Raw genomic sequence first — 63,830 nt, 5'->3', positions numbered from 1 at the left:
GATTGATTGATTGATTGCATTTATATCCTGCCTTTTCCCTCTTGTAAGGAACCCAAGGCAGCTTACATTTTCCTCCTCCTCTCCATTTTATCCTCACAACAACAACCCTGTGAGGTAGGCTGGGCTGAGAGACTGTGACTGGCTCAAAGTCACCCAGTGAGCATCCATGGCCGAGTGGGGACTAGAACCCGGATCTCCCTGACTTGGATCCCTGCATTGAGCAGGGGGTTGGACTCAATGGCCTTGTAGGCCCCTTCCAGCCCTACTATTCTATGATTCCATGATTCTCCCGACTTCCAGTCCAACACTCGAACCACTACACCACACTGGTTGAGGCTACAACTGCCATCATTCCTCACCATTGGTCATGCTGGCCAGAGTTGATGGGAGTTGTAGTCCAAAGCATCCAGAGGGCACCAAATAGCCTACCCCGATACACAGAGAGTCAGTCCTGGGTTCTGTTTTGTTGCCTTCTAGTGGAAGCCAGGGTGGGGCTACAAAGATCACTGGTTCAATCTGGGATGGCTCCCGTTGATTTATGTAAGCCAGCGTCAACCACAAAAGGCAAGACTATTGGAAGGAACAAGAACTGCTCCTCTCCCCACTCCCCTCAAACAAGGGGCATCAGAGGCAGGAGGGTGACTTAGCCTCCACACCCTTTCTCCAGGAATGGCATGTCCACTAGGGACAGGCAGAAAGCTCTCCAGATGTTTTGGACTTCCAACATTCCTGACCATTGACCATGCTGTTAAGGGCTTCTAGAAACTAAAATCTAGAACATCTCGAGATCTACCTTCTGCCCACCCCTAAAGGGGTGGGGATGGGGCCAAATTGCCTCGCACTGGGCCCTCTGTGGGGTGGATGACATCGTTGGACATGACCACACCCAGTGATGTCACCACCATGGAGTTCTGTGCTGCTCCAAGCACAGAGAAAGGGAGCCAGTTGTTGCAGGTTGGAAGAGCCGCTCCTCCCAGCACCGGTCGAGGGCCCAGGTTCGTGTGCTGCTTGTCATCTCGACAGAGACTGTAAAGTGGTACACAGTTGAGAGCAGCGTTGAGAGTGGGGTAAAAGTTGCTACCTCATCCCTAACAGACTGTAGTTCAGCCTCCCTGGCGGAGAAGGACTGTAGCTCAGTGGTAGAGCACGTGCTTTGCTTTAACATGCAGAAGCTCCCGGGTTCAGACTCCAGGAAAGCCTGGGAAACACTCCTGTCTGAAACCCTGGACAGCCACTGCCAGCCAATGTAGCGCCCCCTCTGGTCTTTTTTGTGCCCCCCACTGCCCCCAGACAGCTGTCATGCCGGTGAATTTGCCACTGGAATTCGGCAGCAGCAAAAAAGCCAGCGGTTTTGCTTTAAACAAAGTTTGCAGGGAGCAAATTCACTGGCATGGCAGTGGTGAAGGATGCAGGCCCCGGTGGAATCTGGGGGTGGGGCAGCCATGTAGCCCCCCATCTCCAGATGTTGTCCATCCCTGTATTTGACAATACTGAAGGATGAATGGTCTGGCTCAGCATAAGACAGCTTATGTTCCTAAGGCCAGGGAAAAGAATAGCCCCACTCTTTACCTGCTGCCTTCACCAGCCATCACACTGATGGGCATTTTACGAAGACCGCACACTTTGTGCGAGCTCCATTTCTGTACCATATTTCACCACACTCCTCTGGCCTATACATCTACATCTCTCCCTCTCTCAAGTCCCCACTGGGCTCCCAAGTGTGATTTTGTTGCCAGCCTGGGACGATGAGAAGAGGGAGCTGTTAAGAGCTGCCAGGCCGCAATAATGGCTGGCAGGTTAAGTTTTTCTTGGCAGATCACCAGTTCTACAAAGCCCATAAAACTCAGAAGGAGTGGGGCTAGGTAGATCTAGTCAGGCTTTATTGTCACTGACACTCCGCCCCTGCTCAGCTTTATGGAGCAAAGCAAAGCAGACTTTTTTGTTTTTATTACAGCCTTGCATTTAAGCAATTGCTTGGTTGCCAAGAATTTCACACAGCTGAGTGAGCAGGCTGGGAGAGATGTTGCTCTGTGCTCTACAGAGAAACCAAACCTGGTGGACTCCAAGAGAAGGGAAGCACCCTTTTCTATGCTCAGCATAGAAATGCAGCTCTCAATCCTTCCATCAGCTCCCAGCAGGCTTGCAATTTTTCTGGGCAGGCTGCAAACCTTGGGAGGTGGGTGCTGATTTACAAGACTGATACATACCTTCCTGACCATCTGCTCCCATCGGTAGTACATGCCCTTGTCTCCTCTCTATAGTACTGTAATGTGCTCTACGTAGGGTTACCCTTGAAGACAGTTTGGAAGCTGCAGCTGATGCAGAATGCGGTGGCTCGCCTGATTAAAGGCAGCCGCTGGCGTGATCACATCACTCCGGTGCTGAAGGAGTTGCACTGGCTACCATTGTTTTCCGGGCCAAATTCAAGGTGTTGGGTTTGACCTTTGAAACCCTATACAGTTCCGGCCCAGCCTATCTCAAGGAGCGCCTCCAGCAATACCAGACAGGCTGCTCAACAAGATCAGCTTCTGATGGCCTTCTCTCTGTCCCATCAGCCAGGACAGCTAGGCTGGTGAGGACGAGGGAGAGGGCCTTCTCTGTGGTGGCCCCCACTCTGTGGAACTCCCTCCCTAGAGAACTCCACCATGCCCCCTCTTTAATGAGCTTCCGTCGTGCACTGAAAACTTGGTTGTTCAGGCAGGCATTTGGGGTGCGTTACGGTATTTTTAGAACAGGATGCTTTAATGTTTAATTTTACTGTTTTTGGTTGTTTTATTGTTGTACATCGTCCAGAGTGGCCAGGTGACTGGCCAGATGGGCGAGTAAAAAAAAAAATAAATAAATTTATAATCCTGCCTTTCATGCAAGGAGTTCAAGGCGACATACGTGGTTCTTCCCCCTCCCTTTCTCTTCACAACAACCCTGTGAGGTAGGTTTGGCCAGAAGATCATAACTGGCCCAAAGTCCCCCAGTGAACATCACGTCTGAGTGGAAATCTTCCCAGTCCCAGTCTGCTGCTCTAACCACTATACCATGTCGGCTACCTTTGACATCGGAGTCTCCAGCATCTGGGACCTGGGGCACCGTTTTGCATCCACCCCGTGCGTCTGTGATTGCAACCCAGCAAAAGTGAACTATCTACAGGACAGGAAGGGTGCCTGCTGCCACCCCCGCCCCTGTACACATCCCTTTGCCTCCTCGAGAAATTCTGAACTTCAGGAACACCCAGAGCAATGCAAAAGAAAGACTCTTTCCCTCAAACTCTGGTTGACCGCAAGCAACAGCTGCCTTTCCATGAGGTTCCAGCATGGGGGTACGCTGGATGTGCACGCACAAATGCACACCCACCCGCGGGTAGATATCACATTGCGCCATCCTGGTCCATCTCAGAATGGGGGGTCAGGACCCACCCACCAGGGCCTGAGAAATCTTGCAGGCTGGATGGATACAGACACACGCGCTCCCATACTCCACATACTTCATTTATTGCTACACAAAGCCAGCAGCAGTGACACCAACCCACGAGGCGGACGACTCTTGGAGCGCATGAGGCTCAGAGCACCAGAGGGCTGCCACAGGACTTCAGCTGTCGACTGGAGCACCCTGCCCCTCACTGCCGCTCGTACATCTCCTTCAGGATCTTCATGCTCTCAGCATAGCGCAACTGATTCTTGTGCGAAGCCTCTTTCCACCTGTGAACGGGGGAGCCCACATGTCAGCCGGGGTCGTCTTTGCACCACACCTCCCTCAAAGCAGTCGTTTCCCCACTACCGCCACTCCTCTCGCACGGTGCGAGCGTCTTGACTTCCTGCCTCCAGCCCCAAGGGTTACTTCCTGTTCCCAGCATCCTACCTCTGTCGGATCTTCTTCCACCGTTCCATGTTCTTGTAGATGAGGCTGGACATCGACGGCACTGCTTCAGGAGCCTGGGGTGGGGTGGGGTGGGGGAGCGAGAGAAGAAATCAGCACTTGGCTGGTCCTACAGGGCAAAAAACAATGCCTGACATCCAGATGCAGCAAGTCAACTCAAAAAACTATCCAAACGGCCTGAACAGCAACAAAACCCTGAAATGTATACGTTGGTTCAGCCTCCCACAAGCTGGTGCCCTCCAGATGTTTTGGATTACAACACCCAGCATTGCTGACCATTGGCCATGCTGGCAGGGGCTAATGGGAGTTGAAGTCCAAAACATCTAGAGGGCACCAGGTTGGGGAAGGCTGGTTTGTTGGGGGAGCTGGGAGGGGGAGGGCAGAGCAACGGCAAGATTGGGGAGGGACTGGAACTCACTGGTAGAGCACCTGCTTTGCAAGCAGAAGATCCCGGGTTCGAATCCCCGGCTTCTCCAGGTAGGGCTAGGAAAGACTCCTGCCTGAAATGCCGGAGAGCTGCTGCCAGTCAGTGTTGGCAATGCTGGGCTAGATGGACCAAGGGTCTAACTTGGTGTCAGCTTCCTGTGGTCCTGTTTAAGGGATGGAGCTCAGTGGGAGAGCACCTGCTTTGCATGCAGAAGGCCCCAGGTTCGATCCCCGGCATCTTCAGGTAGGGCTGGAAAAATTCCTGCCTGAAACTTTGGAGAGCTGCTGCCTTTCAGTGTCGACAATACTGGGGTAGGTGAACCCATGTTCTGATTTGTGATAAGGCAGCTTCCTACGTTGCTAAGATAGATTGCTGGAAATCCCTACACAATATCTTCCCTACACAAATAGAAGTTGACATGCCTCTCTGAACGAAAAAAATGCATTGTGCTCTATCTGTGATTGGCTGGTTCCTACACTGTGTCTGTCTGCGTGAGCGTGTAGCCAGGGGTGGTTGGGAGCGCTTTTGCGGTGCACGGAGAAGTGGTTGTGTGCTCTGGCCTGAAAGACAGGCTCTCACTGCCTCAGTGGACAACTATGGCCCACAAAAGAGAAAGCAGGGCCTCATCTTGAAAGGAGAGGATTTCAGAGCACATCAATATGCCGCACACTTTTACAACAAGACCAGCTTCCTTGTAACGGTTCCTCTTCCCATTTCTGGGGGCCTGGGAAACTGTAGTTATTCATTCCAGTGAGGAAGCCATATTGGTTGCAGGAAAAAAGAAGTCTTGGGGTCCCTTGTGTCAGGAGCACCCTAGCTGCCTCTTGAAGTCCCCTCCAGTAGCCAAAACACAACGCAGACAAAAGGGATTCTTTCCAAGGCTTTATTCCTTTACAGCTTAATGACTCTTTCAGATGCTAATTGCCAGCGACTAAGCAAGGAACTGCAATGGGTATCTTAGCAGAGTAACCTAAGCTCCATGTATGCAGTTGGTCCCTGTTTGAAGGAGGGGGGGGGGAGCCCTGAAACTTATGGGCTAGGAGGGGAGGCTCCCCCCGCTTACCCATGGGGCATCGGCACGCAGCTGTTGCCATAGCGTCAAGCGGGCTGAGCACCTCATCTCCGCGCCCTCCACCTTGCGTCTCTCTCTGCACCGGCGCCTTGCATCTAGCAACAACTGATCGCCCGCTCTTTCGCTGCCAGGGTCACTATCTCTCTCAGGAATGCAAGCGGGGGGAAATCTCCCTGCAGCTGCGACTCTGAGAGACGAGTGGGCTCCTCTCCCACAGGGTGTAGCTCTTCCTCAGAATCAGAGCTGCTCTGGGGCTCTACGGGCTCAGTTCCAACCCTGACACCTTGTGGGCTAACAAATTTATTATGACATAAGCTTCCATGGGTACAGCCTACTTTGACAAGGGAGGATGACAGTTCATATATCTGATGAGAAATATCTACAAATGGATATTGCAGGGGTGGGGTGGGGGTCTTCAAGGTGGCTCCAATTTGGCACCCGAGGCTACCCAGACTCCTTTTCTTCCTCCCCGTGCCCCCCAGCTCTAGAGTGTTCTGACCGGGTCAATGGCTGCTTTTGTCTCCTCCCCGAGCTCTAGCGAGGATGGGATGCGCAGGTTCACGGGCTCCCCTGCAGCGTTTGTCTGGCAGGACGTCGGAGGGGGCAGCTTGTACACATCCTGGCTCTTCCCGTTCAGTCCCTCAGACCCCTAGGATCAAAAATGTTTGGAGAGATAAGGCCAGAGGTTCAATCGCTGCTCAGCCCGTCAACTCCATGCGCGGCACGAGTCCTGCTAAAGTCCTTACTTTTCTACCCCGCTCTTCCCCGAGAAGAGCTCACAATGGTGTATGTTACCATCAGCCGTTACCACTAAGAGCCATTCCAGCAGGCTGGGCTGAGGGAGATGGGAGGGAGAGCAGGGCCATTCCACCGGCCCCGCTGAAGTCTTCCCTCCTGAAGGCTCCTCCTCCCTCAACCAGTGCCATTCCAGCAGGCTGTACGGAGGGAGATGAGAGGGACACCAGAGCCACTCCGCTAGCCCTGCTAAAACAATTATTTCCCCCACCCTCTTCCCTTCCTCATTCCTTCTTCCTTGTGTGTTGTGTCTTTTCAGATTGCAAGCCTGCGGGGCAGGGATTGTCTTGTTCAACTGATTATACATAAGCCACTCTGGGAGCCTTTTTGGCTGAGAAGAGGCATAAAATACTTCAGAGAATAAATAAACAAACATGCAGATTATAGCATGTTGTCTCCTCCCAACCCACCCAGGGAGGTAGATTAGGCCAAGACTATAGCCCTGTTACATCTAGCGTGGGTACTGCTACGCTTAGTCTCAGGCCTGCCCCCTCTCCCCACCCGCCCGGGATAATACTATTGGCCTACCTTGGAGGGCCGTTGTGAGAATGACCAAGATAACTTAGACAAGGGTTTTTAAGCCCTGAGCCAAAAGCGCTAAAGTATTATCAGGGCTCTGCTTCAGTTCCCATGGTTTAATAAAAGCCCTTTTCCAAGTGGAGGCCTCCTGTCTGGTACCTCTTCGTCCTCTGGGAGAGAAGGCAGGCGAGGGCTTGGAGATCGCTCCTGCTCCCGCATCATGGGACTGTTCCGCATCCAGGCCCGACAGATAGGGTAGAGTGGGGTGCTCTCGGAGAACTGCGCCAGGTCCACGCTCCGGTCAAACAGCTTGATGACATAGGTGTCTGCAGGGGGCAAGCTGGTTTGAGACACAGACCGACAAGGCTGTCCCTTACAAGCCATCCCGAAATAGACCAGGCCCTGGGGGGGGGGGGGGGGGGGCGGAATACCAAGTGTTTCATCCTTTCACACTGGGGGTCGGCAACTTGTGGCTCTCCATTTGTTTTGGCCTAGAACTCCCATCAGCCCTAGAACGGCCTCGCCAGTGGTGAGGGCTGATGTGGCACTCCAGATGTTTTGGTCTACAAGCTGCCCACCCCTTTTTCACACCCTCAAAGCCAGACGTTCCCAAGCTGGGCCGCTACAGATGTGTGGGGTTACACCTTCCATCAGCCTTGGCCAGCATGGCCAATGGTCTGGGATGATGGCAGTTGTAGTCCAAACCCACTGGAGAGACTGAAAGAACTTGGCATGTTTAGCCTTGAGAACAGAAAACTGAGGGGAGATAGGACAGCGCTCTTGAAGTACTTGAAAGGTTGTCAGAGAGGAAGACCAGGATTTCTTCTGGATCATCCAGAGTGCAGGACACAGAACAATGCGCTCAAGTTACAGGAAGCCAGATTCCGGCTGAACATCAGGAAAAACTTCCTGACTGTTAGAGCAATACGACAATGGAGCCAATTCCCTAGGGAGGTGGTGGGTTCTCCCACACTGGAAGCATTCAAGACGAGGCTGGACAGCCATCTCTTGGGGATGCTCTGACTTGGATTCCTGCATTGAGCAGGGGATGGTCCTAGAGGCCCCTTCCAACCCTACTATTCTATGATTCTATGAGAAGGCTGCTCGAAGCCAGCTGTCTCTGTTACAACGGAGCTGAAACACACAGATTTCTCCCTTTGAAACAAAAGGCCCCAAGGCCCAGTTACTCTGGAGGAAGCATATAAAACAGAGCCACTAACAGGGGTGGCAGCTTGTGGCCCTCCAGATGTTTTGGCCTGCAACTCCTTACCACTGGCTAGGCTGGCTGGGGCTGATGGGAGTTGTAGGCCCAAACATCTGTAGGGCCACAAGTTGCCCAGCCCTGTACTAAAATGATCAAGGACTTAGAGCACCAGCAGTGGGGATGATGGGGCTCATAGTCCAACACCTCTGGAAGGCATCAGGTTGAGGGAAAGCTGGGCCCATGAGGTTGGAGCTAAGAAGAGATTTCTGGGTGGCAGGGCAGGGGGAGAAAAAAAGAATATATGGGTAGGAAATGACCACGGCTCAGGGGCAGAGCACATGTTTTGCACGGCGAGGGTCCCAAGTTCGATCCCTGGCATCTCCCGACAATGCTGACCCTACAGACCCCTGCCCCAAAATGCAGTAGAGACACTAGCACAGGTCTCTTTCGGAGGAGATTAGAAGGAAATAACTCTTGCTAATGGCTACAGCTACCCCTGCCAAACAGAACCTCCGTCTTCAGAGGCTGGGCACAGAACCACAGGGGATGGCTACCAGAGTCATGCTGTGCCCTGTGCATTTTCTGCTAGCCACTGCCAAAGACACAGCACTGAACGGGAGCTCATTTTGTCTTTAAAAACGGCTCGTCGAAAGCTCAGCAGATCAGATCTTTGGCCGGACAGCCAGCGAGGCTCTTCTGACGCTTCCACTCACTCTGCTTCTGCTGTCCTCCCTCGGCGAGTCCGTCGTCTGTCTCCTTCCTCTTCTTGCGGCGGTGATGGGGGAAGCGGGTGGAGGGCCTGGGAACACAGGAGGAGGAGAAAAAGTGCAATGGGCTGCAAAACCTGCATTGAGCAGTGGGCTGGGTTAGCTGGGCTGCCAAGCTCCCTGTCAACTTTATGACTCTAGGAGTCACTGCGTAGGTCAGAGGTGCAGAACCCCTTTCAGCCCAAGGAACGGCTCAGGGGCCGCATTCCAGGGGTGGGTGGGGCCAAAGGCAAAAGGGGTGGGGCCAAAATGCTAGCACGTTTAAGCGTAAAGCTGTTACTGCCAGTAACTAAGCCTTAGGAGAGGCATTTCAACCTTTTAGAAGGTGAGGGGAAAACTACACAAAAGCCAGGAAGCCACCAAATGATAGGCGGTTGGGGGAAAGGGGCTGGAGCCTTCTGGGGACCCCTGGAACCTGAGGTTCTGGATCCCTAGGTTAAATACTGAGATTCCAAACTGGGCCCACCCTTTAAAATAACTAGGTAGGCCGGCTCCAGGCTGAATTCCACCCCTGGGCTCTTATGAAGTGACTGTTTCATTGAAGTATGAGTTTATGTACACAGTTGTTTTATGTAAGCCACTGGGATTTGCTCTTAAAGGAGGCCTAGAAACCATTCTAGGGAGTAGGGCCATCACCATTCTGTCCCAGTTATGAGCCTCCAGAGGCATTTCTCTAGGGGTCTTTTGGAGACAAGATTGGTGGTCAGGGAAAAGGGGGTGAGGCCAGGGGAAGGGGGGGTGCCCATCTGTGGAGCCCCAGAAGGCCGGATTGGGACCCCAGGCCAGAGGTTTTGCACTCCTGGCGTAGGCTCTGAAGACATTTAGAAGCCTCTCCCAATCGCCGGGGACAAAGGGCCAGGCCGAAGGGCCCTCAAGGCAGCCAAGAACGGAGGCCAATAACATCAGCTGGCCGTCATGCTACGAAGCACAAGTATTTGAAGTAACACGATCAAGATCCACAGGGGGGCGGAGGGGTGTATGGTTTTAGCCACCTCTGGACCGAAGCGCCAGCTCTTCAATGATTAAGCGTGGGCCCCCCACACATCGTTTTCTGGAGAGAGGGATGTTTCACAAAAACCTTTTGGACCCAAGCTGACCAAAGTATTCCAAAGAAAACAATGCACGGTCATTCACCTTAGTACAGTATGATCGCGTTGTAGAAGACGATTCTGGGCACACAGGATTTGGCTCCCATTGCGAATTTGGGCAGGCATGCTCCAGGGGGAGGGAGGAGTGGGGAGACACAATTCTGATTGGGACTGTGGCAAAAGGTTAAAGCCCCACTCCGCCCCTGCCATGGTCCCGATTTGCTTTGCTGCCTCCCCAACCCCACATTGGCAATTTGTTAAAGAAAAATCAAGTCTGCATGGGCAAACTACGCAACGAACGCCATGTCTCGTTTGGCCTACACTCTATCACTTTATCCTGTGTAGTGTGTGTGCTTTAAGTAAGTTAATAAACAAACAAACAGTAGGATCAGCAGTAGGGACACGAAACTAAGAATGGGACCTCACTCTCCTGGCTTTCTGTTTAAAACTACTATTATTTGGAGGAAACAACACAGCCAGAGTTGCGTGGCACCATAAAGACCAACTCATTTAAAGCTTATGCATAACTGTGTTTGTCTTTAACATATCTGCATGTGGTCACACTCCTACATTCCCCGTTAAAACAAAAAACCAGAATAGGTTCCAAATATTGTGCAGGCAAGAGAGAATAATGATTTGGCCACAGCAGTTCTCACTGCCGAAGAGAGAAGCCACCAATGAACTTGCCTCTTTGGCAGTGGGAACAGCCATGGGAAAACTTGCAAGTAAAGCTTCAGCTAAGCACACACAGACACAGTTCTTGTCCCTCACACATTTGCACGCCCCTTCTTTCGATCATGGCGAAAACGAGGGACGGCCAATGAGCAGAATGGGAAAAAAAGCCCATATCTGAAGTCTCCCATGCAATAGTTATCAATAGGTGGAGAAGAATGATAGAATAAACCATACCTCTTTCCAGTGGCAGTAGGAGAAGAGTCCCTGTAACCGCAAAGCAAGAGGGATTAGGAACCGCCCAGAATGCAACAGCCTCACCAGCAAGAAGAAAAACCTGCTCTCCAGGACAGCTGGTCCCAGAAAGTGGATTAACAAGTATTAGGGTTTGGGGCTGAAAGAACACTGCTCCCCCATAATCACCAGTAGAACTCGGCCCCATTTTTAAAGACCCCTACAGAAATGAACAAAGACCACTTTACAAATGAGTTTGTTTTTTTTTACTAGCCCTCTACATTTTTTTTTTTACAGCCTAGTAGCCAGATTTTGCAAATTATGTAGCTAGGGGTGGGGAACTTCTTTCAGCCCAAGGTTGAATTCTATTGCTCTCTGGGGCTGCATTCCAGTGGTGGGCGGAGCTGAAGGTAAAAAGGGAGGGGCCTTCTGGGACCAAAAAGGGGGTGGGGCCAGAAGAAGGGGAGTAGCCTTCTGGGGAAGCCCAGAGGGTCAGATTGGGATGCCAGGAGGTCCGGGCCTGAGGTTCCACACCTGTTTTAGGTCATTGAGGGAGGGCACAAAGGGCTTTGGGGTTCATTCCACAGGTTCCTCCATTTCCCCTGGCATGTTGGCAACAAAGGCAAAGAAAAGAGGCCCAGAGAAGCTGCAGGAAGCACAAGTCATTGTCTAAATTAGGGATGGGGAATGTGTGGCTCTCCAGATGTTGGCAGACTGTAGCTCCCATCAGGCTGAGCAAGCAGAGCCCTATCGTGAGGAATGATGGGAGTTGCAGGACAATCGCATCTAGAGGGCCACAAACCATTCTCCAATGAGGAGGTGGGCCTCTCTAAAAGGGAAACATCCCTTCTCACCCCATTTTCAGGATATGCCTTGCTTGGGCCAGAGTCTGACCTGCCCATTCCTATGTACCGTAATATAGGAGGGTGGTATAGGCAGCGGTAGGAGACTTAGGGTGCAATCCTATGCATCTTTAGACAGAAAAAAGTCCTACAACATCCAGCATGCCCCAGCCAGCCATGCTGGTTGGGGCATGCTGGGAGCCGGAATACTTTTTTCTGTCTGAACATGCATAGGATTGCACCCTTCTTTGTTGTTCATCCACCCAATCCTATACTGCTGGGTAAAAGATACTGGAGATAAACATGTAGGGGCTTAACTATCATCACCTGTATAAATGTGCCTGTGCGCCAAGATTAGCTTTGGAAGCCCTGCATGTAGGCCTGCCTGAAAGACCTGTTAGATTGGTGGGAACAAGATACAGGGCCTTTTTGGTGGCCCCCCCCCATTTGTGGAACTTCCTGAATGATCTGCCTATGGCCTTTTCAACAGAGGTTGTTACATCAGCTTATTTCAGCATGCATTTTCTGAAACATATGGTGTTCTGCCTGAAAGTGTTGGAAATGGTTCTTTAGTTAATATGTAAATGTTATATTTCTGGCTAGTGTATTACTTTAGACTTCTGCTTTGAGATCGCTGTTTCAGGGATGGAAGTCTAACTCAGGAAGATGGGAACCCCCTACAGATTATTTGAGGGAGGCCATGCCTATCAGTGTACCCTAACCCAGACTGGTACGATGTGCCACAGGCAGAAGTCAAGAACTAGAGATAGGTGCAGCACCAAGGGCTCAAGCACATAGTCTCATCCAAAGACTACACATCAAGCCATGAAACATATAACACACATTTACATAGCACATTATCAAGGAATTAAGCATTGGTAAAATGTCTTCTAAGAGAGGCTAGAAAGATGTACCCATTCTACATTTGGAGGACAACAGCGAAACTTAACTTCCCAAGTATTTCTTTTGTTTTCGGTTAGCCCCCAAACAATTAAACGGTGAAATCGGTGCTGCAGAACCTCTTTCAGCTTGAGGTCCTAATTCCACTTCGAAGAAGCTCTCAAAGGCCGCATTTCACTAAAGGCAAAAGGGGCGGAGGCAAGAAGAAAAGGGGCAGGGCCAAAACACAAGCAACGGCGTGGGGCGGGGCGTTGAATCTCTTAGTACCGGTAACGAAGCCTTAGGAGAGGCATTTCAACCTTTTAGAAGGTGAGGGGAAAACGACACAAAAGCCAGGAAGCCACCAAATGATAGGCGGTTGGGGGAAAGGGGCCGGAGCCTTCTGGGGACCCCTGGAACCTGAGGTTCTGGATCCCTAGGTTAAATAGTGAGATTCCAAACTGGGCCCACCCTTTAAAATAACTAGGTAGGCCAGCTCCAGGCTGAATTCCACCCCTGGGCTCTTATGAAGTGACTGTTTCATTGAAGTATGAGTTTATGTACACGGTTGTTTTACGTAAGCCCCCGTGTGAGGGGATTTGCCCTTAAAGGAGGTCTAGAAACCATTCTAAGAAATAGGGTCATCACCATTCTGTCCCAGTTATGAGCCTCCAGAGGCATTTCTCTAGGGCTTTTTTGGAGACAGGATGCTGGATTTGATCAGGGCTAGGGAACCCGTGGCTCTCCTGGTGTTGTCGGACTCTAACTCCCATCAGCCCCAGCCAGCATGGTCAATGGTCAGGAATTATGGGAGCTAGAGCAACATCCGGAGGGCCAAGTGTTCCCCACCCCAGACTACTTTGGATCTCAGCTTGATCCAGCAGGGAGATCTTTATTGCCAAGGTGGTGGGATCAGGAGACACCCCCCTTCTTCCCCCCAACATAGCTCGTGTATTATTACAACTACCCAGGGGCTGAGTCTTGGCAATAGGCCCTTCCCAGCTGTGAATGTCACATCGCGGTACAGTAAGCAAAGCAAAGGGGAAAGAGGCCACAGAATGCCAGGAAGCTCCTTACTTGCTGAGCCCATCCGACTGTGTCTTTCCAGAGTCCTCTTCCATCTGCTCCCTGCCGACATGAGTCAACAAAAGGGGAAACAGGATGTCAGCGGCCTTGTCCCAAAAAAACCTGGCTTCTCACCTGAAGGTTCTCGCCTGCCGAAGCTGCTCCTTCTTACAGAAGAAAGATCTAGTTGCAGAACATCAGCCCCCACAACATGACATCCAGGCCTTCCTTCCGTATGAGGCTAGATCAGTCCCATACAAGAAGTGACAAGCCTACAAAAACATAAAATTGGAAGGGACCTCAAAGGTCATCTAGCCCACCTCAGCCTCTGCTTGAAAACCGCTAACAAGGATAGCCCACCACAGTCCAAGGAAGTCTGTTGCACTGCAGAACGGCTTGTACCATCAGGAAAGTCTTCCTAACGTTTTGGCATAATCCCCTTTCTTGTAATTTGAACCCGCTGCTTTGGGTCCTACCCTCTGAGCAGCCTTCCCCAACCTGGTACTCTCTTGATATGTTGGACTACCATGCTTCCCAGCCAACAAGACTGGCCATACTGGCTAGGGATGATGGGAGTTGCAGTCCATCATATCCAGAGGGCACCGGTCTGGGAAGGCTGCTCTGGAGCAAGAGAAAACAAATTTGCTCCATCGTCTATTGAGGGATGTGGAATGTGAAGCCCTCCAGATACTGTCAGACTGCAACACCCACCATCCCTGACCATTGGCTATGCCTGCTAGGGTTGATGGGAGCTGCAGTCCAACAACATCTGGAGAGCTGCATGTTCCCCACCACTGATCTATGTGACAATCCTTCAGATACTGGAAGATAACTATCAGGGTCATTCTCTTTTTTATCATGAAATTTTATTGCGAAATGAAGTTAACAAAATAAAGGCACCAAAAAGAAGAAGGTACATAATAATAAAAAAACAAATTCACTTAGGCGGCAATCCTATGCAGGTTTAGACAGAAAAAAAGTCCTACAATTCCCAGCATGCCCCAGCCAGCCATGCTTGGTACTTGGTTGGAATTTGTTCAAAAGTTTGAAGAGCTTCAACGCAGGAAACAAATGGAAACCATAGTACCATAATATCATTCCTTGAGCTAGGATTCCTTGCTCGTAGCACTTGCTGCAGTCTCCTGTCCCAGAATTAAGCTTACACACTGCCCATGCCTGAACCCTGAAATGCCTGGTGATGCTTACCGATCAACATCGGTCTTCTCCAGCAGACACTGCAACACAGCTTCAAGGCGGTTCCGAGCATTGGCCGTCTCTAGATCTGGGGCAAGGCCCAGGAGGGGGAGAGAGTTGTTATTCTTGCAGAAAGCATGTGAACTTCCCTCCCCACCCCCACTTTTCAGAACACCACAGAATCTTTCCACTGGGTTGGACCAAGAAATCCAAGAAGCAGCCCTGCTTGCAGGGTGCTCCTGCTGGTAGAAGGGAGGCCATTTTTGCATTCCCACTACCTCTGTAGCCACCTGACCCCCCCACCCCACCCCCCAAAGTATGCTCCAGAGGGTTTGGGGACCCTCTACTATAGCATGGGATGTGATGCAAGGGCTGTAGGGGGAAGAGTGAAAATGAGCCACAGGTAGGGATGTACAGACTGTATAAAATCCACTCCATCTGTGTTTCACGGATTGTCAGGCACCTTTTGTTCCGTTGTCTGCCCACAGACGGATGCAAATATTTTTTGTCGTGCAGAAAAATATTCGTAAGTATTTACGTAAGTATTTACGTAATCTACCTTAGTATGTAATATTTAGCGTATTGTCCCCCATTCCATTCAACATTTCCTCAGCAGAAACGTATGTATTTTCCTACAAATTTATATGTGTAAATTTCGGGAAAGTAAAAAAAAAATCATCCGGAAGTCTACGGACTCCATACGGCTTGAGGGAGTTGCTCCACAGCGGATTCCGCAGATCGGATTCTTAGAAATCTGAGCTCATTTTAGTCTAACTCGAATTTCTCCAGCATCCCTAGCCACAGGTTTCCCAGGCCTGGGTTAGAGAAGACCAAAGCTGCACAGTGATAAGGTAATCTAGCAATGTGCTGAATGGCCCCTCTGGGTTACGAATTGCTTCGCTCAACTGCCTGCTCTGGGGAAGGTTTGTGCAAGTTACTCATATAACAACTACTTGCCCTTTAGATTTACGGCAGAAAGTTTCCTTGGCATCATACCTGGCTTTTCTATTTTCACTTTTGTATGCAGCATGTTTACCACAGACTCGGTTCCCTGCAAGAGAAAAAAAAATCCTCACATTTGCAATTTGGCACAGAAGCGTTCTAACCATATTGGTTGATGGGATGTACAAAACGGGTAAAGTGACATATTGTATAAATTAATTCATGTCATAGAACTAGGCAAGCTTTTGATTTACACAAGACGCTTTCCAGAAGAGTAGCTGTGTTACGCTACTATAGAAAAATAGACGAGAAGAGCTTGGGGGAACCTTAGAGACTTGCGACACCAGCTTCCCATGGGCTAGAAAGTTGGAGGATAGATCTAGATATGGCTAAAGATGTATTTTAAAATGTATTTTATACGTAGGATCCAAAATGCAAACAAAACATACAGGGCAATTTAATTTCCAGTGTTTTCATCAGCCCTCTTTCCCAACTTCATCATAACATGAAGAGGAGCTCTGTATAACTCAAAAGCCTGCACATTCACCATGCATCATCCTCAAATACTGGTCTTCAAAAGTGACAACAATGACAGCTTAGCATCCATGGACTAGAGTCTACTTTATCCGATGCATCAAGCATTAACAACATTTAGCAAATGCAGACAAGCAAATGAGATAGGTTTGACGTAGTTGAGTTAAAATGTTTCCGCTTCCACATTCCTCAACATCACAGATGAGGTTTGCATTTTCTCCCTTCCAAATCCCAACTGCTTTACTGAGAAAGATGGAAGACAATGCATTGAACTCAGGCATGGGAGGCCCGTGGCCCTCCAGATGTCGTTGAACTACAACTCCCATCCCCCCAACCATTGACCATAATGGCTAGGGCTGGTGGGAGTTGTAGTTCAACAACATTTGGAGGGCCATAAGTCCCCCACTCCTGGTTTAACTAAACAGCATCAAACCCATCTCTTCTTGGTAATTCACTTATTTACTGACATGGCAATTTAGTGCTTGACAGGATCCCTTTAGTATATAGACAAGCCTACTTGTTTGCAGCGCCCTTTAGATTGATCCTCTTGTACAAAGTTCAGTCATACATAGGGAGGGGCCATGGCTAAGTGACAGAGCACCTGCTTTGCATGCAGAAGGTCCCAGGTTCGATCCCCAGGTACGGCTGGAGAAATTCCTGCCTGAATCCCTAGAGAGCTGCCACAGCCAGTCAGTGCCGACCATACTGAGCTAGATAGATCAATGCTCTAACTTAACATAAGGCAGCTTCCTATGTGCCTAAATCGGCGGGGGGGGGGGGGAATAGGTAAACGCTGGGGCCAGAAAGGGATGAAATGCACCGGAAAGGGATAAAATGCACCAGAAAGGGATGAAATGCACCGGAAAGGGGTGACGTGCAAGAGGTGTAAAGCCCAGGATATTTCCATGCAAAGCTCAAGGTATCTTTTAATCAAATGTTATGATCTCGGATCCATTTGCATAGAAACGTCCCCGGCCACACCTTTTGCATTTCATGGCCTCCCGCCCCCGCCATTTGTAGAGCAATCCTGTACACATCTACTCAGAAGTAAGTGCCATTGAGTTCAGTGGGGCTTCCAGGCAGGCAGGCACAGAACTGCGGCCAGGAAGCCTGCCTACTCCGCTAGCCTTCACGCCTCCGATGTGAAGCGAGGCTCTCGTCTAGCAAAGCTCCGGCCACAATACCTGCGTGGGTGCCGCAAGGCCCTTCGTGGCGTTCGCCGTCGCAGGCCGAGAGGACCGGACCGCGCTTCCGTTTCTCTGACTTTGTTTGGCTTGGAAGCAGCTGCTCCAGCGGGACGAGAAGCCGGGCGGACCCCGCTTCTCCAAAAGAGCGAGCCCCAGCCCCAGCCCCAGCGGTGCTAGCGCTTGCCTGCTCGCCTCCCTCCCGGTCGTTCTCCCCGCCCTCGTGCAATCCCGGGCACCTCGAGCAAAAAAAAAAACAGTGCCCCAGGCTAGCCAGCTCTCTACCTCTCGCCCCTTCTCTGATCCCCGTTCGCACGAATGCAGAAAAACCGCCTCTGGTGCATTGCATGCTGGGAGTTGTAGGCACTTGCAGGAAGGTGGGACGCTTCGACCCAACAGCTGCAGCTGCTGCTTCTTGCGAATGGCGAGAGCGCAGCCATTTTGCGGGCTCAGAAGGTCTGGGTTTGCCTCATGGGAATTGTAGTTCTCCCTCTCCCTCCCTCCTCCTCCTCATGCTGTCCCTCCCTCAGCGGGAATCCGAAAGCCACAGTTGGGAAATAACCTTTATTAGGACCAAACAACATGCCACGAAAATGTGCACGTTTTCGAGTTCTCCAAAACTCTTCATCAAGATGGGCGGTGCAAAAAAAGCAAGGGATGGGGGGGGGGGGAGAGAGAGAGAGAGAGAAACAGAAAAGTCCACAAATTTGTCCAGATGCTGAAGCCACGAGGCCTGCAGCATCTTATCAACATCTGGTCAAACTTTTGGGCGTCTTTGTTGCTTCCCCCATCCCTGATTTTTGTATCACGGATCCTGGTGCAGAGATCCAGAGAACTTAAAAGCTTGCACATTTTTGGTGGAATGTTTGGTTGATCCTAAGAAAGGCATTGCCCAACTGTGGATTTTGGAATTTTTTCCCTCTTGGAGCAGCACAGCTATCTTTCTGTTTTGTTTTGTTTTCTATGAAAGTTTATTTTATTTTGATATAAGATTCACAAAATAAAGCCAACACAAAGAAAATAATAAATCAAAATCACTAAAGAAAGGAATTCACTAATTGTATATCTAATGAAAGTAAAAATACAAGTTCTCCAACATATAAAAGGAGCATGTGCAAGTGTATGTCATTTTGTGTGTTTGTGCATACTAAACGGATTTTTTTTTAAAAAAAAAATAATGCAAATGTAGTCTCTTTGACCAAACACTGTATTACATGCTGTAGGGGCCAAAGTCCAGAGTTTTGTGTAACATATATCCTATGGCTACCCTGTACTGCTGGCTGGACTTCTATGCCTTTAACAGCTGCATGATATGCAGAAAAACATTTCAATTTCACAGGACGTTCAGCTGTTGATCATTAGGCCACCATTCTTCAACAACAGATCTTCAAAGGGAGATTCCAGCCTGATATAGCTGAACAAGAATGGATCATCAAGTTTGATTCTATTAATTCAAGTCTCAGACCAAGACCAGGATTTCCTTTCCCACAACAGCTGGTAAACCAAAAGAGCAAAGCTAGGAAGATTGTGTTATCACCACTGAAGTTGTGAGTGGTACTATGTTTACTGTGAATACAGCTGAGTCCAGGATAGCCCAAACATTAGGGCTACCAGGAAAAGGGCCTTTTCTGCTGTGGCACCCTGGTTGTGGAGCTCCCTAGAGAAGTTCACCTGGTGCCTACACTGTACTCTTTCCAGCACCAGGTGAAGACTTTTTTTTATTTTCCCAGGAATGCTAGCATTTTAGCATTCTAGTCTTTTAACTGTGCTGTTTTAAATTTGTTACTGCATTTTAAGTCTCTGCATTGCTGTTAGGTTTTATCCTGGTTGTACTTTTATCCTGTAGTTTTAATGCTTATATATTTTATATTGTTTTTATGCTGTATGTGTGGTTTTAATTGTTGTGAACCACCCAGAGAGTTTCAGCTATTGGGCAGAAAAGAAATGTAATTAATAAAATAAATAAATTAGGCAGAGTGAGGCATTTGCCTCAGGTGGCAGATACTGGGAGGTGGCAGCAAGGTGCTGGAGGAGAGAGCTGTGGGTGCTATTCAGCCTTCCCTCCTCGCCTTAAATTATCCTCCTCCCCCTAAATATCATCTTTGGCTGATTTCGATATTGACCATCTGGTGATGTCCATGTGCAGAGTCGCCTCTTGTACTGTTGGAAAAGCATGTTTGCTATGATCAGCGTGTTCCCTTGGCAAAACTCTATTAGCCTTTGTCCTGCATCATTTTGTACACCAAGGCCATGCTTGCCTGTTATCCCGGTGATTTCTTGGCTTCCTACTTTGGCATTCCAATCCCCTATGATGAAAAGGACATTTTTTTTTTGGTGTTCTAGAAGGTGTTGTAGGTCTTCATAGAACTGATCAACCTCAGCTTCTTTGGCCTCAGTGGTTGGGGCATAGACTTGAATTACTGTGATGTTTAATGGTTTGCCTTGGATTCGTACTGAGATCATTCTATCGTTTTTGAGATTGTACCCCAGCACTGCTTTTCCCACCCTTTTATTGACTATGAGTGCTACTCCATTTCTTCTAAGGGATTCTTGCCCACAGTAGTAGATATGATGGTCACCTGAATTAAATTCGCCCATGCTTGTCCATTTCAGTTCACTGATTCCCAAGATGTCCATGTTCAATCTTGCCATCTCATGTTTGACCACCTCCAACTTACCTTGATTCATTGATCTTACATTCCAGGTTCCTAAACCATATTGTTCTTTACAGCATCGGACTTTCTTTTCACCACCAGACACATCCACAGCTGAGTGTCCTTTCGGCTTTGGCCCAGCCGCTTCACTCTTTCTGGCCCTACTTGGAAATTCCCTCTGCTCTTCCCCAGTAGTATATTGGACACCTTCCGACCTGAGGGGCTCATCTTCCGGCGTCATCTCTTTTAGCCTTGTGATACGTTTCATGGGGTTTTCTTGGCAGGAATACTGGAGTGGGTTGCCATTTCCTTCTCCAGTGGACCACATTTTGTCAGAACTCTCTGCCATGACCTGTCCATCTTGGGTGCCCCTGCACGGCATAGCTTATGGCTTCACTGAGTTACGCAAGCCCCTTTGCCACAACAAGGCAGTGATCCATGAAGGGGAAATGCCACATTGCCAGTGTTAAAATAAGATTTCAGTTGCTAGTCTGCTCAGCTTCTGTCCACAGGAGGTGTGGTGGACACCATCTTGTCCCTTCACCTCCGGCAGCAAAATGTCTCAAGATAGCCCTGTCGCACAGGATTGCATCCTGAATGCTGTCAGTGCATAATGTGCCCTGAAGCCCTGCTGAAAAAACATCCCACTCTCCAAGGGAGACTGAGTGAGGCAAAGCTGCCACCCTTTTGCTGTGATGCTTTGTATCTTCTTCCCACACCCCATCCTTGGCCATGCAGCCTAGTAAAAGTACAAGCTAACTACATCCTTGCCCCCAGCAGGAGAATACCAGGCAGGAGCAGTAGCACCAGTTTTGGATTGATACCTGTCTCTGCAGCTTTCAACCCCAGCTGGAAATTTTTGCTGATCCAGCCAGGAATAATTACAGGTGCTTCCACTGTGCTGCAGGGGTGTCTGGGGTGTTATTTATTTTAAGGGAGTTTCCCTTGTTGCAGAAGATAATGACATATCAATGTAATTAATTTCCACCTATGTTCCTCCCCCTCCCATGGCTCTACCATCCCACGGAATGCGGACAGCAACTCTAGGACATTGTGTGCTGAGTGAGCGCTTGCTTTGGTCATGCCCATGTGACTACAGTAAGGCATCTGCTGGAGAAGTTGCTTTATTGCAGGGTTCTCAAATGATTTATCTTGCCGTCTCAGTGGATGGGAAGAATAATGGTTCTCTGACATCCCTTTAAATACCTTGAAAATCGTTCTTGCTTATTATTTTCTAAACATACCAGTTTCTTGTGCAATCCAATCTTATGCATGTATGTCTACTCCAGTCCCAATGGGACTTGGCTCCAGGTAAGCATACATAAGATTGCAGCCGTACATAGCCCAGTCCTATGCGTGTTTACTCAGACCATGTAAAGTTCCCTAAGGAAAATAAAAGGTCTCAGAAAATAGTAAGCCATATGCTATTTCTCTAATTGCTGGAAAGTTGTGTGCATATCATACAAATCCATGTAGGTGTATATTTGAAAATAGAAAAAGTATTTTTTAAAAAAAAAATTCAGGTGCCTATGAGCACCACGTTGGAGACCCTCCTTTGCGGGCACCATGAGAGATGCCCCCGGGTGCCATGGCACCCCTGGGCACTACATTGGGGACCAGTGCTGTACACACTTACCTGGGAGTACGCCCCACTGAACTCAGTGGGCCTCACTTCTGGAAATGCATATTGTGACACTGTCCACCCTACTGCCTTTAATGGCGCTTACTCCCTAATAAGCATGCGTAGGATTGCAGCCTTGGAAAACCTGAACCCGCTTACTAGTGAGCAAGCCCCTATTGAATATAATAGGACTTGCTTCCAAATAAACATGCGCGTCCGCCAGCGTGCTTGCTGTTCTTCAGAATTGTTCGGCCCTGGCGCACATAGGCTTTTTTTGGCGACTATTTCAGGTACGTCTGCCGGCCTTTCTTTCTGCGAAAGTTCTTTCAAAAGTCCGACCCAGAGCATGACGGTATTTGTAGTTTGCGCGTCGTCCCCGAACGTGAGGGGCGTCGGGAGCGTCTCGCGCCTTGTAAAGCCGATGCGCGGCACGCAATGCCTCGTGGGAATTGTAGTACGGAAGCCAAGTTCGCGGCTGGCGGAAAAGGCTGCTTACCCGGCGACCTCCGCGCGGAGCCGCTTCCTCTCGTGGTTGCTAAGGGACCGCAAAGGCGGTAAGTTTCTTTCGGGATGAGCGGGAAGGAGTCCGGGGCCTGGAAAAGGCGTCCTGGGCGCTAGAGCACCGTCGCTGGGGCTGTGTGTGTATATTATATCATGTTGTGGGAGCGGGTGTGGAGAGGCTGCCTATGGAGAGAGCCAGTGTAGTGTAGTGTAGTGGTGAGAGTGACGGACTGGGAGCTGGGAGATCCGGGTTCTAGTCCCCACTTGGCCATGGAACCTCACTGGGTGACTTTGGGCCAGTCACAGACTCTCAGCCCAACCTACCTCACAGGGTTGTTGTTGTGAGGATACAATGGTGAGGAGGAGGATAATGTAAGCCGCCTTGAGTTCCTTGCGAGAGGGAGAAAGGCGGGGTATAAATGCAATAAATAAATAAATAAATGTTTCCCCGAACCTGGGGTGGCCCTTAAGCATAATGGTGATTATGCGAATGCCAGGGGATGAGGTGGGCAACTCAGTTAACTGCTCATTGAGATTTACCCCCAGGTAAGTGCGCCCGAGGCTGCACTCCTGTACACACACTTGCCTGGGAGGAAGCCCCATTGGAAAACAGCGGGGCTTCAGTCTTTGGCTGTTAAAGGTACTTCTGAGTAGACAGGCGCAGGATTGCGTTGTCAGGCTGAAACGCTACGTATAATTTATCTGGGAATAAGCCCCCTTGAAAAGCAGTGGGACTTAGTTCAGTCTTCCGTTGTTAATAGTACAGGGAAACATAGGAAGCTGCCTTATACTGAATCAGACCGTGGGTCCATCTAGCCCAGTATTGTCGACACTGACCGGCAGTGACTCTCCTGGATTTCAGTTAGGGGTTTTTCTCGCCCTCCCTGGAGATGCAGGGATCAAACCTGGACCTTCTGCATGCGAAACAGGTGCTTTACCACCGAGCTGTGGTCCCAGGGGCATCTGTATCTAAAAAGGGGTCAGCTGTATTGTTGTGGAACTTTTGTATGAGATCGGTTGCTAGGTCTTTGCCTAGAGATGCTGCCTATACCTTTAAAATGCTCGGAGGCATGATGCAGGATGCCACTGCTTCGCCTCTTTCCCTGCCCCTCCTTTAATTCCCTCATCCATCACCTGCCTGCTTTGGGCCAAACTGGTATGGGCACTGCCTCAGGTTATGCTTGCCAATACTGGCTCTTGTGCCTCAAACAGCAGCTTGATCTGCAGACATTAGAAGGTGGTGATGTTTTTAACTCCAGGCTGCTCCACCCTCTTATCTTTATGGGTGAAGCTGCTGTTAAAAGACACAAGAGTAGGCCGCCCTGTCTTTTTTCTGATCAGTTGGTAATTGTGCTTCAGCTTAGCTGGTTAACCATACCTGTGAGACTTGTCCAAGTACTTTCTGAAAGCATTGCAGAATCTTATTTAGGCTGACTTTCACTTGTTGGGGTTAAGACTATTTTTAAAGGGTGGTATTTTTAACCTGCTCTGAGTTCTGGAGATAGGTTGGGCTAGGTATTGAAATAATAAATATAGGCATATTGGCTGACTTTAACAATTTACTTCCATCTGTGTCTGTGGTTAAGCCTGTCGCGTGTATCTGTTTCCAGCTCTTCACAGCTCATCATTTTAGCAGCCCAGCTTGCTACAATGTTTTAGCCCCCGCCCCCCATGGCTTGATCTACCTTTTGATTTTGTATATGTGTCTCCCCCCTCCTTTTAAAAAGTTTTGAACTTCTTATGGCTCAAGAGACTCCCAGTTGCATAGAGTAAGGTTGCACCAGGCTGATTTCTTCTAAGCTTGCCAACTTCCTTTCTGACAGGGCTCCTGTGATCTTCACAGCTGTATGACAAGGCAGAAATTTCATTCACTGAATTTTTGCATGTTACATTGCTATTAAGAGGACGAGAGCCCTGTCAGGAAAAAAGTTGGCAACCTCTTCATGCCAATGTGGTAAATGAATCCAATTCTGTTCTCTTTAGCTATGGTTGCTAAACGTTCGGTGCGCAAGGGGTATTTGTTTATGGAAATGCAGGTGTAGGGTTTCTTTTGGCTTTGAATCTAGCTTGGGTTGGAGATTATCCCAGAACTTCCTCTCACAGCAGAATGGATTGAGCTATATGTCAAGATATGCTGTGCCAGGTCTTTATGAGTTGCTAGATTTGTTTACTTGGGGTTTGTTTTGTATGATGCTGAAAGCTTAGCATGTGTTGGTTGTTTCGCACACAATACTTGCCAACAGACTTTGGTTTGCCCCCTCTGATTGTCCACTCCAGGGAGCTTCAGTCAGTTCCATTAAAATAATTACCTGGCTGGGAATACAAATGCATTTATCTTGTAATGCTTAGCCTCTAGATTGCTTGGTTGGGTTTATCAAAGCACTGCAAGAAAACATTAGCATGTACAGGGCCAGTTCACCTTGTATACTTATCAGAAGACAAATCACACTGATTTCAGTAGGACTTGCACTCAGATAAATATGAAAGGGCTGATGTCTTTCCAGTGGTGGCTCAATGATACATCCAAATATTTGCCACTTAGAAATGCAGTTCTCAGGCTTTCTGGGCATCTGGCATTTTAGAAGGTCACACAGATGGAGCTGAGATTTGGAGCAAATATTTCTGTCCTGAGCAGAAATAGCTGACTAGAGCCAGCTTGGAAATGTCTGTTATTTAGGCAGTACATTGGGAGTGTTTGTTTGTTTTCAAGTTATTGGGATGCCACCAATGACTAACTATAGGTATGTGTAGTGAAATGAACTTTATCAGTTACCTTATCAATTCAGCAGCAAGGGAATATGTGGATAGTTATTCCCAGTATTAGTGCGGAGTTCTTGTTTTATATGAGCTGTAAGGTTTCTCAGCTTGCAATATGCTCCATGCAGCTGCTGTTCATAGAATCATAGAATAGTAGGGTTGGAAGGGGCCTATAAAACCATTGAGTCCAGCCCCCTGCTCAGTGCAGGAATCGAAGTCAAAGCATCCCTGACAGATGGCTGTCCAGCTTCATCTTGTTGTGTCTGCTGCATGGACTGCTTGAATAACTCCTGGGTTTTACTCAGAAATTGGAATCAAGCTGCCATAATTTTGAAACACCTTAGCAATACCACCTAGCTTTTAAACAGAGGGAAGCAGCTACTGCTACACCTGCAGAGACGGGGAGTGTCTTGGGAGCCAGCACAAGAGAGAGCTGATGGGCAGTGTTGTTGCCCATTCCTGTGTAGAAGGATAGCCTGGGCCTTGTTGTGAGAGCTCAAATGGCAGCCTTTTGTGGGACTTTCTGCAGAGAACAGAACATACCTTTATTGGACTATGTGTGTTTCCTGGCATTGGTTTTGCTTTTAGCGCCTTCTCTTGTCTCTCTCCACTCTCTCTCGCTCTCCCCCCCACCCCGTTTGTTGTGTATTGCCTCTTTGCTGACAGGCATGTATTCCACTCTATGCTTTGGGTTTCTCCTCTCCTTCTCTCTCTTTTGCAGCAGGCCCCTGGAGAAAATTCAGTGGGACTTGATTTATCAGTGGGACACAAGACCCAAGACCTTTTCATGGAAGTATGATCTTGTGACCTGTAGCTTCTAGAAACCTTGAAAGTAGAAATATACGATTTTGCTTTTGTTTTACTGCCAAAGATGTCTGATTCTGACTGTGCAAACCATTTTACATTTCACTTTAATAACTGGATAACTATATAAAAATACTTCCTCCCAATTCCGAATCTTTTGACTTCATGCATGTGGTCTATTTAACAAGAAGGTCACTTTTTGCAAAACATCCCTCCCTCCCCCCCCCCCAAATCCCAAATATGCATAATACAGTGATGGATGTGGCTCAGAAAGAAAGTATACATAGCCAACTTGCCCCAGATCTGCAAATGGTCACCATAAGTTTTGTGGGAACTATTGCAAACTAGATAACTTTGGAGGTTACAAGCATGCATGTCATCTGGGATAGGAGTGGGGAATTCTGCTTTCTTGTGCGAGCATGAAAAACCTTGTCTGTCAAAGAACCAGGGTAGATGTTTCCTTGGACATGCGTAAAGAGGGCAGTAAAGTAACTAACTTGGAAGATCTCCTACAACAGGTAACTCACAAATATAGAATCTGATAATTTGAGGAAAGGATTGTGTTAGCTATAGTCTTGACCAACTGAAACTTGGAATTTGGCTGTTGGCTTGAATGGCGCTTGACTTGCCCTGACAATATCTAGTACATGTTTTACCTGGAATGATCACATGGGAGTGGAGTGAGGGGGGTGGGGATCTGAAAATGCTGAGTTGCTTTTCTTTTATCCCATGAATGCTTACAACTGGGACTTCTGATGCCAAAAAGCAGGACAAGCCAGAAAACAGAAAAAAACATCTACATTCAGGGAAGGCTGATTCAAGCCTGAGCAGGTGCTATAAAGTAAACCACAAGCTATTTATTTAATCACATCTGGGTTGGAGATTTTCTCTTCTTTGTGCCACCGTATTAAAATGCAAAGCCAGTCTGCTTTATGTGCCAAGCCACAATGGCATTCTTTAAACCTGCCAACCTAAAGACGCTACTTTGAAACCAAGCACAGGAACACTGATGTATCTTTAACCCTTTTCCAGCACACGAGAGGCTTGGAGTCTTCAGATGCTGTTCTCACAGTACCAGCAACTGCATGAGAATAATCAATACCCCCTGATGTGTGTCTGAATAATGTGGCTAGTAGGATCCTAGTTTGTCAAGATAGAAATGCAGGATGGGTGGTGTGCTGAGAAGGAAACGAAGCTGACCTCCAGCCAATCAAGCAGATTCCACACTATTGCAGAGATGGCGATGTTCAGCAAAAATTCTGAGTACCAGTCAGGTCTCTAGTTGCTGTCTAGTTAAATTATCACTGCCTGGTTAAATTATGAATTATGTACTTCCATGTTTTATCAAGTGCCATGATGTCAAATTTAAGGAGGGATTTTTGTGCTTTATCATGAGAGAAGGATTATTTTGGGGGTGGGGATCCATGGAAGACTTCTTAGACAGTATACATGAAGATACTGATCTTTGGTTCTATTTTAAGGCTTTGATTCTTCTAGGCCTTATTTGCAGATTTGTAGTAGATCAGTAACCCATTTTGAGGCATGTTTATCACTCATCTGATTTGCATTTCCAGCACTGAAAACCTGTGGTAATCCATGTAAATACATGTTTACTATATTTAAAATTGTAACCAGTTTGACTAGAGGAATACTTTTGTTCTTCAGTGTTCTGTGCCACAAAAATGGTATGAATGGAAATCTTGCATGTTGGGCCTGGTGACTGCCTAGAAGTAGAGAGGGATCCTTGTGCCCTTGCTTTGTTCATTCCCCCCACCAATGCTGCATCCAGGCACTGCAGGTTGCATTATATGGCACTCAACTAGAATGGTGGAAAATATTCGGGAAAAATGTTGTATTTTGTGTATGTCATGATTGTAGAAGAATCTGGGTTTTGCATTGTGCTACTTCTGCTGTCCCTTGGGCTCCTGTTGAGACTAGGAGGGGTCAACATAATCATCATTTGGTTGAAGTTCTTGTTGAATCAACATGTTTGGCATCTGAAAGATCTTTGTGCTAAATTGTGCTGTTCTGGTATTGTGCAAGTGCACAGTAAACCCCTTTGGATTTCTTTTCATTTAGATTGCAGTCCACCCCTCATTGGCTCTCCTTAAGTGAGCCAACCCAAATAACTACAGTATTACACAATCCACCTGTTCAGTCTGAAGAAGCACAGAGTGGATCTCTAGTATTACTGTACTTTCTCCAAGTGCCTGGTAGCGTGTTGGACAACACTAATGGAAGCAGTCATTGAATCACCCTTTCGGTGGGTCATCTGCTAACGCAATGTAAAGTGATTTTAGGAGACAATATTCATACTTGTTAGTTCATTTTTATACTGCCCATTAACAATACGTTCTCTGGGCAGTGTATAGAAATGTTCTTTGTTAATATTCATTTTTGCTTCAAAAGCAGGGTTTGGGCTACAAAATTGTTAATGATTCTTCAAGCATTGTAAAGACGTGAGCCTAGCCAGTTTGATGTCATGCACAGAAGAACCCTGGTGTGGGGGTGGGGAATAGAGAGGGCAATCCTTTTGTCTTCTGTCTGGGCAAATGTGAGATTCTGTAGTTTGGCATAGGAGAATAATTTCTGTTCTAGCTATTGCTATTAATTTTTAGGTGTCTCTACAGGGCTATATAGATGTTTCATGTTTCTAGGTACCTTCAATTTCCCAATTTTTTTTAAAATCCTTATTCAGTATTGTTAGCTGTAGTTCACAGAATCATAGAATAGTAGTAGAGTTGGAAGGGGCCTACAAGGCCATCAAGTCCAACCCCCTGCTCAGTGCAGGAATCCAAGTCAGAGCATCCCTGACAGATGGCTGTCCAGCCTCGTCTTGAACACCTCCAGTGTGGGAGAGCCCACCACCTCCTGAGGTAATTGGTTCCATTGTCGTATTGCTCTAACAGTCAGGAAGTTTTTCCTGATGTTTAGCCGGAATCTGGCTTCCTGTAACTTGAGCCCATTATTCCAATAACATCCATTCCATAACATCCATAACATAGCATCCGTAACATCAGTTCCATAACATCCATAACATCAGTTCCATAACATCCATTTGAATCCTCTGTTTTGTGCTACATCTCTTATATACAAGGCCCAGTATTTAAGTTAGATGTATTGAGCATCATATTCCCAAGGCTGAAGACTGGTAGCATCACTTTGTCTGCAATCCTATATCTGGGAGTCCCACTGAACTTGACTAGGTTTCTTCTGAGTTGACATGTGTAGGATTGAACTGTTAATCTCTCATTCTTCCTTGCAATATCACAGCAAGTTACCATTTTCCTCCCAGGCCCAACAATATCCAGTGCACCAATAGAACTGGGAGTTCTGGTCATCTCAGAATATCCTTGTTAGAAATCTCACTTGTGTGTTAGTGATTCTCAGCCCCATAGTATAGGTTTCTTTCAGATGATTTACTTCAACCGCTTCTGCATGTAGAAGATGTGACCACTATATTTAAAGCAATGTATATTTTGTGGATTAAATGTGAGAAGGTCACAGGCAACATTGCTAAAATCAATATGGGCCAGGGCTTGCACATTTTTAAAGTAGCTATCAATAGAAAGGAGAATTTTGGCCATTGAAGCTTCTCACATTATGAAAGCTGTATGCGACACAATTCTCCCTTCAGTTTGACAACTACGTAAAGACATAGAAGCCCCATATTGAATTTTGCGACCACAGCTGTTCTTTGCATCCACACACACTTTCTTAAAATAAGGCTGACCTATACGTACATGTTTATTCAAAAGTAAGTCCCATTGGGTAATTTATTTAAAACATTTCTTGGCTGCCTTTCAGGGCAGAAGCCCTCCCAAGGCATCTCACAGCAATAAAATACATAAAAACAGTTAAAATATTAAAAGCATTAAAAACATAAACACAATAAAATAGCAATAAAAACAATAAAGGCTGACAATAAAACCACCAACAACAGCAGTCATATTAAGAGAAGGAGAGCCAGTATGGTGTAGTGGCAAGAGTGTTGGACTAGGAGCTGGGAGATCCAGGTTCTAGTCCCCGCTCGGCCATGGAAGCTCACTGGGTGACTTTGGGCCAGTCACAGACTCTCAGCCCAACCCACCTCACAGGGTTGTTGTTGTGAGGATAAAATGGAGAGGAGGAGGATAATGTAAGCCACCTTGGGTTCCTTGCAAGAGGAAAAAAGGCGGGGTATAAATGCAATAAATAAATAAATAAAGGCCACTGTAAAATAATATGTTTTCAAGGCCTTCTTAAAAGCCTGCAATGACAGAGCATGGCGGACTTCCGATGGCAACTCATTCCTAACTGCTCTCACAGGTGGGCAAATGACAAAGAGAGCCCCTTCTCATTTGCCCACCCACCTAACTGCTCTCACAGGTGGGCAAATGAGAAGGAGCTCTCTTTCTGATCTGAAAGTGTGGGCAGACTGATGTGGGTGAAGGCGGTCCTTCAAGTAACTTGGTCCCAAACCGTTTAAGGCTTTAAAAGTCAAAACCAGCACTTTAAATTAGGCTCGGAAACACACAGGTAACAAGTGCGGCATAGGCATTATGTGATCAAATCACTTCACCCCCACCAATACTTGGGCAGCTGCATTCTGCCATCTTCTGAACTATCTTCAAAGGCAACCCCATGTACAGTGCATTATAGTAGTCCAGCCTAGACATGACTACTGCATGGATAACTGAGGCAAGGTTTGTCCTCTCCAGATAGGGCCGCAGCTGGCATACCAGCCTAAGTTGGTAAAATGTACTCCTGGACAGTGCAGCCACCTGGGCTTCCCCAGTTAGCTCAGAGTCCAGAAGTTAAGTGGGGCTTACTTATAGGTAAATGTGTATAGGATTACAGCTGTAGTAATGCAGATTGCTTTCACCATTGTTTTGTGTCAGTTCTTGCCTTAGTGGAAAAAAGGAGTAGAGAAGGAATTTTGTTTAGAGAATCTGTCCCCTGCCACCTCCCCAAGCTCCATTTCAGTTGGCATATACTCCACAGCTGTTCAACCAGCTTCATGTGCTGACACCAGCACATCAGAGAGCTCATTTCTTTATTAGAGAGCACTTCCATTTGCTTTGAAAAGGAATGCGGTAATGACACTTCCATTAATGCGGTAACGACACTTTCAAATGACAAGAAAAGGGATTTTGACTAAACATTAGGAAGAATGTCCTGATGGTATGAGCTGTTCAACAGTGGAATAGACTGCTTCAGAAGATGGTAGACCCTGTTAGAGATTTTTAAATAGAGCCACCTATCAGGGATGCCATATGAGCAGGTGTCCTGCATCAGCAGGGGCTTGGATTAGATGAAGTTTGTGGTCTCTTCCCAACTCTATGGTTTTAGCCACCCTCTTTTATGTCTGTTGTTTCATAATTAGCATAATTCATTCCTTTGTTACTGTTCTAATAATCCTTTAAACATGTGACGATCTGACCAGACAGTTGATCTTTTTAAACTGGTCATATGCTAGCTCTATTTCTTGCATTCATAGAAGCAACATGCTCACCATTTTCCAGTGTGGAGAGATTTTTTCCCCTTTTTTACTGATGGGAGACAAATTGTTCCTTCCAGCCAAAATGGTGATTTGTGCTGTCACTGTTTGGTCCCTGCTGAAACATACAGGGATGGTTCTAACACCTTGAGGCTATGGAGTTTCATTATAGCCTTTCCATATATTCAGCGCTGACTGGTGAAAACGATATTCTATACCCGGCTGTCCCAGAGTTCAACGGGGCTCTTCTGTTTGCACTCAGAAAGCAGGGCTTAATGCAGGGGTTGGTGACTGTACTTCACATAGCCTTTTCTGAGAAGGGCACTAGTGTTCTGCTGGCCACTAGTTACCCAGAAAATAGGAAACCTATCTGCTGTCTGCCTCAGAGGGACGTGGATCTAAAAAGGAAAAGAGCTTAGTGCTGGTTTCCCCTTCTCTGCTAAAAAAGCACAGAAAAGCAGGGGGCAAATGTGTTTGCTGGGAAGCCCTTTTGCTCTCATCCCCAGTACTATGTGGGGCAGGTTGTGGTTTTAAAGACATGGCTTAGTGAGCAAAAAATGGATTCAGCGTGGGTACAGTCAGTGTGGTTTTCTCTCCCAGGCAGAGGGCATAAGGAGTGGATTGTCTCCACCTGTCCCTAGGGCCACAAATGGGATCTGACATGTTGGCTACAAATAGCCTTTTAGATTGTCACAGCAGTTAGCATAACAGACTTGGTAGCAAGGAGCCGTTTCTGTTCTGCTGATGACCACTGGCTCCACTAGGAAGAAACCTTCACTGTTCTGTGTGTGAATTTTAGGACCTGAACTGTCTTCCCAACACGCAGTGCTGCTTTGACTGATGTGCAGGCTTAAATAAGTAAGAACTTGCTTTGGCTACAAGCATGTTGCTGTCTGATAGCTTGTGATGTGAATGTCTTACAACAAGTACAAAGATGCTCTCACAGATTAGCCAGTTGATTTGAGCCCTTGAGACAGCTGAATTCCCCTCCCCGTATGAATCTGCCCAGTTTTCATGACTTCACTTCTACAGGGTAGCCCTTAAGTTCATTTTGACCCATATAAATGAAGCCAGTCACTTGCTCTGCTCTGGGCAAAAGCTGTCTTTAAATTCTTGCTGCCGCACAAATGCTTGGTGATTAGAATCGCACTGAGAGATGCTAGAACAGGAATGGCTCCACCTTGACCAGTTATTTCTTGGAGTCATACAGTTTTCTCCAGAGCAAGGGAATTCATGCTGTTCATTACTCCATGGTACAGCAGGGTCAGTGAATGGGATGCTTTCACAGGGGAAAAACACAAGAAATTGTTGCCTTGGCAACTGCACACTGGAAAAACAAGTGCCATGGAATTTTCCTCCGCAAGTGCATGCAAGAGCTAAGGCGGCTGCAAACCTTGCTCTGAACCCCAGAAAAGTGGAAATCCCAGAAGATGGTACAGCAGTTGTGCTGCTCTAGACCACTTGCTGAGCCTGAATTCTGTCACCTTTTGGAATGGTTTCTGTGTTAATGGACATATAGAAGCTGAAATATTCTCTGGGCTGGATTAACCAGTAGTTTACACATATTGTGGAGTCAGACACTAGTCTGTATGAAGGATAGTCCTTTCCCACAGTGCTGGCCTCTTGTTTAAAAAAAAAAAAAAAAGTTCCATAGCTGAGAACACTGTGGCTGTTTTCCTTGCCACTTTGGCAGGTAAACAATGTCCAAATTTTCAGCTGTGGGGCAATGTACAGCACTTGGAGCCTGTGCAACCCAAGGAGCAGACTGACAATGTAGATAGATGCAGGAGGACATTTTTATTTATTATATCCTGTCTGTCTCCCAGTATGAGACACCAAGGCAGTGTACAGGGGGTTCCTGGGTAGTCTGCCGTCTAGGCAGCAACCACAGCTATTTAGCCTTAGCAAGGTTCCTACATCCTGTGTGCTGAGAATATGTCCTGTGAGATGGATGCCTCCTTCTTTCTAAATGATTTATCACAGCTCTCTTTGTGGACTCTCCATAAATGCCTTCCTAACAATCTACATAATGTGGCAGTGGAAAAAATACAACTCTCCGGGCAAATGCAAGGAGAGGAGGGCATGATTTAGTCTGGTATGAGGCCTTCTTAGAATATGGCTTCTTGGGCTCTTGTATCCTTTAGGTTAGGCTTTCTGGGTTACGTGTCTTCAGTTATTACAGAGCCACAGAGTATGAGAATTTGTCTGCATGCCACGTTTATGTTGGAGAGCCGGTGGTGCAGTGGTGGTTTATTGCATGAGCTGAAAGTTCTCAATTTCTCCCTGAGCTTGGTAAGGCGCTGTAGGCAAGCCACTGCATCTCAGCCTTAGCTCCCCAGCCCATTTGTAATATGGGGATAATAGTGCTGACCTACCTTAAAAAAAATTGTTTTGTAAGGATTACTGAGATAGCGTATGAAGTGCTTTTGAGCACTTAGGGAAAGCACATAATGTTTTTTGATCATGGAGTTTTGTTTTGTGACTCACTTCCATTGTATCTTACGAATTCTATCTAGGGCGGTCTTTAATCTGCAGTTATGCCATACAGGTCTCGATTATGATGTTGAGCATGGCATTTGGCACCTTAACTTTGTTTTTATTTGTTTACCTCCACCATTGAGGAGAAAATCTTGTGATCTTTTGGGTGATTTGGTTGGGAGAAAACCTTATGGCAAACAATTCCTTGTCTTCCTTCTGCTAAGCCAAGGGTGAGGAACTCGCAGGCTGGATCTGGCCTGTTGCTTAACTTCATGCGACCCATGGTCAAAGTGCAGAATAGGTCAGTTGTCAGCCGACCTGATCAGCATCTTTAAAGCTTTCCTCAGATGGAAGAGATTGTTTCTATATTTGTGTGGCCCCATTTTTTTTTCTATAGGTCAATGGTGCATGATAGAAAAAAAACAGTTTCCCACTCTTGTATTAAGCATATTCCTTCTAGTCTTAATTCTTCTTCCTTGATTCTTAATGCCTTCCTCCTCCTCCTTTCCCACTTCCAGCTAAATCATCATTACCAGAAATTACCAAATAGTGGAAAATAGAGGAACACATACAAACTCTTGGAAGCCAAATTAAATACGTGTAATAAGTGAGCATTTGCAAAAATTATTTATTGGGATCCTTTTGTTTAGAGCAGAAACTTGGGAAACCCTCCCTAAGGAAAGCAGACAGACTGTATCCACAGCACAACCAAAACGGTGCCCTGCAAAGCTGAACACCCTGCTGTAGAGCGATGGATTCCAAGAACGAGCGCTGGTGTGTACCTTTGTCAAGGAAGTACTGACAATGTCCCATGGGTAGAGGAGGAAGGTGACTGGACATGATGAGCTTGGCTGGGACACATCTAAGGAGAAACAAGATGTGTGTGTGTGTGCGTGCGTGCGCACACACATATGTAAGTGACTGTGCTATTCCCTTGACTGTAATAGACACTACACATTACACAGAATGAGGTGATGGAAATCTGGACGGTACCAGTTCAGATGGGAGAGGTCATGTATTTTGAGTTTTCTCCTGTGTTAAAAGCTTCTGCATGTAGTAAACTTGAACATCAGGGAGAGAGTTTCTCTAAATCAGGGGTGGGCAATTTGGGGAGGTCTAGGGGCAATTTTCACATGCACGCCCTGGTGGGCTGCAGTTTGCCAGGTGACCTGAAAAGTAATTAATTTTTTTAAAGTGGAAAGAAATGTCTGGAGCACTACGGAGTGCCAAAACAGTCAAATTTAGCATATTTGCAAGCTCTGTAGCATTCGGGATGCCATTTTGTTTTTGCAGGGGTTGCACGCGGCCCATAGGCTGCGTGTTGCCCATCCCTGCTCTAAAACGTTTTCATGGTTAGTTTATTATATGCATTTGGGGGGGTGTTGTTTGTATTTGGTTACATCACAGAGTATTCAAGTCCCCACCCGCAGTCAGTAGTGGCACAATCCACAATTCTACCACCTTAGCATCACACCCTCATTCTCTGTACCATGTAAGGGCTTAAGGAATATCTTGCTGGATTTGACCAAAGGCCCATCTAGACCAGCATTCTGTTCCCACAGGGGCCAACCTGATACTTACGGGAAGCTCTCAAGGAGGACATGAGTGCAATAGCACTTTCCTGCTGTTCATGTTCCCCGGCAACTGGTGTTTAGAGGCACACTGCCTCTGATACTGGAGGTAATATATAACCATCCTGACTAGTAGGCATATAAATTGGCTCTTAGTTCTTGTTCGCACAGGATTTTTCCCTGGACAAAACCTCCCCTCATCCTGGCCTATTTGAGCATGCCTGCCTGGTGACAAACTAATTTGCATTGATTCATGACTGTGAGTTGAGGAGTTTAGACAGAAAAAGGCTTCTCTGCCTAAACAAAACAACTTTTACTTCTTCACGATGACCCTGGAGCATGGCATTGAAAAAACCCTTCTGGATCCGTCTCTATGGCTTGGGAGGACCAAGAGTGGAGGAAAGATGCCCACACCATGCATGTTGCTTAGGAATTAGATGCAAATTACTCCTGAGGCTGTACTCAATCAACTGCTTTGATGTTAAGCCACAAGTCTGAACAAACCCGCAATTTTGTCTACAGAACTCTTCTCAGTCCTCAGTGTGGCGGTGTGTGGTTGCAAGGAGGTGGGCATAAACTGAGGGCCAGTGGTGTCTGGTGAGCCAGGAAGGGGCACTGTCCTGATAGTGGTAGACAAAACCATGAGGCCCTCTTTTGCAGGTGCTCCTTTTACTGCCTGAAAAAAAGGGAGAAATACGTACTCTCAGCATATGAGGTACCAGGTTCAAACCTCACTATTTGTAGCTAATAGATTTCAGGTACCTAGGCTGTCGCTGGGTTGTTACTACCAGTCAGTACTGGGCTAAACGGGCTTTGTGGTCTGTCTCTGTATAAGGCTACTCCTGATTTCCACAATGCAGCCGCTCTGGTGTCTTTGGACCAAGCTGCACATTATGTTAAATGTGGTAGTGCATTTAATGTGATTTAGAAATCAAAAACAAAAAGTAGCAGATATGGGGGGAACCAATCAAGAGCGGGACTGTGGGGAGCAGGCACAGGGAGTCCATTCCCCTGCTCCCGCTGTGATCCTTATAAAAAACCCCTACCCAAAGCTGCTATTCACATTGCGGGGAAAGCTCCCAGTGGTGCCAGTGGATGCTTGCTTCCTGCCGTGGTCCTCATCATAATAGGGTCCCCCCACACCTGCTATGTTTTTTGAACTCACATTAAAGGCAACAATGCATTTAATGTAATATGTAGTCTAGCCCTTCCCTGTGTTCCCAATACACTTCCATCTAAGTTGGAAAACAGTGTTTCCCGTTGAGTTTTCTGCAGTGTTGTCAGTAATTTTTCTCTAGAAGGACGTTTCTTGGTTTTGGCGGAGACCAAGTGCCTTCCCCCTTGATTGGGCTCTTGTGGGGTATCAGAGAAACAAAAGTCCTGGCTCTGCTCAGAAGGGTTGGGATGTCATATGTGTGTGTGTGTGTGTGTGGTAAGGAACGACTAGTGCCAAGGCTAGTTGCCTTGCTAACTAAGATTCCTTGTTTGTCATAGTCTGGCTGTATTCTCCACGCTGGGGAGCCCCTTTTTGGAGGCGTCCAGTTGCCGGAGCCATTACCACCCCTCCCAGGAACAGCTACTGAGGCAGGAGCAGCGATACACGGTGAGATGGGGAGGAGGAGATGAGTTGGGCAAACAATGCTACAAGGCCACTTGAGAAAGCAAATGTCAGCAGGAGGAATCAAGCTGGTCTTTGGGATCCCTGGTGATCCAGCCCTGTGGAATTGGCTGAAGGGAACAGTGTGGTTCCTCCCACACAGTCTTGAGTTTTTAACTATAAACTGGGAACACAAACTCTGCTTCTCTCTCTCAAGGCCTGAATGTTGGGCATTTTCTGTTCTTGGGGCTTATCAGCCAGCTTGCCACAGGGGGTGGGCTTTGCTGGTGTGGTGTGATGGCTGGATTATTGGACTCTGACTGGGGAGACCTAGGCTGAAATCCCTGCTAGGCTATGAAGCTCATCTAGGGCCAGTCACTTTCTCTTAACCAAGCCTCCCTTGCAGGGCTGTTGTGAGGATAAAGTGGGAGACCATGTACGATGCCCTGAGCTTTTTGGAGGAAGGGTGGGATGAAACATAATAAAGAGTTGTTGGGTGGAGGTATCGGAATAGGAAACTGTATCATGTCTGGGTTTTAATGCTTCTGGAAAGTCATTGGGATCACAGAGTCTGAAAACTCTTTGCTTTCCTTTCTAGGTTCTGAGCCCATCTCATTTGCAATGCAGGAATTGCTCCCAGTCTCCCAAGCAGGCAGAAACCTTGAGTCCTCCACAACCCAATTTCCTGCCTGACTCCAGCTACCAAGAAGTAAACCCCCCTAAGTCTGACTCCACAAGCCCATTCAATGAGTCATGGCCCTCAACAGAGCGCAGTTCTTCCTCTGTGACTCCTGAGGGAGCAAAGGGCCTTCCCTCAGAGCAGGCGCCGGGGACCAAGACACTGGCCTCACCAAAGACCCAAGACTATGTTTCAGACAGTGAATCAATTATTGCCAGGTGATCCACTTAACTAGGGATTTCCTCTGTGGGGTGGTAAGGGCACAGAACAAGATAGGTGACTGGATTCTGTGGATGTGGGAGTCCTGGGTTCAACTCCCATCTGAAAGACGGACTCATTTGGTAGCCTCAGTCAGTTCTCGGTTTCTTATGTTCTGTTTTCCTTTACTGTGCTGGGCAACCTTTTTGGTCCCGAAGGCTGCATGCAGTGCCAGGTGGTAGGTGATGGGACTGCACACACACTGTGTGTACAGGCACACTCTTTGCCCCACCTATCCACATTTCAGCATGTAGGGATAGGGATATTTAAGCCTCTCCTCCCTGTCCACTGAGATCAGGGCACAGATGACTTGGGGATGGGTGAGGGGAGTTCAAAGCCTCTCTTTCCCTGCCCCAGCAATCCTGAGCCAGATCACTGTTTCTCTGATGGTATTAGCAGCAGGGAAACAGCAGTCTCCTGACCCCCCAGCAGCTGATAGTTGATCAGCTGAGAAAAGTGTCCAAAGCACCATGGGACTCCATTGGGCTGCAGAGAGAGCAAGCAACGGCCGCAGGTTGTCCATATGTGTTTTACTGATTTGCACTAGAGTACGGTCTCAAGTCCATTTCAGGGTGATCACTACATATAGGCAAGATCATTGTCCATATAGATGATACAGGGGCTGTTCGTATGACATGACAGCCCGCCGTGGGGTATTTAAATGGTGCGTGCGGATGCCATTTTGAATATGCAACCCCCACTCAGGGGTTGTTGTGTTGTGTGAACCTGGTGAGTGTGGGTTATGCGACGGTTAAACAAGCATGGGTTATGTGAGGTTTAAACAACCCTCGCATAACCCACCGTCTGTTTTAGGGTTCGTGTGACATGACAACCCCAAGTGGGGGTTGGATGTGCAAGGTGGTGCCTGTGGGTGCTGCAGCTTGTAGTGGGTTAAATAACCTATGACAAGCTGCGGTGTGTCATCTGAACTCATTCAAAGTATCTCTTTTGCTTTGGCAGGTATATTGAGCGATTCCGTTACGGGCAGCCCACTACCCGTAGGGAGCGCTGGGCACCCAGTGGACATTCTGCTCAGTTCTGGTGGCTTGGCCACTCATTTTCCCCAGAAGGCAACATCTGCAAAAAGGAGACATCACCATCTTCAGGTACTTACATCCAACGGGACGGGAGCAGTTAAAGTGAGCAGCATTTACATCAGACCAGGACAAGTTGAGGGAGTCCTAGGAAGGACCTGATTTCCCTTGTGCCAGTAAAGCTGTCCTAGTTTTACGGCTAGTTGCTATAGGTAGGAAGAGTTTTGTACTGGAAGCTTGCGGATTTGGGTATGTGCAAACACAGTGACATTTTGTCTTTGTCCTGCATTGCCTTTTGTTTCCCAGCTGTAACAGGAAGTGCAGCTGCTCAGCAGTTGTGGGTAGTGCACATAAGGGGACCATATTACCTCTCTCCTGAAAGACCTGCATTGGTTGCCAGTTGCTTTTAGGGTGCAATTCAAGGTATTGATTTTAACCTTTAAAGCCCTAAATAGCTTAGGACCTGGCTTTCTAAGGGACCCCCTATCCAACTATGAACCTGCCTGGGTATTAAGATCTGCAGGAAAAGCCCTTTTGAGGGCACCATTACTCATAGAGGCCTGTTTGTTGGGCGTGCATGAAAGGGTTTTCTCCTGTGTTGCACCCAAACTATGGAATGCCCTTCCTCAAGAACTATGATCGGCCCCCACTTTCATGGCCTGTTGAAAGGGTGTGAAGACACATATTTTCAGTTTAGCCTTTACAATGTGTAGTTTTACTATTTTACTTTTTTTACTGCTGTTTTTAGTGTTTTTAAGTTTTATTGCTTTAAATTGTTGTACACTGGCTTGATGGCCTTTTAGCAGATAAGGCAGTATATAAATGTTAGAAACAAATCCCCGGTCATAGCTCTTCCCTCTCAGAGAAGCACATATGTGCCAAGATTATTAAAACAATTATTTTATTCCCTTCATCTTCATAACGTGTATGTACGCTAAGGCTTTTTTTTAAGGCAGCAAGAGTGGGGTGGGGGCTCTGACAGACCCCATTGTTACTGAGTGTTCTATATGGTCCTAGCACTCACTGCTGACAGCCTATGCTAGGGGGAACACTTAAGAAGGCACTTTGGAAAGCTATGGCTAGGATAGACTTTTACAGGCCTATGGATGTGTATGTGTGGGAGCCAAGAGCCTCCCAACTGATGGGACCATCCTGAAGACTAAGCATAGCCTCTTTGCAAAGATGGCTCACCGTTGTGAGTCCTTAATTTTTTAATGAAGATGTCTTCTTGCAGACAGTAGCCAGAGTGAAGTGAGACCATCTCTTCTCAGTCCAGCTCTGGATCAGTTTCCCTCGGTGAGTAAGGAGGTACTCTTTAGGATAGGAGAAGGATCATTCTCTCTCTCTCTTTCTCTCTCTTTCTTTCTCTCTCTTTCTTTCTCTCTCTTTCTTTCTCTCTCTTTCTTTCTTTCTCTCTCTCTCTCTCTCTCTCTCTATCTCTATCTCTATCTCTATCTATCTATCTATCTATCTATCTATCTATCTATCTATCTATCAATCAGACAATATGGAGCCTTGTTGGTCTCCCCTGTCCTCTTCCCAACTCACTGGCAAGCTCAACCCCACAGGGTTAAGGGATATTGTAATTGGAATGGAGAGGCTTGCATTCAAATCCCTGTTCCATCATAAAGCTCAACTTCACTGCGTGACTTGGGCCAGCCAAGATCTCCAAGCTTAGCCTTCTTCACAGGCTTGTTGTGATGATAAAATGGGATAATCCCATGTATGTTGCCCTGAGCTTCTTGGAGGAAGGGCAGAGTACAATTGTGATAGATAGAAAGACCTATGCAGATTTGGCTGCATGGCCCTTGTCCCACTTAGAGGACTCACTGTGCTCTGGGCAGAGTAAATGTGAGAGTCACTGCATTTCTTAGTTAGCAGGATGCTTAGCGTTGGTCCCCCAGTCAGATCCTTGCTCTTTTTCAAGAACCAAGGGTCATCTTAAACTTCTCAATTTGCAGGCAGGGAGTCTTGTTTGCTCCTGGTTTGGCTGCTTTCCTTGGAAGGCCAACAGACAATTTTTAATCTGTCACAGTAGTTCCCTGCCGGTTAGTGCTGTTGACTGTTTTGTCTTATCTGCTGATCTCTTGCCTTCTGTCCATTTGCCTGTACCAGAGAGTTAATGTGCCTTTGTCCCATTGGATTTGATTGTTGTCTTCTCCACTTTTGTCCACGAGCCTTCACACCCTGAACCCTCCACTTGCTCTAGTGCCAGAATCCTAACATTCTTTCCCCGATGGCAGGGGTAGGTAACCTTTTTGGCTGATAGCTGAGTGGTGGGGAAAAGTGGGCAGGGAACCCTGGGGCTCTGTGGGCTACACAGAAAATGGCCAAGGGATGCATGTGGCCCATGGGTTGCAGGTTGCCCATATGTACCCTATAGAGCCTCCTCTCTGACCCCTTCCTTTGCATGCTTCTTTCTAGGGACAATCTCAGGATACTTCTATGCTGGACCCTGAGATACTGAACCTGCAGGAAAGAGCAGCCAGACTCTTGCATAGAAGGTATTCACCTCCCTTATATTTTGCCCATCTTCTAGCCCAGCCTTCCCCAACCTAGTGCCCTCCAGCTGTTTTGGACTTCATCAGCTCCAACCAGTATGGCCCCTGATCAGGAATGCTGGGAGTTGTAATCCAAAACATCTGGAGGGCACCAGGTTGGGGAAGGTGGATCTAGCCTGATCTGCCCCAGTTTCCACAGGGCCTTCTAGCCCTGTGCCTCAGTCAGGCTTCTCAGCCAGCCTATTCTCTCCCCAACCACTGTCCCTTCCTACTAAGCTTTTTCCTCATGTGTCTTTCTACATGCAGCATGTCCCCCTCGAGTAGCTCCAGACACGTAAGCTTGGAAGGGCTCAGCTCCACCCCCACGTCCACTATCACAAATGACAATGCAGGTGTGTCTGGTTATGTTCCACAGCACCTTGCAGCACATCAGTGCACAGGTAAGACATGGAATCTGGGAGCTTTCCTCTCAGGGAGACTCCAATGCTGCTGTGGCCCCAAAACACTGACAGAAATTGAGAGCTGTGAGAGGAAACGGAAACAGCACTTGTTCAGCAATGGTGACAAATCGATATACACGTATTTAAGATGATCACCCGAACATGACGGACAGCTGCAGTTTTTTTCAGCAGCTCCTGCAAACATCGCAGTGGTAACACCTTCCTCTCTCCCCAGGTAGCCTCAGCTCTCTCCCTTGCCATATCACTCAAATATCTCAGTTGTGCTCTTCTTCTAAACCGGAGGATGACATCTTATTCCAGTGGCGCCTGCGGCGGAAGATGGAGGAAGCAAGCAAAGCTGTTGCTGTGATGCCCCCTGTAGTATGGAGAAGTCAGTGCATCCAGCCTACCTGTGCTTCCAGCATGGTAAGAATTTGAGATGAATGAGTGATCTAGATTGAGATCTAGGAACTAAGGTGCTAGAGAGAAACAAAGAGATTCTTGTTGTGTTTTTGTTATTGCTGTTCTGCTGAATTGATTGGCAATATTTCAGGTGTCAATGATGTATGATGTAGGAGCAATTGCAAAACAGTAGCTTTTCTCATGGCTCTATTACATGGTACATGGCTATTTCTGCAGCACACCAACCCGGAGTGTTTCATCTTGAGAAATATCCCAGCTTGCAGCACAGGTTATGATTTCTCTGGCAGACAGCAGTGAAGTGAGATGCTTGGGAATCTTTGGAAGACAAGCTTGTGTTGTTGACCAAGAAGATGGACAAGGCAAAACAGAGAATGCGCCACCAAAGGAAATCATGTTCCAATGGACATGTAGATAACTTTTCGGTCTGCCATTGTTTCACTTTGTGTAGTTGCAAGGCAAAGGCCTTGAAGGAAGTACAGGGCCATGTTTTTGGTGCACAATAGGATGGGGAAGCATAAGCAGTAGACAGGGTGTGGGCATTTAGAGGATCAGAGGTCTTGCTAACTTTGCGTGTGTGTTTATTAATTTATAATAAACAAGAACATCAGAAAAGCCATGCTGAATCAGACCGAGGGTCCATCTACTCCAGCATTCTATTCACACAGTGGCCAACCAGCTGCCCACAGGAAACCTACAAGCAGGACATGAATGCAACAGCATCCTCCCATATTCCCCAGCAACTGGTGTACATAGGCATACTGCCTCTTGTAGTGGAGGTAGCATATAGCCATCAGGACTAGTAGCCATCAATAGCCTTGTCCTCCAGGTTTATACTCTGCCTTCCTAACACACATGTATTACTCAAGGCAGCATACGGTAATTAAAATCACCATAATAAAATATAGCAACAATAAAAATTTAGGCAACAGACATAACAGATAAAATACTGTCTTCTATAAGATCACTTCAACCTGGCAGATGAAAAGCCTGCTGAAATAGAAATGTCATCACAAGCAGGCAGAAGGCAATTGGAGAGGTCATCTGGACCTCATGGCACAAGCTCTTCCACAATGCTGGTGTGGCTAGTGGGAAAGTCCTATTGTTCTTTGTCCATCCATGGTAGAAGCATGGTTGGTCACGACAAATAACAGGACTTTCTCACTAGCCACACCAGCATTGTGGAAGAGCTTGTGCCATGAGGTTCAGGTGACCTCCTCTCTGATTGCCTTCTGCCCGCTTGTGATGACACACAAGTGGATCCATTGATCTTAACAAGCGGATCTGTTGGAAGCAGCCTTGAAAATGGCGCACACTGTTTTGGGCTGCTCCCATCTTTGTAGCTGCCAAGATGGTTGTGGCTGTCTTTTCTCACCTTTCCAGTCTTTAGGTGAATAACTTTCCCCTCATGGTATTGATCCTATGGCCAACTCTGTGTGCTCCTCTAGTGATAGAGGTGAAGGCAAGCAGGTGTTGGCGAAAGTAATTGATAATATGTATTTGCCAATTCATATCAATCTAGGCATATTTTTAAATTCATACTAACTTTTTTAGTGCAGCCTGAATACTAAGCAGGACCATTCTGATTTATATTGCTGCCCGTATACCTACTTACAACTGTGCTCACACAATTCTGATTAAAGGCATTTGTCTCTGTGCGATTATGCAAAGTTAAATTAAAAAATAAACACAGTGCCTGCAACTCAGTTGTATTTTCTTCCATAGGGTAAGAGTGGCTTTTCCCTCATCTTTCCCGTGCCTCTTGTAGTTGGCCAGCTACACTTCTGACAGATGTACTTAGCAACAATTTCACCTCTGATTTCAGTCTTGCCCCTCCCTGCATGTTCCAGGTGGTTTAACTGCTTTTAAACATTCTTTCAAGCAATCATACATTCTTTCATTACCTTATTTTTGTTTTAATTGGAGCCAGTTTTTAAAACCTTGCAAAACAGCTCTGGGGATGGGAAGGGTTTTTGTTGTTACAGGCACTAGCCAATCAGTGCTGTGTGGAGCCAACTTCTGCTGCCACCCAGCAGAGCTGATTTTTTAAGCAGAACTTGATACTGGAGTGGATTCAGTTTGTTTGATGAGAACATACTGAGTGTACTTCCAGAGTGCAGGGGTAGTCCTTTGTATGTATGTTTGTATATATGCACTCAGTCTCATACTAATTTCTGATGTGTTGCATTTTGGCTATGTCCCAAACAGTCAGTAATGACTCCTCTTTGGAGCAAGATGCCCCTCCCCCCATAATAGAAAAGGGGACTTGTGGTAAATTTGCTTTTGGGTTTCTTTCCTGCCTTTTTGCTATACAGTGAAGACAGAGGTTGGCTGTTCCTGTTCTGTATGGCAGGGGGTGTAGGAAGGGGTGGTCCTGTTTTAAGGCATCTCCTCACCACTCCATGTCAGGAAGTCAGCTGGATACTGTTTGGACCCTTTCTGTCTTTTTTTCCCTGCAGGTGGAAAGTGCAGCTCTGAAGTCACCAGAACCTGCCAGTTGGAGGACCAAAGGTAGAAGAGTGTTGCCAACATCAGAGCCCCAGCTAGACATGAAATCCACACTTGATGAACACCATCCCTGCTGCTGCACAGGTGCTATGAGAAATGGACCAAGCTCCAAGCAGCTCATAGAAACTGCTCCTTTCAGTAATGGGACTGTAGGAGTCAGAAGTCCTGAATCCAATGGAGAGCAGGAAGTGAAGGAACTAGCCCTACAAAAGGATCCCAACCCTGCATTCCTGGACTCTCGTGCTCTACCAAGGCCTCCAGGAGCCAGCAAGTCTTCGGGGCAGAGCCCTTCATACCATGTTCAACAGGCAGCTCAGCTTGATGAGAGAGTGCCCATTGAACCCAGAGGAAATCAGAGGACATTCAGATCCAGGCGGGACAAAGCAAAACCAGTCCGAGACTCTGGAGAGCCACGAAAGAGCCCCATAAAACATTCAGTTCAGCGTGTCTTGGGAGAGGTATGGACATGTGGGAATCTGCATGGCTGTCGACATAATTTAGTGGAAGGGCCTTTCATGTGAATCGCGAGCACTTCAGCTTGGATGTAAAAGCATGTTTCTAGCCCTCATGGTCGAAGAGACTAATGTGAACACTTAGTGACAGTCACTGCTAAAGGCTTAGGAATGAGAACTAAGGCTGAGGCTTCCCCTAATCTTGGACATGGCTGCTTGACTCTTTGTAGACCACTCCCAAATGCTACATGGACACTTTTCTGCCCTTAACACATGTTTCTTTCCCTCTTATTTTTCCCCCTATGGGTTCCAATTATGTTCCCCTGCCCTTGTTGCTAAAAATAACAATGCCAAATTGTGAAGCACCTCCACATTGTATTTCACAAGGACAGTGGCTTTCAAACGCTGTTCAAGGGAATTCTGAGGTTCCTTAAAAGTTTATCTTGGGTTCTTCAGTAGGGAGATCAGCCATGGCAGACACAAGATTCCCTGAAAGACGGTTTACCTACCACTGCTGATATTCACCTGCAATGCACAGCCACTGGAACGTGTGCTCTAGGATATGCTGTGAATTCACACAGGGCCAACAGTGGGGCAAACAGGCCTGGCTAGTGCCCTATGTGAGGAATGCATGTCTGTGATAGGTTGGCCAGGTTGGGGCACATCCATGGGAGAGAGGGCAGTGTGCTTCAAGCTATCTGGCAAAATGAGTCTAAACCTCAGACAGGAGCTCTTGTGGTCATCTCTACTGCAGGTAGTTCCTTTGCTGCTGTTACCCCAGGAGTATTCTTGTTCCTTCCTTCTGCTTCATGCCAGTCCAAGAATCTTTTTAAGGAAGCTTCTGCCCTTTCCTAGGGGAGGAGGGAATGTCACTGCCACTTCTGGATTCCAGGAGCTGTGAACCCCTGCTTATTTTCTCTCTCTTGCCAGGATGGCTCAGGCATGGGGCTGGATTTGCATGGGTTTTAAGGGCAGACATTAAGAAGTTTTTCAGTAGGCAAGTTGATGTAGGGAGGTTTCTCATGAAGAACGCTATGCTATACTAGAATAAAGCATACACATTCAGAAAATTTATACATACAAATAAGCAACATGTATTCAAATGGCATGGCTCTCGATTCTTCACCTGATGTATTCACCTGTGTATTCCAGTGGCACAATTCTTGATCCTTCCCAGAGAGTCTAAACCTACAGAAAAAAGGCGATCCATCATGGAGCAGCCACACATAGCTGAGCGACCACCTAGGCTTTGGAGGAACCTCAGGAAGGGCAGTTCTGGGCTCTTCCACTTCTACTCTTCTTACCAGGAGGTGTAGAGGACAGGCAAAGATTTAATGCATGCTCGCTCTCTCTCTCTCTCTCTCTCTCTCTCTCTCTCTCATGTCCAGGTTGTTTCTGAAAGGCTTTTCTCCCCACCTGAATCTCCAGTTCTCCATAGGGACAAACTGAAGAAGAGTTCAAAGAATTGGGGCCCAGAGGAGGTGCTGCCAGGCACTGTTGCTGCTCCTTCACATCCCCAGCTCCTGAACATGGCTGCTCAGCTGTTGGAGCAGGCTGAAGGTAGGATAGTTGGGGGTAGATATCTGAATTTCATAGAGGTCCTTAAACACGGCAGCAGTGTTCGTGGGGTCCACTCCATTTTGCCCCAAGCATATAAGCACATTCCTTTACTTCCTGCCTGGGTTGGTGTTCCATAACTCTGGGTGGGAAATGTGGATCCAGGCTCCTGCTCACTAGTTGGCCATCTCTGGCATTGGGGGTGGCGGGAGGTGGGGCTGTGTGTTCTGTGTGGAGCGTCTATTGGGCAAGCAATGAGCTAATTTGAATTTTACAACTATTTTGAATAAATTGACCTAAATTACTAATGGGGGAAAAGGAAATGGCGATATGGTTGGAAAGAGAACAAAGAGTTTCCATGAAGCAGAGTGTTTAAAGGCAGAGCCTGCACCTCTTTGCATAAATCTAATGTGCAGTGTATACGGTGCCATTTGCCTGCCCCATATCCATCTACATGTCCAACTGGAATTGGCACAGTGTTGACAGAAATTAGAAGCGGCCAAAAGCTGCATTTGACTTGGAGTTCTGTGCTATAGCATTGAAGTTGTAACAGAAGACCTTTGTCACATGCCTATTCCTTTGTCTTCTGCTAAAGTGGGAACACAACCAGAGGCACAATACAGACACAGCCCAGAAGGGGGAGAAAGGTGTGTGGGCTCTTGGGGTGGGGTGGGAGTGGGGAGATAAGTTACGAAGAAGTCTGAAGCAAAGAGAAGGGAGGCAATGGAAGGACTGAGCAGGAGAAGTGAGCATCTGAGAAGTGGGATCTTTAGTTTTAAGCAAACTAATAACTGGCACCTTGGAAGTGATATCACATGGCCTCAGTGGGAAAGCACCTGCACAGGGGAGCTCCACAGACTTGACTAGGGGGGAAGGTGGTGGCTCTTTAATAGTGGAGATGTTTTTCTGTTTTCCAGACTCGGATGGCACAGAGTTTGAGGATGATCCCCTGTTACAGGTGCTAAGGAGCCAGAGGGAGTTGCTGCGCGGCCAGCTGAGGTGAGTAACTGTCCTCCGCAAAGTGGTTGGAAGCATTCTCACTTGGATTGCTGCTGTTTCAAAGTGTTTGCCTGTTGCTGGGCGGTGTTGCCTTGTGGAAAGCAGGCTGGGAATCAGAAAACTCCTGTCTTTCTGGGCAGACTCCAGTGCCTTTCCCTTGAAACATACTATGTATGTCTGTATTTTATTTCATTTCCATACCACCCCATAGCCAAAGCTCTCTGGGCGGTTTGCAGAAGTTAAAACATTAAACACAATATAAAAAGTTTTAAAGCCATATACAAAAAAGCACATAAAAGCACACAGACCATATACACAAACAACATATAACTAAAAACAACACTGAACTATCAATCATAACTAAAGACACATCCAGGACTGATTAAAACTCATAATGTGCTGCCAAATGCCTGAGAAAAGAGAGAGGTTGTCACCTGGTGCCTAAAAGATAACAATGTTGGTGCCAGGCGGACCTAATTAGGGAGCTTGTTCCACAGATGGTGGGCCACCACTGAGAAGGCCCTCTCCCTCGTTGCTGCCTTCCAAGCTTCCTTTGGAGGAGGCACTCGGAGGGGGGCCTTAGATGCTGAATGTAGTCTATGGGTAGGTTGGCTTCAGGAGAGGCATGCTGTCAGGTATTGCAGTCCCAAGCCGTATAGGGCTTTATAAGTTGAAACCAGCACCTTGAATTGAACTTGGAAGCATATAGGGAGCCAGTGCAAGCGGGCCAGAGTCGCTCTTATATGTTTGAACCTTCTAATCCCTGTTGGCAATCTGGCCGCTGCATTTTGCATGAGATACTAGATACCTGGGACCAGTTATTAATAGAGGGCATGTCCCCTCTGTCAGTCCTGGTGTCCACCCCAACATCAAAGTGTGCTGTGCTCTGGATGTTTCTCCTTTTTTTCCTCACCAAGCTCTAGAAATGACTCCAAGAAAAGACTTAGTATTATTATGTTTTTATCCTGCCCTTCTTCCAAGGATCTCGAGATGGTGTATGTGATTCTCCCTCCACATGCTTTAATCTCTCAACCAACCCTGTGAGGTAGGTTAAGTCAAGAGATAGTGACTGGTCTAAGGTCACCCAGTGAACTTTTTGGCTGAGTGGGGATTTGAACCTAGGTCTCCCTGGTCCTACCCTGACACTCTAACCACTGCATCACACTGACTTTCCATAAGAGATGGCTTATGTTGGTCACTATTGGGTGTGCGCTCCCAGATCTGTGGTTCATGTTCATCTTGATTCCATCTTTCTCCCCTAAGATGCTCTATTGAGAACAGTGTATATTAAGTGATTCCATACAAGCCCTCCCAAAACAACACCCCACAGAACATTTCCCACATGCTTTCAGTCTTGGAGATCAGAGGTATGACCACTTTTTAAAATGTTCAGTGGTCATAAAATGGAGTTTGGCAGCTTGCATACTGTTTTGACACTTTTGACAATTTTCTCTTAGTGCAGACTGCAGAGTACACACAGCGCTGGTGATGGAATTTTGCTTTCTGATAGTTGCTGTGTTCATTGCTGTCCTCTTGCTCCAGACAAAATGCAACTGTTTGACTTGACTGGACTATTTATCCTGTGATTGTGTGGCTGTGTTGACTCTGGCCTCACACTCTGTGTTGCTCTGGTGCCCTCTGGCCCTTAAAGATGATGTGCATTTGCGTACTGTTTCCATGCAGAGCTGTGGATGTCCAGATGGCTCAGCTAGAAGATTACCATTCTGACCAGCACTTCTCCTGTCGATGACAGACCCCTATGTGCTCTCCCCTACCTCTTGAGTGCCTTGGGGAGGGTCCCTTTCTCCTGCTCTGGAGCAGCAGCAGATTGAGTCCTGTGCTGCGTGTTCCAGGCACGTCAAATGACTTCAACGAAAGGATTTTGGGAGAGGTTCTTAGCGAAGCAGCTAGCACTCTTCTGGTTTGGTTGTGCTGCCTGCACCTAGCAAGCTGATATATTCATGGAAACCAACTGGGAGCGCAAAGTGACCCGGCACTGTTGTGTAGGGATGTCCCTAGTGCATAAACAGTGCTCTGTTTCCATGGTTTCATTGTATATTTTTATGTTGAGTTTAAAATAAAATGGTATTTTGGGATCACAATGAATTGTGATAATTTGCTGTGAGACAACCTATCCAGCACTTACCTATCTAATGACATGGTGGGGAATGGAGTCCAAAGCCTGAATATGGGCTGGCCCATAGGGCAAGGGAAACCATTTTTAAAGTTATGATAGTTACTTTTGAAGTGGAATGGTTGGAATCCACACCCCACCCCCGCCAATAAATACAGTGTAGGGTACAATCCTATGCATGTTTAGCCACAAAAAGTCCTGCACCTCCCAGCATCCTTCAGCCAGTGTGGCTGACTGAGGGATGCTGGGAGTTGCAGGACTTTTGTCTTGGCTAAACATGCATAGGAGTGTGCCCTTATTTTATTAACTTTTTTATTCCACCTTTCCAATTGGCTCTCCAAGTTGGTTTACATCAGAATATAAAAATCCATAAAGCAATCAGAAGAACATCCAATAAAACAACAATAAAAAACAGGAATACTAAAGCATTGTCAGCACAGAAACCAGCCACAAAACTCAGTTGGGGAAGGCACAGGAAAATATACAGGTTTTTAAAACAGCTTAGGTACACCTCTCTGTGGAGGATGACCCACAGTTGTGGCACCCTATTTCCAGTAGTCACCTGCCTATCCCCAATAGCAGAGATACCTTGAGCAGTGCTAATGACTGCAGCAAATGGCTAGGTTGGTACAGGATAAGGCAGTCCTTCAGGTACCATAGCCGTTGAGCTTGGTTTTGTTTTTCTGTAAACAATGCATGAACAACCATTTTTCTGCCAAAGGTCGCTTTCTCTTGTGGGTAATCTGTTGGGGCCACACATTGGCAATGGCCATGGGCGAAGCCACAAGTGGGTGGGTCACCATTTTTTCTGCTACCTTTTCTCTTTCTGCCTCTCTCTCTCTCTCTCTCTCTCCCCCCCCCTCCCCCTCCACCAGGCTGTCAGAGAAGGGGCTGATTGCTCTTTCCAGACATCCAAACTGATCACATGCAGAGGGCTTATGAAACGAGGCTGAGGGCCACATGAAATGAGGCTGAGGGACACATGTTTCTCATCCCTGCTGTAGGTGAAGGAAGCACATCCTGGAGCACCGTAGAGAACATTGCCATGGTTAGGCAAAGTAGCTTGATGGGGAGGTGGGATATTGGGATTATGGCTACAAGCGTTCCCTTATCTGACGTAAGCTGCCCCCTATGAAGTACTGTCAATCATACATATGTGATCCTGAAGCACCCCTCCTCCAGCACCACCACTGTTCTGTTAGGGGAGATATTTCCAGGACTTTTTGTCAGGAACAACATCAGGACCTTCAGCGCTAGATACTGGAGTCTGGTGGCAATGTGGGCAAAGATCAAAAGGCCATAGATGGAGCTTTTCCTTAGCATAACGGGAAAGGGGAAATGGGGGCTGGAGAGATCAAGCAGGCATAAAATAATTCGAAGAAAAAAACCGTTTCCCACATTGGTTCAGATTTCTGCTCCATGAATTTGAGCCTTTTCAAAAGCTATATAAACTTGTGGCCATCTCTACATCTTGTGGTTGTGAATTCCATAAGTTAATTATGAGTTGCATTAAGTCCTTCCCTTTACTGAATCTACTGCTAATCAGTTTAATTACAGGATGAGTCTGTCGTTGTAGTAGTATATGAGAGGGGGAAACCTTTCTCTCTGGGCTTGCAGCCCTCTTGCCCTCCAGCTATAGTAACTGTGATGTAGCTGTGGCTGTGATGGCTGGCACTGAGTGGAGAAAGAAAATCAAACCCTCTGCAAGAGATCATCCCCTTGTAAGTTTGGACGCCAAATGAGAAAGAATGAATTAAACCCTAATGGATGGGGCAGGATGGGGTAAATTGGCAAGATGGTGGTACTTTACTCTGGACTGAATTTGTGTTTCAAAACACAACTGTATCCCATTGTTGTGAGAAATAACTTCCGCATCTCATCTGAAAATCCACACACTTCTGTTCTTTTGGGGTTCAAGAACTGAAAATCCTTTCAATTTGTTCCCTTGTTTTCTCCTTCCTCTGTGTGTGTTTGCCAAGTAAAGGAGCAGAAGATCAGAACCCTGGGCCCTTCCCAATCCTGTGGTTTTCTGAAACTCACTCATGTGCTGCATATAGCAGTTAGAAGCCCTGCTTGTGAGCCATAACTGTGCTGAGGCTTATCTGGAGAAGCCACATGAATTATAGCAGTACAGGACACTGTAGGAGCTAGCTTTGGGGGCATGGGGTTGAATGGGCACAGCTGAGATCACCTAGGTAGTGCCAGATATCGAGGTAATCGTGCCTGGCAAAGAACAGGGTACTTTTTGTTGCTTGGAACCATTTTGTCACATTGCTGCTTCCCAACCATTGTCCTGTCCTTTGCTCTTAGATGACTATTTGACCATCTATAAGAGAGGCAACTTGGTCATTAACCTTCCTAGGTTTTGTCATACTTCAGTCTCTCTGTATTGGGAGTCGGACTACGAACTCTGGAAACCTAGCCTCCCTGTCCTTAGCTGGCTGGAGCAGACACAGCAATCTATCTCTGCCTGCAATGCCCGACCATAGGATATTGTTCATCTAGCTGATCGTCTGTATTTTTGTGAGAGTCATGTTGATACAATCGTCTGAGATTCCATTAAGGCTTGCGTACACTTTGAAACTTGACTCTTCATTGTGGGTGTGACGAAACATGGCAAGTCTCAGATGCAATGTGGGCAACTGGCTCTTACGTATTTGGGATTCCAGGCTTAAGTGATTAATGTAGGTGAAAATGATTTGCAGGTACTCTGTAACTGACCATCTTCTGGAGTGACAGCAGGGTTTTTTCCAGCAATGTGCCCTTGGAAGCCCAACATCTATCTAGTAATTAGGTAGGATATCTGCATCTAAAAATTGGAGGGGATGAGACCCTTGTAGGAAAATATTGCTGGCTGGGACCACCCACTCTTTCCCTGCGGAAGGATCCTATTCCTTTACTGCAGAAGGGATTAGAACATAAGAAGCTGCTTTATACTGAGAGACCCTTGGTCCATCTAGCCCAGTATTCCTGCCTCTAACTGGCAGCAGCTCTCCAGGGTTTCAGGCAGGATTCTTTCTTAGCTCTACCTGGAGAAGCTGGGAATTGAACGTGGCACCTCCAGCATGCAAAGCAGGTGCTCTACCACGGAGCTACATCCCTCCCCCCAATTAATTGGGGAGGAGAATGAGAAGGGGCTCTAAGGACTTCCTTCACCTGAGCCCAGTTCCTGTCCTTTGTGAATTTTCATGGCACCCACTTCTTGTCTACTATATGCCAAGTATTTTAAGGGTTTCTTTGATTTTATTGGATTTTTATACTGCCTTCATGATACAATGATCGTTGAGGCAAAAGTTGACAATGTTTAAAAAACAGAACACAAATACAATAACACAGCAGCAAAGTCATATAAAAACAGAGTAAAAGCATCAGTAACATTAGTGATTCCTTCAGATGCTAAATGCCTGGGAAAATAAGGCCTTTGCCTAGCAGCAAAAAGACATGAAAGTAGGCCCCTGGTGTACTTCTCTGGAGAGAGAGTTCCCAAGGGAGGAGGTCAACAACAGCTAAGGCCTTCTCCCCAGTGGCTGCATGCCTTGCTTCAGATGACAGGGATACTTGCAAGGCCTCTGAAGATGTCAGTGCATGGCCAAGTTGATGTTGAAACCACTTCCCAAGCCATGTACGCCTTTAATGGCACACATCAATGCTTTGAACTGTGCTCAAATGTACTGGAAACCAGTGGGGGTCTTTAAGCATAGGTGTAATATGACTGCAATATGTGAATGAATTCCCCATTGATGGTTTTGTATTTGTTTGACAATTCATAAAAATGCAATAAAATATTAATTAAAATATATCCCAATATCCAGCTCAAGTTAGTATCTTGGCAGTTGTATTCCGTACTAACTACAGTGATGAGCAATCTTCAAAGGCAGCCCTGCATTCAAAGCACTGCAATAGTTCAACCTGGAGCTTATCAGGGCATGGATAACAGCAACTAGATTATCTCCATTGAGGAGAGATCGCAGTTGGGTGCAACTGGTTCTCCAAGGTATTGAAGCTTCCTGGACATCTAATGAGAAAATTATGCATGGCATAACATTTGAAACCAACGCATTGTAAACTTAAGGAATTCACTGTCTCAAGACATCCTGATGGGCACCAACTTTGATGGCTTTAAAAGGATTAGACAAATGCAGAGAGGAGCAGTCTACTAATTGTGATGGCTATGAAGAGCATGGGTGGGCAGAAACATCTCCAGATGTTTTAGATTTCAACTTCCAGAAGCCCTTGCCAGCATAGCCAGTGGTCAGGAATGCTGGGAGTTGAAGTGCAAAACATTTTGAAATCTACTTTCTGCCCAGCCCTGATATACAGTCAGGGCCAGAAATATTGGAACAAGGATAACTATTTTGGCAGTTGGCCTCTGTACACCACCACACTGAAGTTGAAAGGAAACATACCCAGATGGGAGCAAAATCAGGACTTTCAGCTGTAATTCAAGGGGTTTGACAAAAGTGGGGCACTAACCATTCAGGAAGTACAGCCAGTGGCATACACCCCCCCATCGTTGGGGGCTCATAAGTAATGGAGTGAATGGCTGACAAGCAGCTGCATGGCCAGGTGTGGCCTGTTTCCTGGGTACCCCATGACCAATCAAGCAGATAAAAGGCCTGGAGGTGGTTCTGAGTGTTACATTTGCATTTGGTAGCTGTTCACTGGAACTCCCAACATGAGGTCCAAAGAGGTGTCCATGCGCGTGAAGGAGGCTATCATTAGGCTGAGGAAACAAAATAAACCCATCAAAGAGATAGCAAAAACACTAGGAGTGGCTAATACAACAGTTTGGAACATCCTGAAAAAGAAGGCATTAACTGGCAAGCTCAGCAACAGCAAAAGGCCTGGCAGACCACGGAAGACAACTAAAGTGGATGACTGCAGAATTCTGCTCATGGTGAAGAGGAACCCTTTCACAGCATCTAGCCAGGTCAAGAACGATCTTGAGGAGGTAGGCATGTCATTGTCAACATCTACAATCAAGAGACAGCTTAATGAATGTAAATACAGAGGCTTCACAACAAGGTGCAAACCACTGGTAACGCTTAAGAACAGATAGGCCAGATTAGCTTTTGTCAGCAAACACCTAAAAAAGCCGGCCCAGTTCTGGAATAAGATTCTTTGGACTGATGAAACCAAGATTAACTTGTACCAGAATGATGGGAAAAGTATGGAGAAGGAAAGGAACGGCTCATGATCCAAAGCATACCACATCATCTGTCAAACATGGTGGAGGCAGTGTTATGGCATGGGCATGTATGGCTGCCAATGGAATCGGGTCACTGGTGTTTATTGATGACCTGACTGCTGATAAAAGCAGCAGGATGAATTCTGAAGTGTATAGGGCTATACTTTCTGCTCAGTTTCAGCCAAATGCTGCCAAACTGATAGAACACTGTTTCATATTGCAGATGGATAATGACCCAAACATATAGCAAAAGCTACCCAAGAGTTTCTCAAGGCAAAGAAGTGGGATGTTCTTCAATGGCCAAGTCCGTCACCTAATCAACCCAACAGAGCATGCTTTTCACTTACTGAAGACAAGACTGAAGGCAGAAAGACCCACAAACAAACAGCAACTGAAGGCAGCTGCAGTAAAGGCCTGGCAAAGCATCTCGAGGGAGGACACTCAGCATTTGGTCATGTCCATGGGTTCCAGACTTCAGGCAGTCATTGACTGCAAAGGATTTTCATCCAGGTTTTAAAGGCGATCCTTAAGTTTGAAATGATGTTGGTTTGTTCCATTACTTATGAGCCACAAACGATGGGGGGGGGGTGTATGCCACTGGCTGTACTTCCTGAATGGTTAGTGCCCCACTTTTGTCAAACCCCTTGAATTACAGCTGAAAGTCCTGACTTCACTCCCATCTGGGTGTGTTTCCTTTCAACTTCAGTGTGGTGGTGTACAGAGGCCAACTGCCAAAACAGTTATCCTTGTTCCAATATTTCTGGCCCTGACTGTAGAGCACCCAGTTTCAATGGCAATGGGGAACAACGGCAGGAGAGGGTTACTCCTGTCGGGCCTCACTTTTGGGCTTCCCAGAGGCATCTGGTTGCCCACTGTAGGAAACAGGATGGTGGAAAAGACTGGCCTTTAATCAGATCTGGCAAAGTTCTTTCTTATGTTCTTAACCTTAAGGGTTCCCCAAACCCTGCTGAGCTTGTGACGTGTGAGGGAACTGATTTACCAACCCACTACCACCAAACATCCATGGAAGTTTTGGGTCTTCATGTGAACAGGCTCTGAGTGGTTGGGGATTATGTCTCTCCTCCCCTTCTCTCTTGTACTGATGCATCTGAGCCATTCACAGGGGTGGGTGATTAATATGGCTCTCCAAGGACATCTTGCCTGGACTTGGTGCTGTGTCAGCAATCGCCTGGCCTGACCTCCATGTTGACTACCTGGGAGGATTCGTGACAGACGATGCAGCTGTGACACTGTCTCTTAATAAGAATGTTTGCAGTTATATAACGAAGCCTCCCACTGTGCTAACATAACTTGGTTTTTTGCATTTGTGGTCGGTTCGGTGCCAGTTTGGGCTGGGCGTCTTTTTTTAACTTCTCACCCAATTACATCAATGCATAAACCATCATTTCATGCATATGAAACAGGGCTTTTGAGTACCCACAACAGTGAAGCTCCTTTTGGCTTTTATGTTATATTTTTGGTGTTTACCATGGGTGAGATTAGCACCTAGTTCTCTAGTTCCAAAATTGGGTGAATAATCATGCCTCTGCCAGTCTCAACCCTACTCTAGTCTGTCCCTACAGCAGCTTGGGGCTGGGGGAGCTTTATTAGCCCATGCCTTGTCCAACCAGGGGCCCTCCATATGGGTTGGACTACAACTCCCACCATTGCTGGGGATAATGGGTGCTGTAGTCCAACACATCTGGAGGGTGGCCGATTGGACAAGGCTGCTATAGGGCGTCTACATTCCATTTCCTATAATTATAAGGCTGGGGGTGCAGGAGGCGGGCAGGCAGGCCTGGAACACGAGGGCACATTCTCAGCAGGGCCTACCTCCAGAGAGGCATTTCTGTGCGGGAAACGACACGAGGCCTTTCGCAACTGGGCTTCCAGCCCTAGACCAGGGAGGCGGCTGATTTGCAAGGGGAGAAATATTTCTGTCTTGTCTGTACAGATACACACACACGCGCGTTATCTGTACAGCGGGGGGAGAGTGTCATCTTCTAGGACGCCTGGGTTCTATAGGCCCCGTTCCTTTCGCAAAGGGGCAGCAGATCCGATGAATTCGAGCGAGAGGGGGGCAGAACCGCGCTCCCCATTATCTGCCGTGGCAGCCCGCGCGGGGGCGTGATCGAAAGCGTCTATAGCATAAGCGGCTGGGGCGGGGGAACCGCTGCGTCCCTCCCATCTATGCCCAGCTCAAGGCTGCTCTTTGGGGGGCGGGTGGAGAGCGGCCGGCTGGGCTAACAGAAGCCCCTTTGTGCTGTCCCTTCCAGCTGCCTCGCCGGGTGCCCCTTTTTGTTTCAGGGCTTCTTCCCCCCCCCCCTTTTCTTAATTTAACCCCCTTCAGTGCGATCGCACCACGAAAGGAGGCGAGGGGGGGGGATGAGAAAAATAAAAGGGTGGGGTCTGCCTGATCCCCCCCTTGTCATTTCCTTGCACCCCTTTTGTTGCGACCCGCCGATCGATCCCCACTTCGCCGCGGCCGCCCGCCCGCTCCCCCGCTCGTCTTTCTCCGAGCCCGCCCCCGCCCGCCCGCCGCGCTCCCCCCGCCCCGCCGCTGCTCCTCTGCTCGCCTGCCACCGCCAGCCCGCCCCGGCTCGCTTGCTGGCTGGAGCTGCGCAGGGGAGGAGGGAGGGGGACGGACCAGCATCCGAGGGGCCGGGCCGGAGAGGATCGGGCGGCGGCGGCGGCGGCGGCGGCGGGCGAGCGCGCTGCCCTCCCTCCCTATTGTCTCCGCTCGGCCCGGGACTGGCTCGGGCCGCCGCCGCCGCCGCCGCGGCGCATCGGGATCGCGGCGCCATGGTGGTGAGTGGCGGCAGAGGGCTCGGGCGGGGGTCTCCCTCCCCCCCGGCGAGGATGCGGGGTGGGCTTACGCAGGGCACGGCTGCTCTCCCTCCCGCGCGGCGTGCACCTGTTACCATCGAACCCGGATCGGGCGCCCCTAGGAACTAATCCCCGCCCCCGTTGCTCCCCTCACCATGTTGTCTAGGTGGGGAGGGGGGAGATGAAACAGGCGAGCAGCCCCCTCCCTCGCCCCCGCGCCGGATCTTCTTCCTCCTGACCCTTTCCAGGGCATGGTATGGCTACAAGAAATCCCCCACATCCAGGACTTGGAGAATTCACAGGAGATCATCAGGTCCCTGGATCACCTCCGTCCCAAATCCACCTCTCTCCCAGCTTTTTTTTTTTTTGGGGGGGGGGCGCGTCAATCCTTCTTCCCACAGTCCTGAAACTCAGGACATCTAAGGCACCCAAACGCCTTGGCGCCCCCAACAACCTGTCTGCCTCCTTGGCACAAGGCTCAAATTCCTCTGCTTTAGAGAGCAATCAAAAGGATGGACCCCCTACCTACCTCCCGCCGCCCCCCCCCCCGCTCGCATCATTAGGGGTTGTTCCTCGTCCATTGTAATTATTAGACACACATACCCACACGCAGCTTCCCCCAAATAATTGGGGGCCTGTGCTCTGTGCCATGCACCATCGGGCTAGAGTAAAAGTGTTCCTGGCCTGAGCAGCTGGATTTGGTGGAGTGGGATCTGTGATGTTATTCACAACTTGACGTTGGGATTGTTGTCAGATATAGAGGGGGCTGGCCAATGGGATATGCTTCCTGTTGTTAGGATGGTCAGGAGCTCCAATATTACAGACTGTTGTTCTGCCCACCCCAGGCCGGGAGAGAGAAAGGCTTGGCCCAATCCACTGTGAAGTCCAAAGTTTTGTGTAAAAAATATACAACATACTGTTTACAGAGCTCTTCTTTCTGTTATGTTTTGGCTTGTACCGCTCCAGCCAGCTTTGTATTGGACCGTCAAAGGCTGGAGATGAACAATAGTGTTTTGTTGTTGGTGTGTGTGTGTGTGTGTGTGTGTGTGTTTTATATCAAAAGAGAATTGAAAATAGCCCGAGAAAGGCTTGGCTTCACATGCTGCCCTCCTGTTTCCTCTGGTTGAACAGGCTTTGCAGGTTTTTGAAACAATACAGAACCCCGTAAAACCTGTTTTTGCCAGAGGTGAAAGTAGGATGAGTGTATACACCGCAAGCAGCAGAGATCTCTTTTCTCAAACTGCCTTCAGCACTCTGAAAGACCTGTATCTACCCGTATTCCTGTATATAGGAGAGTGCCCAGTGTTTTACACAGCACTGTGTCCTCAGCTGTCGTTATGACTCTTGCCAGGGTTTTAAAGTATAGTTTTCTTCTGCTACTCCCTTGCCTTTGCTTCCCTCCCCCCCCCCCAGCCCCACATTGAGAAATGTGAAGTTGCACAAAAAGAAAAAAGGAAAATAAGTCATGTTTGCTCCGGAAAAGGAACAACATAATGCATACACAACACACACTGAACAATGCAAATGTTGTGGAAAATGAGCTCTAGGTGAGGCAGACAAAGGCAGCAGCCAGGTGAGGTCACAAGGACAGTTTGGCTTGATCTAGGGCCTGCCCTACCATTAGGCAGAATGAGTTGCCCAGCTCAGGCAGTGGGTGCTAGTATATGTGTGGGGGGGGGCAGACCCCTCCAGGGTGCCCCTGTCCATTTCCATCTGTTGGAGGAGAACCCTGCACCCCCTAGGCAAGCCTGCTGCCCTCAGGTGCATGGAGGACTCCGTCAGCCATCACCAGCATTGAAATAAGATTCAACTGCCTGTCAGGGCCAGCCCTGCCATTAGGCAGAGTGAGGCAACTGCCTCAGGCAGCTGATTTTGCTTCAGGCAGCTGATTGTGGGTTTCATGAAAGGGCAGCAAATTGTTAGATATTACTACTACTACTACTACTACTACTACTACTACTATTTTACTGTCAAGGAGAGGTGTTTATGGGATTTTATGCCTCAGCTGCGAAAAATAACTTGACGAGCCTTAGTAACTATGTATCTTGACTTGGAGAGGGGCTCTGTTTGCTTCTGTGCCTCAGGCAGCAAAATCCCTTGGGGTTGTTCTCCTGCCAGTCTGGTCAGCTTCTGTACATGGAATTGGAAGGGGTGACAGATGCCATCTTGTACTTGGCCTCAGGCAGCAAAATGTCTTAGGCCGGTCCTGGTTCAATCCATCATACATGGCAGACATTATGGGTATGTGTTGCATGTAGTATTTATGAGATATTAGAATGTATAACTTCTATAAGCTCCCAAATCCAAGGCTGTTTGAAGTGGGTGAAGGGGGAACGGAACTCCAGTGCAAATGTGTACAGCTTTGCATGTTCTGTGCCAAAGTACTGGCCTCTGTTATGAGGTAAACTTTATGTCACCAGTTTCGACTGTCCAGACATGTGTCCCATTTTCAGACTTTTTAAGAAATGGGTGTCTTTGGTTACATCGGTACCAAATTTGGGCTTTCTAGATAGTGTGGAAAGACCGTAACTATTTTCTCCCTCCCACTTTTCAAGAAATCATAATAACTTCGTCCAGGTGAATGCAAAATTTCTGGCCCATGTGGAAGTGCCACAACTTTTTCAGGGTATGCTTGCACCCCCCAGATGTGCTGGACTACAACTCCCATCATTCCCAACTAGCATGAGCATTTGTCTCTTCCCCTTCAATCTTATTGTTTTGTTTGTTGTTCATTGATTTGTACAGCATTTAGTTGTTTTGAGCGCTTAATATTATTTTCTAAAGTATCGGGTGCTTCAAGTTACATATGGATCACATTTCTGGCTTTTAAGTGATATTCAAGTACCATATCAGTTTTGATACCCCCATGAGTGCATCAGTTAATATTCTGGAAAGCACTGCGCACATTAATGATGGTATAAGTGGGACCTGCAACAAAATATTGCAGTGTAGCGTGCTCCTGTTCAGGGTGCCTGCCTACTAGCCAGCCATGTCCTTTTCCAGATACTCCATTTCATTCCTCCTTCCCCTGGTTTTCTGTCTACCTTCTCCAGAACAGACACTCAGCTTTCTGTGGCCACTGAACATGCTCATTGGGGTGTTTGGGGTTGGATTTGTTTTCCCCTCCCCCTTAGTTTATTCTCTCTCTCTCTCTCTCTGTCTCTCTCTCTGTGGGGTTTCCCAAGGCTTGCTGATATTTTCCTCTTGTGCTTGGATGGTGCCTTTTTGGTTAAATAAAGATTGGCACTCAGCTGTCAACTCATGGCCCTCCAGATGTTCTTAGATCACATCATTGCTGACAACTCCAGGTGGGTTTTGTGAATGTTTGGAAATTGATGTATATTCTCCCCATTTTTCAGACATACACAAAATACATGCTGACAATCCCAACTAGGTGACTGTACACATTCACTGCTTGTATCTCTGAGTGTTCAAGTTACTTGAAGGACTGCCTACACCCATATCAGCCTGCCCGCACTTTAAGATCAGAAAGAGAGGCCCTTCTCTGCAGTGGCCCCACATCTTTGGAACAAGCTGCCATTGGAGATCCGCCATGCCCTGTCACTGCAGACTTTTAAGAAGGCCTTGAAAACATATTATTTTACCTTGGCCTTCTATTAATATGACTGCTACTGCTGCTGCTAACATCATTGCTGGTTTTATTGTTGGTTTTAATTGTTGTTTTAATTGTTGGCTTTTATTGTTTTTATGTTTTTATCGCTTTTAATATTTTAACTGTTTTTATGTATTTTATTGTTGTAAGCTGCCTTGGGAGGGCTTCTGCCCTGAAAGGTAGCCAAGAAATATTATAAATAAATTAAGTAAGTAAGTAAGTTAGTTCAGGTATTCACACACTTTGTCTGGGATGGTCAAGGCTCTTGTGTGAATGCTGAGAGCCCTAAATTTCAAGCATTTAGTTTAAACAAATAACCATCATTAGGAGCTGCCTTATTCTGGGTTAGACCAATCGTCCATTTCTAGCCCTAAGACGGTCTACCCTGGCTGAGAGTTGGTCTGTCCCAGCCCTATAGCCTTTTAACTGGATAAACCAGCTGTTGAACGTGGGCAGGATCAGCCATTGGCTTTTCGCCGTCTGAGGCAAAATATTACGTGTGAGTTTGAGATACCGGAAGATTCTGAAAACTGCTGATGGGGCAAGTTTTGATACGAAGTGCAGAGCTAAGTTGGAGGTTCTTCTCTGAAATGCACACCCTAGGCAAAAACATAGGTTGGGAGGAAGTTGCTGCTTGATTTCCTGGAGATAGTCATGGCTTTTCTTGATCTGTTGCTGTTAATTCGGAGGTGGGGGAGGAAGGCAGATGAAGGTAAAGGAAACTTACCACATATTGTGGGAGTATAAGATTTAAGGGCAGGGGGAGAGGAGACACTCTGTAGCAGCTCCTTTTCCATTCCGGCACCAGACTTCCTGTTCCTGGTTCCCAGGTAATACTGAAATCTGATCAGGAACATAAGACTTGCTGCAATTTCTTTGTGGGAAACAGACACCTTAGCTGGGCGGAGGTGCTCTAGGGGATTGTGATCAGATGTTGACTTCTGTACTAAAACAGAAGAGAAGATTTTGCAAACAGAGAATCCTAAATTGTGTTGTGGGAATCCATGGAATCTAGCCAGAGAGTCAGTGTGATGTAATGGTTAGACTAGGACCAGGAAGAATAAGAGCACAGTGGCTGGCTGGGGCATGCTGGGAGTTGTAGGGCTTTTTTTCTGTCTAAACATGCATAGGATTGTGCCCTAAGGTTCAAATCCCTACTCAGCCACAGAGCGCTCTGGGTAGCCTTGGGCCAGTCACTCTCTCTCAACTGTTACTACTTTACAGGGTTATTGTGAGGGACCAAATAGAATATCTCCATGTTCTATTTCCCTTGAAGGAAGGGTGGCAGAATTGTTATTGTTATTATTTAGACGAATTACATACATTCATTGTTTGTTTCTAAAATGTAGTTTCCTGTTCTTCAATCCCAAAGGATTCTCACAGTGGCTTACGATGCAATTAAAATCACATAAAGAATTGAAAGATCCTACCATTAAACAGTAAAGATGCAATTAGCCAGCACAGCAGCCCAAATACCAGCATAAGCAAAAATTACAACCAAACAAATCTGAAAGGCCTGGGAAAACAAAAATGGGTTTTCGCCTGGTGGCCTCTGAACATCCAGTGGTGTCAGGCAAACCAGGGGAGAGAATTTCAGAGCTGGGATGCACCCCCAAAGTCCTTCCCCTCTCTGGTTATCACCCAGAATCACAGAGTTAGGAGGGACCTCAAAGGTGCATCTAGTCCAGAGGTGGGGAACCTGTGGCCTTTCAGATGTTGCTGGACTCCAACTCCCATAGCCCCTGACCATTGGCCATGCTGGCTGAAGGAGCTCAACAATATCTGGAAGGCTATAGGTTCTCCATCCCTGATTCTCATCCAAACCTCTGCCAGTGCAGAAAATCCACTGCTGCAGCATCCCTGATAGGTGGTCATCTTCATTAGGTGGTGGCCACAGCAGAGAAGTGCATATGAGGCAGATGAGTAGATACCTAGGTGGGTCCATGTGGGAGTAGGCGATTCTCAACTGGTGCTCAGGTTGCAGACCATTTGGAGCTTGAAACATTAACACAGTGTTCTGAATTGTGCCTGGAAATTGAATGGGAGCTTGGGCAGTTGTGTCAAGACTGACAAGCTAGTCCTGGTCAGTAACCTAACAACTATATTTTGTACCAACCAAATCAGTTTCCAAATGATTTTCAAAGGCAGTCCTATATACAACACAGGATTCCAGACTGTGGCCATGCTATCTCTGTCCAGGAGATGTTTAACTAAAGGGCAACTAAAATGATCTAGAGGCTGGAGCAACTCCCCTATGAGGGAAGATTACAACAATTGGGATTGTTTAGCTTGGAAAAAAGGGAACACATGATAGAGATGTACAGAATTATGCACAGTATGGAGAATGTGGATAGGGAGACATTTTTCTCCCTCTCTCATAATACTAGAACCCGGGCTCATCTGATGAAGCTGATGGGTGGGAGATTTAGGACAGATAAAAGGAAGAAGTTCTTCACCCAGCACATAGTTAA

At 47.3% G+C, this 63,830-nt stretch overlaps 3 protein-coding genes across 13 annotated transcripts in view; 2 read left to right on the top strand and 1 right to left on the bottom strand.

Annotated features, from left to right (window-relative positions):
- Positions 1 to 3,466: 3,466 nt before the first annotated feature.
- LIN37 (lin-37 DREAM MuvB core complex component) lies at positions 3,467 to 17,718 on the bottom strand. Of its 7 annotated transcripts, none has more exons than XM_084815470.1 (10): positions 17,563 to 17,718; positions 15,625 to 15,679; positions 14,641 to 14,716; positions 13,447 to 13,497; positions 10,652 to 10,681; positions 8,601 to 8,686; positions 6,843 to 7,009; positions 5,869 to 6,018; positions 3,853 to 3,926; positions 3,467 to 3,692 (listed from the first exon to the last, which is right to left on the bottom strand). In XM_084815470.1, exons 1-10 carry the CDS (start codon positions 17,635 to 17,637, stop codon positions 3,611 to 3,613), a joined length of 846 nt encoding a protein of 281 aa, XP_084671596.1. In that variant the 5' UTR covers positions 17,638 to 17,718; the 3' UTR covers positions 3,467 to 3,610. The 7 variants fall into 7 exon arrangements, with proteins under 7 accessions (XP_084671596.1, XP_084671594.1, XP_084671590.1 ...); XM_084815468.1 differs by having other exon boundaries at positions 13,447 to 13,601; positions 17,289 to 17,628; XM_084815464.1 differs by having other exon boundaries at positions 17,289 to 17,628.
- Positions 17,719 to 22,091: 4,373 nt separating this feature from the next.
- PROSER3 (proline and serine rich 3) lies at positions 22,092 to 49,700 on the top strand. 3 transcript variants are annotated; one of them, XM_084815462.1, is made up of 13 exons: positions 22,092 to 22,117; positions 34,238 to 34,356; positions 36,648 to 36,756; positions 37,349 to 37,647; positions 38,648 to 38,793; positions 39,956 to 40,017; positions 41,146 to 41,225; positions 41,529 to 41,662; positions 41,898 to 42,088; positions 44,542 to 45,048; positions 46,431 to 46,602; positions 47,517 to 47,598; positions 49,282 to 49,700. In XM_084815462.1, exons 2-13 carry the CDS (start codon positions 34,334 to 34,336, stop codon positions 49,346 to 49,348), a joined length of 1,872 nt encoding a protein of 623 aa, XP_084671588.1. In that variant the 5' UTR covers positions 22,092 to 22,117; positions 34,238 to 34,333; the 3' UTR covers positions 49,349 to 49,700. The 3 variants fall into 3 exon arrangements, with proteins under 3 accessions (XP_084671588.1, XP_084671586.1, XP_084671587.1); XM_084815460.1 differs by having other exon boundaries at positions 34,233 to 34,356; XM_084815461.1 differs by having other exon boundaries at positions 22,092 to 22,201; positions 34,233 to 34,356.
- Positions 49,701 to 57,385: 7,685 nt separating this feature from the next.
- Positions 57,386 to 63,830, top strand: part of ARHGAP33 (Rho GTPase activating protein 33) — a 59,570-nt gene continuing 53,125 nt past the window's right edge. For 2 of the 3 annotated variants that reach the window (XM_084815459.1, XM_084815458.1), the window contains exon 1: positions 57,386 to 57,728. In XM_084815459.1, coding sequence (XP_084671585.1) covers positions 57,723 to 57,728 — 6 coding nt within the window. In that variant the 5' untranslated portion in view covers positions 57,386 to 57,722. The other variant, XM_084815457.1, reaches the window with a different exon arrangement.

Source organism: Heloderma suspectum, chromosome 10, assembly GCF_057233095.1.
Source record: "Heloderma suspectum isolate Gila_16-S chromosome 10, 16-S_ref, whole genome shotgun sequence".
Taxonomy (NCBI): Eukaryota; Metazoa; Chordata; class Lepidosauria; order Squamata; family Helodermatidae; genus Heloderma; species Heloderma suspectum.
Note: the sequence above shows the minus strand (reverse complement) of the source record. Positions and strands in the feature narration are given on the sequence as shown.

Coding starts and splice junctions, on each gene's coding strand:
- LIN37 (XM_084815470.1), bottom strand. CDS start 17,637: ATGCAATGCACCAGAGGCGGTTTTTCTGCATTCGTGCGAACGGGGATC. Junction 13,498..14,640: donor GAGAAGACCGATGTTGATCG/GTAAGCATCACC, acceptor TCATGTCGGCAG/GGAGCAGATGGAAGAGGACT. Junction 3,927..5,868: donor CAAAAGCAGCCATTGACCCG/GTCAGAACACTC, acceptor ACCCCACCCCAG/GCTCCTGAAGCAGTGCCGTC.
- PROSER3 (XM_084815462.1), top strand. CDS start 34,334: ATGGATTCCAAGAACGAGCGCTG. Junction 40,018..41,145: donor CTCTGGATCAGTTTCCCTCG/GTGAGTAAGGAG, acceptor GCTTCTTTCTAG/GGACAATCTCAGGATACTTC. Junction 45,049..46,430: donor TTCAGCGTGTCTTGGGAGAG/GTATGGACATGT, acceptor TCTCATGTCCAG/GTTGTTTCTGAAAGGCTTTT.